The 72,089-nt window shown below is 45.2% G+C and overlaps 3 protein-coding genes across 3 annotated transcripts; all 3 read left to right on the top strand.

The window, feature by feature from the left end:
- The first annotated feature begins 3,064 nt into the window (after positions 1 to 3,064).
- On the top strand, positions 3,065 to 10,149 carry LOC119298354 (NAC domain-containing protein 105-like). Its single transcript, XM_037575789.1, has 4 exons — positions 3,065 to 3,248; positions 7,196 to 7,381; positions 7,507 to 7,778; positions 9,271 to 10,149. Exons 2-4 carry the CDS (start codon positions 7,219 to 7,221, stop codon positions 9,937 to 9,939), a joined length of 1,104 nt encoding a protein of 367 aa, XP_037431686.1. The 5' UTR covers positions 3,065 to 3,248; positions 7,196 to 7,218; the 3' UTR covers positions 9,940 to 10,149.
- A 28,040-nt stretch (positions 10,150 to 38,189) lies between these two features.
- LOC119303934 lies at positions 38,190 to 39,897 on the top strand. The gene is made up of 3 exons (XM_037581094.1): positions 38,190 to 38,368; positions 38,791 to 38,961; positions 39,433 to 39,897. The coding sequence occupies exons 1-3, from the start codon at positions 38,279 to 38,281 to the stop codon at positions 39,514 to 39,516; spliced, it is 345 nt and encodes a 114-aa protein (XP_037436991.1). The 5' UTR covers positions 38,190 to 38,278; the 3' UTR covers positions 39,517 to 39,897.
- A 4,389-nt stretch (positions 39,898 to 44,286) lies between these two features.
- LOC119303935 lies at positions 44,287 to 45,068 on the top strand. The gene has a single exon (XM_037581095.1). The coding sequence runs from the start codon at positions 44,438 to 44,440 to the stop codon at positions 44,783 to 44,785; it is 348 nt and encodes a 115-aa protein (XP_037436992.1). The 5' UTR covers positions 44,287 to 44,437; the 3' UTR covers positions 44,786 to 45,068.
- The last annotated feature ends 27,021 nt before the right edge of the window (positions 45,069 to 72,089 follow it).

Consider the following 72,089-nt stretch of genomic DNA (forward strand, 5'->3'; position numbering starts at 1 on the left):
GACACGAATGGTAATCAAGAGATTAATGAGATCGATCGGCTGGTTTGCGTTGCCATTTGACATATGAAGTGAAATTTACTGGACTGTGATGTGAAATTGCTAGCTAGATATAGCTAGGTAGCTATGCTGAGGTGGTTGTGATACTCACATCAAATCAAACTTCTACATCTCAAAATCTTCCACAGAATTGATGGGAGTGAAGTGTGATCTTTTACCAGAGAAATCTGGTGCAATGATACAATGGATTGATCATCATACCTGGACAACTGTACGGCTCTACACACTGAGTAACTTGTTCATCTGTCGATTGGGCAGCATGGTCCTATACACAGCTGAAAGCACACACAGTGTGGTACCATAGGTAAGAACATACAGTTTGACGGCAGCAAAACCCAACCTAACCACGCAGATGAAAAGCATTTTACCACATGCTATAACACCCTATGCATGTCCCCACCTCGGCTAAAAAGTCCAGCCTGCCGTAGGGTGGGTACTCATGCATGCGTTTGACTTGTCTCAAGGTTTTTCACGCACCCAAAAAAATAGATGACATGTGCAATGCAAGAGCACTATATGTGGGCACTTCAATATAAAGAGACATTACGTCATTACCACATGTGAAAACTTAGTCAATTTTTTCAAGAGTCTAATGCAAGTCTATTTTGAACCCTCAAGCCTCAGTTATGATACTTGAGCCCTAAAATGTTCTCGGTTTTAGATGGTGTTTAGCATTTTTTTAGCATTTCAAACAAGCTGAACCAATTAATTCAGGCAGTTTCCTAATTAGATAAAGTAAAAAAAACTATTGCCTTCAGATCACATGCCACCTGGTACCCAAAAATAGGGCACATTTCTTAGAAAATTACGAAGGTAATTAGAACTCATGCCACCTGGTACCCAAAAATGGATTGCATATAGCACACCACCTTCGACAGTTTGGAACGCAAGTACTATCATATTAGGCCACTCCATCCATGTTGAGGCATAAAATCTTCTATAATATTTGCTGTCGTCGACTATCCGCGAATATTAGCTCCTTGACGTTTGACCGCAGAAGATTACATAGACCAAGATTGCAAACGATTGAATGGCAAGAAGATAACCCCGAAGGAATCAGAAAGTTTCGTTTGATCAGCCATAATATCATTTGAACGTAGCCAAATTAACCAACACATCGCACTTCCACTCACTAAATTTTGGGCGTGCTCAACCCCGATTAAAACTTGTAACCAATTCTTGTACAAATTAGCCAATGCTAAGTATGCACAGCATGAATTGTTTTATCTATATAAAGCGGAACGAAAACCTATTTCGAGATTATGTGCGGCAAGAGAAAGTATCTAATGGAAACCAGATTGTGACATGTCGTTGTCCCAACCTATTCTCAAGAAGACCAACTGGATCATTCGCGACTTCCTATGGCATGGCCGCAAGGACGCCCGTGCTAGTTCTTGTCTCGTTAGCTGGGCGAGAGTATGCCGCCCCCTTGAGCTTGGTGGGCTCAGAATTCGGGATATGCACCGCACTGGCATTTCCCTTCACATCCGATGGCTTCACACTTCGGATGGCTCTCGTCCATGGTATCATCTCCAGCCGCCTTCGGATCCAGAGGCCCTTCAGTTCTTCCATGCCTCGACGACGTGGACCATTGGTAACGACACCTCCTGCCGCTTCTGGACTGACAAGTGGCTCCAGGGCTACTCCATTGCCGACATCGCCCTGAGCCTTGCGGCCCTTGTGCCGAACCGACGCCGCCGCTCGCGTATTGTTGATGCCGCCCTGCATGATCGCACATGGATACGAGACATCCATGGTCATCTTGGTCCGGTGGCCACGCTTGAATACCTCGACCTCTGGTGTCGGCTTCAGTCTGTCACGTTATCCCAGGAGCCTGACACCATTCTCTGGAAGTGGACGGAGAACGAGGCTTACTCCGCGTCTTCCTGCTACAACGCTCTATTCACCGGTTCTATGTTGTCTGAGCACTGGTGCCTTGTGTGGAAATTGGGGGCACCCCTCTCTGTCAAATTCTTCATCTACCTCGCCTCCGCCAACCGCTGTTGGACGGCCGATCGGCTGGAACGGCGTGGCTTTCCGCACGAGCCACAATGCGTGTTGTGCTCCCAACAAGCCGAGACCCTACACCACCTCCTTGTGGAGTGCGTCTTTTCCTGCATAATCTGGCAAGACATCCTCTCCTGGTGTTGCCCCGAGATCACCGCACCAGATGGCTCTCTTGGCTCAGCATGATTCTTCCTATGACGACCCTGGACAAGCGACGTGGGCTCTCCACCATCACGGCGCTAACAGCCTAGTCCCTCTGGTGTCATCGCAATGCTATCATCTTTGACAAGATCACACCCTCCTCTGCTTCTCTTCTAGTCGCGATCCAAGACGACGCCCGCTCCTGGGCTTGCCCAGGAGCCAAAGGACTTCACAACATCATCCCTGTAACTTAGTGTACTCTTTGGGCTGAGCAACCCATTCTATGCTCAATGTGTATCACGGACACGCCTTGTAGTGTACGCGTCCCTGATGCCGATTTGTACATTCTTCTCCCCTATCAATGCAATGATACGCCGCCATAGCGTATTCGAGAAGAAAAAACTCCATAGAAACTATATTAAAGAGTCTTCAAAAATCATCAAACAAATAGAATACTATGTATATTTTGTAGAGGTAGCTAGAGCTAGGTCCATTTCAAAAGTGGACGTGGACAACTGCTGGCCATTAGCCCATCACCAGAGTCCATGGTTCCCAACGAGCTATAGGTAAGGTACAGTGGATCTATCATGCCAATGGCTCGAAGACAAAGAGACAAAGCTACGGCTAAGCTCATTCTGTTCCTTTTGTACTGCACTCTACAGTACACAGTGCCGGGAGAATGAGATCGAGTAGCAAAGAAGGGTCCGTGACGTCAGCTGTGGGCCCAGGAGGGTCCCACAGGCGCTCATTCCCCTCGCCCACGCGCGACGGAAAGGAAAGCCCGACCTCCCTTTTTTATACTCGCCACCTTCTCCCCCTCCTTTCTCCATTCTCTCATCCTGCCTGTATATACCTGCGAGCTCTCCTCGCCTCTCCTCCACCGCACCTCGATCTCATCAACCTGTTTAGTCTTCTTCTTCCCTACACACACAGGCTAGCCTGTTCCTGCCGATCACGAAAAATAGAGTCCATCGACCCTAGCTGGGAGAAGATCGAGGTCTGATCGATCTCTGTGATCTGGAGCACGCAGCTGATCATCTGAGGTGAGTGTGTATGCATATCAAGCTACTGGGTGATCAATCCGTCTACTTTGCGTGTTCATAGTTCGTCGATCTCCAATCTTTGTTTCTTCTTTTAATAATTTCCGTGGCGGTATACGTACTGGTGTGTGTGGTGTCTTTAGTTACCCTCTCTTCCCCTGGCCACTTTCCTCTTCACTTGGGGCTAATCGATTTTCTTCGTATTCGTTTTGATATCATATGCATATGTCGTCCAAGGTATACACATATCTCGCTGCAGTGGGTCTTGATGTGTATGGAACCAAAAGCTTCAGCTTATATCATGGGCGTTGATCTTCAAAAAACTGCATTCTGGTCCGAAGAAACACGGGGTATTTGGCCAGGGCAGTTAAATATTACTGAATTTGCACATACATGCTATTTGGAATTTTTGAGGTAGTTCCATATGATTAGTGTTCCACAATTTCACAATACATGTTGCTCCCTACATTACACCCATAGTTTTTCCATCATCAACTGAAGTTTTTACAATTTTTCCTAGAACTTGGCACTTCTGAAGATTATTTGTCATACTAAAACTAAGATACTCTCAGAACCAATAGATCCGGCCGTAGAGTTACGAGGTATGCAGCCAGCCCACTAGGTCCAATCCTCCGTGGTTGCAACCTAGGTGTCTTATTCTTCTAAATTAGAAATTAGTCCTGACAAGGTGCCCCCCTCCCCCCTAGATCCTTCATTATACAAGGTGGTCTAATTGATGTGCAAACATATACTTTTTACTGAACCATAATTTAGTATATATATTGCACAATCTGTATGCATTGACCATGATATACCTGTTCTTTTATTCTTGAATGAGAAAAGGCTATTCTGTTAGGATGGGCAGTCAATCTTGAAGGTGTATGGATTGAGGTCATACTAACGATCCAAGAAAAAATCATGTGTTTTAAATTAAAAAAATCTTATGTTAAAGTAAAATTGGTCTTTATATAGCATACATTTCAAATTAGAATTGGAGAATGTTTGCTTCATGCGATTACTTCAAGTGCATAAAATTCCCAAACATTCCATCTATGGAGAGTGTGCCGGCATTTTGATTCAACCAAGCATCCCTTTTTTTGTTAATGCTAAATAAAAATGTATATAAGGATACACCTAACATTTTAAATTTAAATATGCATACCTAAAGTTGACAGCATATATAGCCTGACAACTTATCATATACATGTACTAAATGAATTCAATTTTTTTTCACATGAAAAGGATGATAAATCATTTTTAAAGCATACACACAAGCATTTAACCACACATCTAGCACACTTTCAAACATGAATCATTGCACATACCTAAGGAAGCAACACACCCATCTTTGCTCCGCAACCCAACTTAGATTCTCTTTAATTAAGGTGGTAAGTGTTAAAATGTAAAAGTTACTTTGCAACATATCATAATAAGTTACTCCCTCCGATCCAAAAAAAAGTGTCCGAGCTTTGAACTAAGGTTAGTTCAACTTTAGTTCAAAGCCACGACACTTATTTTGAATCGGATGGAGTAGTATATATATGCATGTTTGGTTGGTTGCCGCAATTTTCCAAATAGCAATTGGACATGTCGTATGCCGTTAGGCTAATTTCGATGTTTTATGAGATTATTGGTGTGATACACTTCTTATAGAACATATTATGCTCTGCGTGCCACGGATAAAAAAATTGCTATTACCAATTCTTGCCCCATTTGTTACGGAAATTTTTATTATCACGCACACAAATACCCATATTACATTAATTTTGGTAAACAGTGGCAAACTTTTGCTCATGAACTCTACAACCTAAAGTCCCGTTCGGAGCGTAGGGATTTTCCCTAGTTCTTAAAAAAATGGAAGTGTTCATATTGAAATTCTTATGTTCCATCCAATGTCTTTCATAGATTGTTTTCTCATTTTTTTTTGTTTTCTCTTGATTTGAGAATTGGTTTGTAACCCTGTGTAAGGACTTGGTGGTTGCATGCGTCCTTGCTGGCTCTAGTTAGTAGTAGCAAATCATGTTATCTCGCAGTCATTTCAATCTTAACTAAAATTCCACGGGGCTCGTCCCCCGCTCGACTAGTTTTTTTCTCAATTCAGAGGGACAGAAAATATTGAAGAAGATCCGGTAGTGATGACCCCTCCTTCCCCTCTGTCTCTGATGCTCATATGCAAGATCGATGCGACAGTGAGTGATGCACCCCACAAGAGGCCAAAGGCGAAACACAGTGAATGATTGATCTCCCTCCCTGGACCTCATTCTTCTTGATCCACCCCACACTAGGGAGGGAAGGTACCATGCGTTCATGCATGCCCTAGCCCTACCTAGCCAGCACAAAGTCTCCCGGCCAGCCGGTAGTCCGGTACGGTGGGCACTGCAGACAACTGTTGAGCCGCAAGTTGCAAGAAGCTGCAGCAGCGAATATGAACGCATCTGGGCAGCAGAAGGGTCACCGCGCGCTGGGTGTGCCGTGGAATTCCTCGACAAAGGGACAGGGAGGTCAGAGGCCGTGCTACGGTGCAAGGGCCGGAGCCAACCGGTGGTCGTGTGCGCCCCCTGGCCGCTGCCGCCTTTTCCTCCGCTCTCTTTGCGTTCGCATGCTTTGGCTAGCTATCAGCCGGAGCACTCCACTGTCCACTCCACTCCAGTGAGTGGCTTTTTAGCCGCTTCTCCTTTGCGCTTTGCAGGCCTGATCCGAGAAAGAGCCTTCATTACCTCTCCTCCTTCTGGACCTCTCTTCGTCTCCGATCCTCACGTTTTTATTCCCGCTTGATCAATTTCCAGCCCCACACCTCGCCGTGCCAAGATTTAGTACAGCACATTTTCCCAATTCGCGTGCGCTCCGGCCTGGTGTGTGCTAGGGTCTGGTTGAGAACTAGCCATGCATGCATATGCATGCACCATCTTAGCTAGTTAGTTGTGCTTTGTTGCACCATTATTATATAGCAAGTGCTCTTGATCAGAGCAAACTAGCTACTCAATCGTACACTGATAGCTGGTTTGGAAAGAGGAAGCTAGCCTGTTTTGTATGCGCGTCAATTCTGTGGGAATGACTATATGTCTCCGTCGCTCTCGTTCCTCTGTATTTGCACTAGTCCAGATGCTAAATTGCAAGAAAACAAGAAAGCACAATAGATGTAGGTAGCATTTCTTTACAGGCCTCTGGCTCTGCATTGTGCTTGAGTTGTGTGCATTGCATTTCATGAGGGCTTTATGATCAATCGGGATGAGTAGGGAATCATTAACAGTTGCTGCTAACTAGCCTATGAGCTATTTTGTCTTAAACAATATACTGTGTTGATGTGATATAGTATATCGATATAGACACATTTCAGCTTTTTTCATTTCACTCCTCCCAAGTCCCAGTTAAGTTAGACCAGATCGACCACATCCTGCTGCCGCTATAATTCGCTGCTGACTATAGCCCACATGCCCTCTCATTCCACACTCCAACAGTCGACAGTATCATTCACAGGCCTGTAACTTTCCCACGTTTGTCTGAACCCTCCCTGCATGCTGCCCCTTGCATGCTCAGGCTTTGCCCCACGAGTACTAGTATATCATCATACGATAAACTGGAGTGCAGAACCCCCAACATGGCTCGATTAAATTTTACCAAAGCACTGAAACCCATACACTCACTCTCACATAGGAATACTATACTATACTTCAGTCTGTATGCTACTCATTCAGTACCGATCCACACCCACCAACTGTCAACACCACTGTTCCCTTCTGCTGCAACTTGAACCTCCCCTATCTGCAGGAACCTTTGCAGTAGGAGTATAAAGAAATGCAGGCTTGCATAGCATCGAATGATTCACGCGAGCACCTGCATGCTTCTTTGTTTACTACTAGTGCCAGTACTACTAGTACTCGCGAGCTATATCATTCGTAGGCCGATCGAGGAGTTGCTGAATTTTATGCACATCCAACCTATGCGCGCAGGTAGTGGTGGTGGTGTTGATCATATGGACTCCATGGAATCATGCGTCCCTCCTGGGTTCAGGTTCCACCCCACCGACGAGGAGCTCGTCGGCTACTACCTCCGCAAGAAGGTGGCCTCCCAGAAGATCGACCTCGACGTCATCCGCGACATTGATCTCTACCGCATCGAGCCATGGGATCTCACAGGTACCTTATCTCTACAACTCTTTTATACTCCATGGAGTATATGACCTGACATATGTCATGCATGCACATTGGTTCACAGTTCTTAGTCCTAATTTTTTGCTCAAATCTATCTGAATGTATTGAAGAGCACTATGGCATCGGGTACGAGGAGCAGAACGAGTGGTACTTCTTCAGCTTCAAAGACCGCAAGTACCCGACGGGGACGAGGACGAACAGGGCGACCATGGCAGGGTTCTGGAAGGCGACGGGGAGGGACAAGGCGGTGCACGAGAGGAGCAGGCTCATCGGCATGAGAAAGACCCTCGTCTTCTACAAGGGCAGGGCGCCCAACGGACAGAAGACAGACTGGATCATGCACGAGTACCGCCTCGAGACTGACGAGAACGCGCCACCGCAGGCAAGCTACAAGCTCTCTACTCCTGTTACCATTTCCAACGCTCGTTTTGATCAAGGAAATGTAGAGTGTAAATTAGCTTTTACATTCCCAACCAAATGGTATTTTCAACTAGTTTACCACATTAAGAAGTTGGTAGGTCCACAGGAACCAACCAATATATGAATGTTACTCAAATAGATACTTTTTTTTGCGGGTGTACTCAAATAGATACTACTCCCTCCATTCCAAATTATTTGAATGTTTATGTGTGTCTTAGGTCAATCTTCTTTAAGTTTGACCAAGTCTAAATATAAAAAATAGTTTCATTAGATTCATCATGTAATATATTTTTATACTATGTATGGTGACTATTGTAGATATTAATTAGCAATCTTTTATAAACTTGATCAAACTTTAAAAAGTTTTACTTAGATCAAAGTTTGAGTTTTTAGTAATTTCGAACGGATTAAGAACTGTAGTTTAGATTCTAGCCTACAAATTAACTTTTTTTTCTTTTTTTCTTTCACCTAAACAAACTATATGAATACAAAAACAAGTAAGAAAAAGAACTTGGGTTGGGATACATTTGATCTTAGCCATCTGAAATCAGTAATCGATTTTATAATTTACATACAATATATGGTTGTGGACAAATATTACACTCACTAAAATTGTTGGTTTTTCATGCTTTTCACAAGGGAAAAGTGTGTGATATTTTTTATGTAAAATAAAACACAAATTTTCACTCGTGCATTTTACTTGACTTTTTAAGAATGGTTTTTTACTTTTAACATGAAATTCTATGACGATTGATTTAAATGCATCCTCAAAATATTATCACGAATATATTTGGCGCTTCGTACTCATGGGGAAAAAGAATAAGCACATACAAAAGAAAGCAGATCTTAAATCTTAATGACTTAATATAATCTGATAGACAAGGATTTTTATTGCTAAAGTAGCACTCACAAGTTTGCCCAGGCGCATGCATGTACTCTAACTCAAGCACAGAACCACTAATGGTCCATGGAGACAAACACATCACTAGTAGCAAAGCACCGGCAGCAAGATAAGCTCCTTTTTTGCGAGTCTTCCAAAGTCTTCTATTCTTCCTGATAAAGCTATGGATGTAGCCAGCATGTATCCGGTGTTGCCATCCTGACCATGCCACTTGCAAACACCTTTTTGGAGTTCTCCTTGAGAAATGCATGCGCATGCTGCATGCATGTACTGGTCTAGGGTTTCCATTGTGAACATTCTAGCACGCTCGTCCCATTGTTTACATCCTGTCTGCAACTAGCTAGGAGCCTAGGACTAGCACTACTCATGAAATGCATTGTAGAATGCCACAATCACTAGCAGAGAAAACCAAAGTTTCAGGACTCCACTACACAGTGGAGAGGTAGCTAACTTTAGTAGATTCCTTTCACTTGCAAATATTTTCAAAAAGGAATTTGCAAAGCTATTTCACATCCGGCAGCTAACTCTTGGTAGTGTCCATGTGTGTATACAGGAAGAAGGATGGGTGGTGTGCAGGGCGTTCAAGAAGAGGACGGCGTACCCGAACCGGGGCATGATGGAGAGATGGGGCTCAAACTACTCCTACAACGAGGTCAATGCCATGTCCGGCGCGCCGTTCCCGGACCCGAACATGGCGTCGACGTACGCGGCAGCGGCGCAGATGGGCAGGGGCGCGAGCTTCAAGGAGGAGGCGGAGCAGCTGGACGGGGCCGCCGCCCTGCTGCGATACACCTCCAGCCACCTAGTCGAGCTGCCGCAGCTCGAGAGCCCGTCCGCTCCGCTCCCGCGTAAGAAGGCCAGGGCGCCCGAGGAGGAGGAGGACGCCGCCTCCGGTGGCAGCAGGCGTCGACCTCGCAAGCACGCGCAGGCCGACAATGAGACCACCAAGGACTGGAGGGCGCTGGACAAATTCGTGGCGTCGCAGCTCAGCCCCGGCGGCGAGTGCGGTGCTCTGGAGGCAACGGCAGCGACCACGGCGGGTGCGGCAGCTGGCGCGAGCTCGCAGATGCAAGCGCAGCTGGACCGCGACGAGGACGATATGGCCGCATTGCTGTTCCTCAACAGCGACGGGAGGGATGAGATGGAGAGGTGGACGGGGTTGCTCGGCTCGGCCGGGGCCAGCGTCGACGGTGACCTCGGGATCTGCGTGTTTGATAAATGATGAAGAAAGGGCCGTGTCGATCGTGCGGGATGCGTGGATTATCCTTGATATAGCTGAAAGTTCATAATTTGTTGTCTCTTTTCTTCTCTGCTTCTTCTTTTATATATGTCCCCAAATGTGATGTTGTAACTTTATATATCTGTGCCTGTGCAGAGTCATAAGATGCATGGCATCGCTATGTGCTTGATATCCGCATTCATGTTTTTCAGATGATGGGTAACTTGTCTCATTGTCAAATGGCTTCATCCCCGAAGTTGGGTGGTACATAGCGAGTGGGGGCTTTTGGAGGCCGAGCTCCACGGAGCTCGTTTTCAAAATATGATTTTCCACTGCGTGAAAAATTTTGAAAATGTTTGTATACACTCTCACATATGTGTATTGCGTATGCGCAAAAATTCATAACCATATACTTTCACACGTGGCGTACAGAAAAAAGACAAAAACGTATTTCTAAAATGGGCCGCTTTTTTTTGTTGGGCCGGAATTTTGTCTTTTTTGTACAGCCTACAAAATACAAAAAATTCAAATGATTTTTTCACACGCGCATGCGGAAATCTAATAAGTTTCTATGGAATTTTTTTGAATATATTTGAAACTTTGAAATATGACTTTTGATTTTTTTTTCAAAAATACCGAGCTCCCTGGAGCTCGGCCTCCGTTGGCACTTTCCGGGTACATAGCACGCTAGCTACCTCAATTATGTCTGAGCCCTACAATGCGAATCCAACGGCTACCATCCTCCAGCACCTACACTTCTTCCTCACGTATCTTCCTCCCATAGACCCGCTCCCGGCCACCGTGGTCGGCAACCACTACCGTGCGCCGTCCCGCCATGTCCGACCCGAAATGTCCCCACTACGTTGACGCCGCCCTCGGCCTACCTCTAACTGAACACATCAACCTTCGAGTACCCTCCACCGCCGTTGTCGCGCCACTCCGGGCACGGGCTCGTCGGTGTCCCATGCCTCGTTGTTAGGGAAATAAATGATGCACCGGTGTTTGTGGTGCTACCGGTGCACCGGACCTCCGTACCACATTTTAAAATGTTCCAAAAATATGAAAAAAATTGAACACAATCACACAACATCAATATTTGTTGTTGCAAAAGTTCAAATAACAAGAGCACCAGATACGTTTCCCCTCGTTGCACTCGATGCGGCCTCCACATCTCCACCTTGGGGCTTCATGCAATGCCGCAAATTAAAATAGGGTTTTATCATTTATGCCACTAGTTGTGTCTCACTACTCAGTTTTGCCATTAGAAATTACAGCTGCTCAAAAATATCATCGATCCATGAGAAGTTTTCTCAAAAATGCCATCGTTCCATTAGATGTTTGCTCAGAAATGCCATTAGACATCGTTATTGTCAGGTCAAACTCGTTGACCATGTTATATGACAAAAATAACCCTATACCCACATGTCAGCTCTCTCTATCTCACAATGATAAGTGTGGACCCCACTTGTTTGGAGTAAGCAAGCGAATAATTTTAGAGAAAATAAGAACGCTATTGGGATCAAGTGGGACCCACACTTTGATATGACAATCATTATGACATGGCAAACGAGATTTGATATGACAAATGGTGTCGAGTGGCATTTTTGAGCATGCACCTAAGGAAGCGATAGCATTTTTTAGCAGTTGAAATTCCTAGTGGCAAAACTTAGTGAGTGACAACCAATGGCATAAATGATAAAAACCTATTAAAACTGGACCCAAATAGCTGGTGTTCGATCACTAGGGGACTGCTCCTACTAGCTCTCAACGGTCGTTTCTAGTGGGCCCAGTTAACTTTTTTCATTCAAAATTGCCATGTTAAAACTTTAAAACAAAAAAAAGATGAGTGATTTACATTTTTTTGCCATGCTAAACTTTAGAACTTTCATTTTCTAGATAAAAATTGCCATGAACAAAAAATATGCACAAATTTATAAAAATGTCATGCTTTGAAAAAATGTGAAAATTGTCATGCTACTTTATAAAATTGACATCCTCTAGATAAAATATTTTACCTATATAAGCCCCCAAAAATACTTCCATAAAATAAAAAATAAAAAATAACATCCACTTTATACTAAAAATGTCATGTCAACAATAATAAAAGTGACATGCTCTCAATAATAAAACTTCCACCAGCTAATAATAAAACTACCATCCGCCTAATAATAAAAATGTCATGCTCTTAATAATGAAAATTTCATGCTCTTATCATAAAACGCCATCCTATTGACAAATAAAAAGTATTTTATGTTACTAAATAAAAATACAGTTTCTCTTAATAATAAAACTGTCATCCTCTTAATAAAAAAATAACATATTAATACTCCCTCCGCCCTATATTAATTTTCACTCAAATGGACGTATTTAGCACTGAAATACAGCTAAATACATCTGTTTGAGCAACAATTATATGGGAGAGAGGGAGTAATTATTAAAATGGCATGGTCTTAATAAGAAAATGTCGTGGGGGTATTAAAAAGACATAGAAGTTTCCATGCTACATATAATAAAAAATGCATATGACAAGTTTATAACAAACAAATCCACTAAAAAGTATGGATTTTTTTCTTTTAAAATGGAAAATGGATTTTTCCAAATGAAAAATAATTTAAAAACAAATTAACTTAGATACATAATAGGTGTTGAGTGCTCGGGGTGTTCACAAACACATCTCTAGTCCAACTGGTGAGTGTGCATGGTTAACTAAAAAAATTTGAAGAAAAAAAAGGACATTCGCCTGGAGATCAGTTATAGCGAACACTTCCATAGACCTAGTGTGGCGTCGGATTTTCCCCAAGATCCATGCGGCCCAGATCAAACGGCGGGAAGGGCGTTCACCAGCATAGCCTCCTGGCGGTAGTTCGCCAATTAGCATTGCCGCTAAAATTTGGATTTTCAGGCAACAGATGTGAAGGAAATATGCCCTAGAGGCAATAATAAATTTATTATTTATTTTCTTATATCATGATAAATATTTATTATTCATGCTAGAATTGTATTAACCGGAAACATAATAGATGTGTGAATACATAGACAAACAGAGTGTCACTAGTATGCCTCTACTTGACTAGCTCGTTGATCAAAGATGGTTATGTTTCCTAACAATAGGCATGAGTTGTCATTTGATTAACGGGATCACATCATTAGGAGAATGATGTGATTGACTTGACCCATTCCGTTAGCTTAGCACTTGATCGTTTAGTTTGTTGCTATTGCTTTCTTCATAACTTATACATGTTTCTATGACTATGAGATTATGCAACTCCCGTTTACCGGAGGAACACTTTGTGTGCTACCAAACGTCACAACGTAACTGGGTGATTATAAAGGTGCTCTACAGGTGTCTCCGAAGGTACTTGTTGGGTTAGCGTATTTCGAGATTAGGATTTGTCACTTCGATTGTCGAAGAGGTATCTCTGAGCCTTTTCGGTAATGCACATCACATAAGCCTTGCAAGCATTGCAACTAATGAGTTAGTTGTGAGATGATGTATTACAACGAGTAAAGAGACTTGCCGGTAACGAGATTGAACTAGGTATTGGAATACCGACGATCGAAGCTCGGGCAAGTAACATACCGATGACAAAGGGAACAACGTATGTTGTTATGCGGTTTGACCGATAAAGATCTTTCTAGAATATGTAGGAGCCAATATGAGCATCTAGGTTCCGCTATTGGTTATAGACCGGAGACGTGTCTCGGTCATGTATACATAGTTCTCGAACCCGTAGGGTCCGCATGCTTAAAGTTCGGTGACGATCGTAATTAGGGTTTTGGTGTTTTGGTGTACCGAAGGTTGTTCAGAGTCCCAGATGTGATCACGGACATGACGAGGAGTCCCGAAATGGTCGAGACATAAAGATTAATATATTGGAAGCCTATATTTGGATATCGGAATCGTTCCGGGTGAAATCAGGATTTTACCGGAGTACCGTGGGGTTACCGGAACCCCCCGGGGGTTAATGGGCCTACATGGGCCCTAAGGGAGAAGAGGAGGGCCGGCCAAGGCAGGCCGCGCGCCCCCTCCCCCCTCTAGTCCGAATAGGACAAGGAAGGGGGGCGGCGCCCCCATTTCCTCTTTCCCCCTTCCCCTTTCCTTCTCCAACAAGGCAAGATGGGAGTAGGACTCCTCCAGGCGCACCCCTAGGGGCCGACCGCACCTCCCCCCTCCCTCCTTTATATACGGGGGCAAGGGGGCACCCCATTACACACAAGTTGATCTTCGTGATCGTTCCTTAGCCGTGTGCGGTGCCCCCTTCCACCATATTCCACCTCGGTCATATCGTACCGGTGCTTAGGCGAAGCCCTGCGTCGGTAGAACATCATCACCGTCATCACGCCGTCGTGCTGACGAAACTCTCCCTCAACACTCGGCTGGATCGGAGCTCGAGGGACATCGCCGAGTTGAACGTGTGCAGAACTCGGAGGTACCGTACGTTCGGTACTTGGATCGGTCGGATCGGGAAGACGTACGACTACTTCCTCTATGTTGTGTCAACGCTTCCGTTGCCGGTCTACGAGGGTACGTAGACTACACTCTCCCCTCTCGTTGCTATGCATCACCATGATCTTGCGTGTGCGTAGGAAATTTTTTGAAATTACTACGTTCCCCAACAGTGGCATCCGAGCCAGGTTTTATGCGTTGATGTTATATGCACGAGTAGAACACAAGTGAGTTGTGGGCGATATAAGTCATACTGCTTACCAGCATGTCATACTTTGGTTCGGCGGTATTGTTGGATGAAGCGGCCCGGACCGACATTATGCGTACGCTTATGCGAGACTGGTTCTACCGACGTGCTTTGTGATGAAGCTATGTACCTAGGATAGGGGCATGGACCTGTCCTAAGTACCCTACCCAAGGACATCCCTAGAAGAAGTCACCTTTCAATCGACTTGGAGGTATCCCACTCGACACATTCAAGACACTCGACCACGAAGCGATCACTCGACCGAATTGCAACCACTCGACTGCCAGGAGATCTAAAGTCACCCTGCACGCAAACGGTCGATCATTAAGTAGCTTTTATGGTCATCATAGCACTTTATTAGGGGCGTTACCAGTAACCCCCAGTCTTAATGTATTTTAAACCTTGCATTACTGAGGGCTAGAGGGGCCTGGCGAACTCTATATAAGCCACCCCCCTCCTCAGTATCAAGGGTTGGCACCCCTGTTATTCATACACACATAATTCAGTCGACCGCCTCCGGGCACCGAGACGTAGGGCTGTTACTTCCTCCGAGAAGGGCCTGAACTCGTAATCCTCGTGTGCTTACAACTCCTCCATAGCTAAGATCTAGCCTCTCCATACATACCCCCTACATCATTGTCAGAGTTAGAACCACGACAGTTGGCGCCCACCATGGGGCCAGGAGTCTTAGCGCCTAGTTTGAGAAGTTGCGATTTTTTCCGATCTCCTTGATCATGGTTTCGGGCGGAGCTTTGGTGGAGGGCCGCAAGATCCGTCTCGGCGCGCTCACGTTCATCGTCGATGACTCCGCTTGGCTTCAGGAGGCTCCACTCAACGTCGACGCGCTCCCCGTCCGCGGGGCGACACACTTTCGCACATGCGTCCGTGGTGTCCTCCTGCGGCAGTCGTCGACCCAGTATCGGTCGGCTCCCGTGGCATCTCCCCGCCCTGTTTCTCGCCGGCGCAAGCGCTCCGGTCGGTCGAGGCTTCAGAGGTGGGTGAGGCATGCAGTGGCCCGCCAGTCGGCCACCCCACAAGTCGCGGCAATCGAGCCCGACGAATCCCTCTATGGCCTGTTCGACCTGTCGACTGGCTCCGCAGAGACCGCATCCGAATGCGACAACAGTGACCCAGCTACAGAGGTTCTGGTGATTGATGGGCCACACAGTCCTCCCGATTTCCCCCGCGCTGACGGAGGCGCAGATGGGGGCGACCCGTCGCGTCCTCACGAGGAGTATCTCTCTGAGCCTCTCACGTCGTTGCAGCGGGAGGAGCTTCGCCGCCGGAACATGGATGCACTCCACACTCCTATCGTTGGAGAAACCCCCGAGGCCCGAGCCTTGGAGGACGCGCGCTTGGCTAACTTGGCCGAGCGCACTCGACTGGAGAATCTCCAGTGAATACTCGACGAGCGAGCGCGTCAACGGGCTCCAGAATCCAGTCGACGTAAACTCTTTCCACTCCCGCAGGTATATCGTACTCCGATTCAGAACTTGGCGGCTGCGGCCCGTATAGCAGAGTCGATTCAGCCTTCCCAGTCAGAGGCTGGCAGAGGCTTGTTGCAAATCAGAGCGTTGCTCCGGGCAGCGGGAGACCAAAATTCCGCTGTTTCTCAGTCACGGAACAGGATCCACAGTCGATCCGTTGCAGCGGATACAGTCCAGTCGGCTCACAGCCCAAGATCACCTCCGAGGCGTGAGGGACATGGAGACCGGCGTGATCAGTACAGAAGGAATGAGCAGTATGATCACTGATTCGATCGTGATGATCGACATCGAGTGCCAACCCCTCCCCCAAGGAGTGGATCATATGTGCCTCGACAGCAGGTTGACAGACACCCTCATAGTGTTGGGCGGAGAATTCCAGTCGACCCCAGGGAACCAGGCTTTGATGCGAGATCCATTCTCGTTCAAGGTTTGGTCGATAGGAATAGAGCTCACCGAGAAGGCCACGACAGAGATGTTCCTACCAGTAGCAGAGTACATGTTTCAGGGCCGGAGTGTTTCAGTCGAGCTATTAGAGCCGCTGTAATTCCTCCCAACTTCAGGTTGGCGACTGGAGTTAGTAAGTTCACCGGTGAGTCCAAGCCCGATACTTGGCTCGAAGATTATCGAGTGGCTGTCCAGATTGGCGGTGGGAACGATGAGGTAGCCATGAAGCACCTGCCTCTCATGTTAGAAGGCTCGGCCAGAGCGTGGCTGAATCAGTTAGCACCCAGCAGCATTTACACTTGGGAGGATCTCTCCCGAGTGTTTGTCACCACATTTGAAGGAACATGCAAGCGACCTGCAGGCCTTACGGAATTGCGGTCTTGCGTGCAGAAACCGAATGAAACTCTTAGGGATTACATCTAGAGGTGGATCACATTGCATCACACAGTTGAAAATGTACCAGATCATCAAGCAGTTTGTGCCTTTAAAGAAGGTGTTAAGTACAGAGAATTGAATCTGAAGTTCGGTCGAACCAGAGAGATGTCTCTGAATCAGATGATGGAGATTGCCACCAAATACGCTAATGGTGAAGATGAGGATCGACTCCGGAGTGGCAAGCATAAAGCAGTCTCCCAGGAAACCGGAGGAAATTCCAGTCGAAAACAGAAGCGGAAAGCCGAGCCAGCCGCTCCTGGGGAGGCCCTGGCCGTAACCCAGGGAAAATTTAAGGGAAAACCCAAAGGACCTTGGAACCCCAAGAAAGTTAAAGACCAAGATGTAAATGGTGTTTTGGATCTACCGTGTCACATCCACACCAAGAAAGATGAAGAGGGTAAACTCATTTACCCAAAGCATACCACTCGACAGTGTCGGCTTCTGATCCAGCAGTTTCAGGGCAAGCAGTCCAAAGATAAGGAAAAGGAGTCGGACAAAGTTGAGGACAAGGAAGATAGTGACGATGGGTACCCCAGGTCAATTCCACCCTGATGATTTTTGCTGATATTGAGAGCAAAAGTCGACTGAAGGTTATTAACCGTGAGGTAAATATGGTTGCTCCGGCAACACCCAATTATCTGAAGTGGTCCCAGACTGCCATCACATTCGAACAGTCTGATCACCCTACGCACATTGCCACCCCTGGGAGGCAAGCTCTGGTGGTCGACCCAGTTGTCGAAGGCACTCGACTGACCAAAGTCCTGATGGATGGAGGCAGCGGTTTGAACATACTGCATGCAGAAACATTGAAAGGGATGGGCATTCCGATGTCCAGGCTCAGCACAAGTAACATGAGTTTCCATGGAGTCATTCCTGGGAAGAAAGCCGAGTCACTTGGCCAAATTGCTCTTGATGTGGTTTTCGGTGATTCCAAGAATTACCGCAAGGAAAAGTTGACATTCAAAGTTCTGGATTTCCAAAGTGCTTATCACGCTATTTTGGGCAGGCCAGCTTATGCACGCTTCATGGCTTGACCATGTTATGTGTATCTCAAATTGAAGATGCCTGGTCCCAAAGGTGTGATCACTGTTACAGGCAATCGGAAGAAAGCAGAAGAGTGTTTTCAGAAAGGCTCAAAGATTGCTGACGCTCAGATGGCGGTGGTCGAGCTGCAAGAGTATCAGAAGACTGTAGATCCGAGTGAGTTGCTACGAGCTAAGAAGCCTGCTTCAGAATCAGCTTTTCAGTCGTCCGGTGAAACGAAGGCAGTTCACATTCACCCGACCGATCCAAATGCTGCTCCGACTCACATCTCAACGACGGTCGACTCCAAATAGGAAGAAGCGCTTATCCAGTTCCTTCGTGAGAACTGGGACACCTTCGCATGGAAGCCTGCTGACATGCCTGGAGTTCCCAGGGGGCTGGCTGAGCACCGTCTACGAGTCAACCCAAAATTTAAACCTATGAAAGAACATCTTCGACGGCCCGCCGTCCAGAAGATGAAGGCCATTGGCGAGGAGGTGGCTCGGCTCTTAGCAGCGGAGTTCATCCGAGAAATTTACCACTCCGAGTGGCTCGCCAATGTTGTCATGGTCCCCAAGAAGGACAAGTTACTTCGCATGTGCATTGATTTCAAGCATATCAATCGGGCCTGCCCAAAAGATCATTTTCCTCTCCCTCGCATCGACCAGATAGTCGACTCGACTGCGGGATGTGAGCGTTTGTCTTTCCTAGACGCCTATTCCGGATACCATCAGATCCGTCTGTACGGGACCGACGAGATCAAAACAGCTTTCATCACTCCATTCGGGTGCTTCTGTTATGTCACCATGCCGTTCGGCCTCAAGAATGCCGGAGCCACGTTCATGAGGATGATTCAGAAGTGTTTGCTCACTCAAATCAGTCGGAATGTGGAGGCATACATGGATGATATTGTGGTCAAGTCACAGAAGGATTCTGACCTGCTGACTGACCTTGCTGAAACCTTTGCCAACCTCAGGAGGTATGATATCAAGCTCAATCCCTCAAAGTGCACGTTCGGAGTTCCAGGTGGGAAGTTACTCGGTTTTCTCGTTTCCGAACGGGGAATCGACGCCAATCCTAAAAAAATTGGTACTATACTCCGGATGAAACGTCATGTGCGTGTGCATGACGTCCAGAAGCTTACAGGATGCTTGGCCGCTTTAAGTCGATTCATCTCTCGCCTCGGTGAAAAGGCATTGCCTCTTTACCGACTGATGAAGAAGTTCGACAAGTTCGAGTGGACTCCAGAAGCTGATGCAGCGTTTACAGAGCTCAAAGCTCTGCTCTCCACCCAGCCGGTGCTTGCTGCCCCAATCAGCAAGGAGCCTTTGCTGATTTACATTGCAGCCACAGGACAAGTTGTCAGTACAGTACTTACAGTCGAGCGGGAAGAAGAAGGAAAGGCCTTCAAAGTTCAGCGCCCAGTATATTATGTTTCTGAAGTTTTGACTCCTTCAAAGCAAAGATATCCTCATTACCAGAAGCTTGTATATGGGATTTATATGACCACAAAGAAGGTTGCACATTACTTCTCTGATCATTCCATTACAGTCGTCAGCGACGCTCCACTATCAGAGATTTTGCACAACAGAGATGCAACTGGCCGAGTGGCCAAATGGGCGATTGAACTCCTTCCCCTAGATATCAAGTTTGAGGCTCTACGCAGATTTGGTAACTGCAAGTCAGTCGGGCCGGAGTAATTACCGTCGAGCATGACGAACAGCTTCTTGGCGAGTCCACCGAGATAAGCCTCCAGATCGTTCCTCTTCCCCGCCAGTTCACTTGCCTTGTCATTCAAAGCTATATTGCCATTCTTCAGACGGCTGACCTCTCGATTAGCCGCGTCGAGAGCAGTTTTCAGCCTAGAGTTTTCCTTTTCAAGAGTACCGACTGAAGCCAGTTTTTCTTCAGCAAGCTTCGTTTTGTTCAGGGCCTCCTTCTGCGCTTCGGCAAGGTCTTGATCCTTCTTCTTCAGAGCCTCCTCCATTTTGTCTGTGAAACAGCAAGTGAGATCAACATTGAGGACGGCCAGAAAGAAAGGACAGTCGACAAAAGCTCACCAGCCATACCTTTTGCTTCGTCCCTCGCCTTCTGCAAGTTCTCCTGAGCAAGCTTCAAGTCAAGGTTCAGCTGGATCTGTTTGTTCTCCAAATCAGTGTAGCGAGCCACAAGTTCGCAAGATTTCTGCAAAAAATCAGTCGACAGACATCCAAGATAAGTTGCTTCCGAGTAACCAAGAGACAATGATGGCGTTTCTAAGACTATAGCCGAATCAAAAACATTCGACAGTAGTCTCGGGGACTACACCCACTGGGTGCACTCAGCGTGCCCCCACTGGTTCGACCAAAAAAAATCGACTGCCCGCAGCCGACCATGTACAGTTCCATTCGACATGGCCTGACCAGACCGAGTGAAGAAGTTCAGCTAAAGCAACACAATATAAAGACTACAGTCGACTGCCAGCAGTCCACCGTAGTCTCGGGGACTACACCTAGTGGGTGCACTTAGCGTGCCCCCACTCGTCAAAAAGATTAATAGACACACCCAGTGGGCGTACAGATATAAAGAGCTCCGGAAAAAAGGATGAGGAGGCAGAGAGAATCCATGATCGATATGGGTGGCGAGGAGGACGCACTCACCATCAAGAGGCTGGGGTTCGACTTCTTTCCCCGGGAGGCGCGCAGATTCGTGGGGAATGAATCCCCCTCGACCAGATCATCGAGATCATCCTGCCGAATCACCAACGGCATCCAGTCGCCGTGGATCCAATCCTTGGGCAGAGCAGTCCTCGAGGAAGATCCGCCCCGAGCGGACTTCTTCCCCTTCCCCTGCACCGCCGCCTTCTTCGCGCGCTCCAGAGCCGACGTCTTCTCCTTCACCATCGTCGCCGGCGAAGCTCGAACAGACCTACGGCACCAAGGTGGGAGCGGAGGTGGCGGAGGATCTTGTGAAGGAAGGGGGAAAAGTGAAGGCGCACTATTCGGGGATCCCGAGCCGGCAGCTTATAAGAGGTAGCTTCTGAGTGGCTGACTGGTAGGCCCAGGCAATCCCGTCAAATCCCGCAACAGGCGCGCGCACGGTACGTGGCAAAAAAGGTGGCGCGGGGATCGAGGAGCTTTCGTCCTATCCCATCCGATTGCTGCGGCCACCCCCGTCCCGCGCGCTTCCCGAAATTCAAATCCCGCAAAATCCGCGGGCCGCAGAACAACTCGTCAAACAGAAGATCCCTTTCACACTGTCACTCGAAACTTCACAAGTAAAGAAATTCACTCGACAAGAGGCCAAGAATGGATCAAGGCGACTGAAAGAAGTTGACGACATCATCCGTGACAATTGATCCGAAACAAGACATTCATATAACATGAAGAATCAGTCGGAAAGATCCCCAACTCCTTCCCCACTCGAACCTCGATCCATTCGGGGGCTAATGATGAAGCTATGTACCTAGGATAGGGGCATGGACCTGTCCTAAGTACCCTACCCAAGGACATCCCTAGAAGAAGTCACATTTCAATCGACTTGGAGGTATCCCACTCGACACATTCAAGACACTCGACCACGAAGCGATCACTCGACCGAATTCCAACCACTCGACTACCAGGAGATCTAAAGTCACCCTGCACGCAAATGGTCGGTCATTAAGTAGCTTTTATGGTCATCATAGCACTTTATTAGGGGCGTTACCAGCAACCCTCAGTCTTAATGTATTTTAAACCTTGCATTACTAAGGGCTAGAGGGGCCTGGCGAACTCTATATAAGCCACCCCCTCCTCAGTATCAAGGGTTGGCACCCATGTTATTCATACACACATAATTTAGTCGACCGCCTCCGGGCACCGAGACGTAGGGCTGTTACTTCCTCCGAGAAGGGCCTGAACTCGTAATCCTCGTGTGCTTACAACTCCTCCATAGCTAAGATCTAGCCTCTCCATACATACCCCCTACATCACTGTCAGAGTTAGAACCACAACACTTTGCACACTGGTGGCTGGCGGGTATCAGTTTCTCCAACTTTAGTTGAATCGAGTGTGGCTACGCCCGGTCCTTGCGAAGGTTAAAACAGCACCAACTTGACAAACTATCGTTGTGGGTTTGATGCGTAGGTAAAAACGGTTCTTGCTAAGCCCATAGGAGCCACGTAAAACTTGCAACAACAAAGTAGAGGACGTCTAACTTGTTTTTGCAGGGCATGTTGTGATGTGATATGGTCAAGACATGATGCTAAATTTTATTGTATGAGATGATCATGTTTTGTAACCGAGTTATCGGCAACTGGCAGGAGCCATATGGTTGTCTCTTTATTGTATGCAATGCAATCGCGCTGTAATGCTTTACTTTATCACTAAGCAGTAGCGATAGTCGTGGAAGCATAAGATTGGCGAGACGACAATGATGCTACGATGGAGATCAAGGTGTCGCGCCGATGACGATGGTGATCATGACGGTACTTCGGAGATGGAGATCACAAGTACAAGATGATGATGGCCATATCATATCACTTATATTGATTGCATGTGATGTTCATCTTTTATGCATCTTATCTTGCTTTGATTGACGGTAGCATTATAAGATGATCTCTCAATAAATTTCAAGATAAAAGTGTTCTCACTGAGTATAAACCGTTGTCAAAGTTCGTCGTGCCCAGACACCACGTGATGATCGGGTGTGATAAGCTCTACGTCCATCTACAATATGTGCAAGCCAGTTTTGCACACGCAGAATACCCAGGTTAAACTTGACGAGCCTAGCATATGCAGATATGGCCTCGGAACACTGAGACCGAAAGGTCGAGCGTGAATCATATAGTAGATATGATCAACATATTGATGTTCACCATTGAAAGCTACTCCATTTCACGTGATGATCGGTTATGGTTTATTTGATTTGGATCACGTGATCACTTAGAAGATTAGAGGGATGTCTTTCTAAGTGGGAGTTCTTAAGTAATATGATTAATTGAACTTAAATTTATCATGAACTTAGTACCTGATAGTATCTTGCTTGTCTATGTTTGATTGTAGATAGATGGCCCGTGTTGTTGTTCCGTTGAATTTTAATGCGTTCCTTGAGAAAGCAAAGTTGAAAGATGATGGTAGCAATTACACGGACTGGGTCCGTAACTTGAGGATTATCCTCATTGCTGCACAGAAGAATTACGTCCTGGAAGCACCGCTGGGTGCCAGGCCTGCTGCTGGAGCAACACCAGATGTTATGAACGTCTGGCAGAGCAAAGCTGATGACTACTCGATAGTTCAGTGTGCCATGCTTTACGGCTTAGAATCGGGACTTCAACGATGTTTTGAACGTCATGGAGCATATGAGATGTTCGAGGAGTTGAAGTTAATATTTCAAGCAAATGCCCGGATTGAGAGATATGAAGTCTCCAATAAGTTCTATAGCTGCAAGATGGAGGAGAATAGTTCGGTCAGTGAACATATACTCAAAATGTCTGGGTATCATAATCACTTGACTCAACTGGGAGTTAATCTTCCTCTTGATAGTGTCATTGAAAGAGTTCTTCAATCACTGCCACCAAGCTACAAGAGCTTCTGATGAACTATAACATGCAAGGGATGGATAAGACGATTCCCGAGCTCTTCACAATGCTAAAGGCTGCGGAGGTAGAAATCAAGAAGCAGCATCAAGTGTTGATGGTCAACAAGACCGCCAGTTTCAAGAAAAAGGGCAAAGGGAAGAAGAAGAAGAAGAACATCAAGCAAGTTGCTGCTCAGGAGAAGAAACTCAAATCTGGACCTAAGCCTGAAACTGAGTGCTTCTACTGCAAGCAGACTAGACACTTGAAGCGGAACTGCCCCAAGTATTTGGCGGATAAGAAGGATGGCAAGGTGAACAAAGGTATATGTGATATACATGTTATTGATGTGTACCTTACTAGAGCTCGCAGTAGCACCTGAGTATTTGATACTGGTTCTGTTGCTAATATTTGCAACTCGAAACAGGGACTACGGATTAAGCGAACACTGGCGAAGGACGAGGTGACGATGCGCATGGGAAATGGTTCCAAAGTCGATGTGATCGCAGTCGGCATGCTACCTCTACATCTACCTTCGGGATTAGTATTAGACCTAAATAATTGTTATTTGGTGCCAGCGTTGAGCATGAACATTATATCTGGATCTTGTTTGATGCGAGACGGTTATTCATTTAAATCAGAGAATAATGGTTGTTCTATTTATATGAGTAATAACTTTTATGGTCATGCACCCTGGAAGAGTGGTCTATTTTTGATGAATCTCGATAGTAGTGATACACATATTCATAATGTTGAAGCCAAAAGATGCAGAGTTGATAATGATAGTGCAACTTATTTGTGGCACTGCCGTTTACGTCATATCGGTGTAAAGTGAAGGAAATATTCCCTAGAGGCAATAATAAAGTTATTATTTATTTCCTTATATCATGATAAATGTTTATTATTCATGCTAGAATTGTATTAACCGGAAACATAATACATGTGTGAATACATAGACAAACAAAGTGTCACTAGTATGCCTCTACTTGACTAGCTTGTTAATCAAAGATGGTTATGTTTTCTAAACATAGACATGAGTTGTCATATGACTAACGGGATCACATCATTAAGAGAATGATGTGATTGACATGACCCGTTCCATTAGCTTAGCACCCGATCTTTTAGTTTGTTGCTATTGCTTTCTTCATGACTTATACATGTTCCTATGACTATGAGATTATGCAACTCCCGTTTACCGGAGGAACACTTTGTGTGCTACCAAACGTCACAACGTAACTGGGTGATTATAAAGGTGCTCTACAGGTGTCTCCAAAGGTACATGTTGGGTTGGCGTATTTCGAGATTAGGATTTGTCACTCCGATTGTCGGAGAGGTATCTCTGGGCCCTCTCGGTAATGCACATCACTTAAGCCTTGCAAGCAATGCAACTAATAAGTTAGTTGCAAGATGATGTATTACAGAACGAGTAAAGAGACTTCCCGGTAACGAGATTGAACTAGGTATTGAGATACCGACGATGAAATCTCGGGCAAGTAACATACCGATGACAAAGGGAACAAACGTATGTTGTTATGCGGTCTGACCGATAAAGATCTTCGTAGAATATGTAGGAGCCAATATGAGCATCCAGGTTCCGCTATTGGTTATTGACCGGAGACGTGTCTCGGTCATGTCTACATTGTTCTCGAACCCGTAGGGTCCGCACGCTTAACGTTATGATGACAATTTCATTATGAGTTTATATATTTTGATGTACTAAAGGTTGTTCGGAGTCCCGGATGTGACCACGGACTTGACGAGGAGTCTCGAAATGGTCGAGACATAAATATCAATATATTGGACGACTATATTTGGACACTTGAAAGGTTCCAGGTGAGATTGGGACAATACCGGATCACCGGGAGGTTATCGGAACCCCCCGGGAGGTATATGGGCATTATTGGGCCTTAGTGGAAAGGAGGGGAAAGGAACAAGGGAGGGCCCCCCCCCAAGCCCAATCCGAATTGGGAAGGGGGGCGGCCCCCCTTTCTTTCCTCCCTCCTTCCTCTTCCTCCCCTCTCCTACTCCTAATAGGAAAAAAGGGGAGTCCTACTCCCTGTGGGAGTTGGACTCCCCCCTAGGGCGCGCCACCCTCCTTGGCCAGCCCCCTCCTCCACTCCTTTATATACGGGGGCAGGGGGCACCCCATAGACACAACAGTTGATCATTGATCTCTTAGCCGTGTGCGGTGCCCCCCTCCATCATAGTCCTTGATAATATTGTAGCGGTGCTTAGGTGAAGCCCTGCAACGATAAAACATCAAGATCGTCACCACGCCGTCGTGCTGGCGGAACTCATCCCCGACACTTTGCTGGATCGGAGTCCGGGGATCGTCATCGAGCTGAACGTGTGCTAGAACTCGGAGGTGCCGTAGTTTCGGTGCTTGATCAGTCGGGCCGTGAAGACGTACGACTACATCAATCGCGATGGGCTAACGCTTCCACTTCCGGTCTACGAGGGTACGTAGACAACACTCTCCCCTCTCGTTGCTATGCATCACCATGATCTTGCATGTGCGTAGAATTTTTTTTTTTTGAAATTACTGCGTTCCCCAACAGTGGCATCTGAGCCTAGGTTTTATGCGTTGATGTTATATGCACGAGTAGAACACAAGTGAGTTGTGGGCGATATAAGTCATATTGCTTACCAGCATGTCATACTTTGGTTTGGCGGTATTGTTGGATGAAGCGGCCCGGACCGACATTACGCGTACGCTTACGCGAGACTGGTTCTACCGACGTGCTTTGCACACAGGTGGCTGGCGGGTGTCAGTTTCTCCAACTTTAGTTGAACCGAGTGTGGCTACGCCCGATCCTTGCAAAGGTTAAAACAGCACCAACTTGACAAACTATCGTTGTGGTTTTGATGCGTAGGTAAGAACGGTTCTTGCTAAGCCCGTAGCAGCCACGTAAAATTTGCAACAACAAAGAAGAGGACGTCTAACTTGTTTTTGCAGGGCATGTTGTGATGTGATATGGTCAAGACATGATGCTAAATTTTATTGTATGAGATGATCATGTTTTGTAACCGAGTTATCGGCAACTGGCAGGAGCCATATGGTTGTCGCTTTATTGTATGCAATGCAATCGCGCTGTAATGCTTTACTTTATCACTAAGCGGTAGCGATAGTCGTGGAAGCATAAGATTGGCGAGACGACAACGATGCTACGATGGAGATCAAGGTGTCGCGTTGGTGACGATGGTGATCATGACGATGCTTCGGAGATGGAGATCACAAGCACAAGATGATGATGGCCATATCATATCACTTATATTGATTGCATGTGATGTTTATCTTTTATGCATCTTATCTTGCTTTTATTGACGGTAGCATTATAAGATGATCTCTCACTAAATTTCAAGATAAAAGTGTTCTCCCTGAGTATGCACCGTTGCCAAAGTTCGTCATGCCCAGCACCATGTGATGATCGGGTGTGATAAGCTCTACGTCCATCTACAACGGGTGCAAGCCAGATTTTGCACACACAGAATACTCAGGTTAAACTTGACGAGCCTAGCATATGCAGATATGGCCTCGGAACACTGAGACCGAAAGGTCAAGCGTGAATCATATAGTAGATATGATCAACATATTGATGTTCACCATTGAAAGCTACTCCATTTCACATGATGATCGGTTATGGTTTAGTTGATTTGGATCACGTGATCACTTAGAAGATTAGAGGGATGTATTTCTAAGTGGGAGTTCTTAAGTAATATGATTAATTGAACTTTAATTTATCATGAACTTAGTCCTGATAGTATTAGCATATCTATGTTATAGATCAATAGCTCGTGTTTAGCTCCCTTGTTTTATTTTTGATATGTTCCTAGAGAAAATTAAGTTGAAAGATGTTAGTAGCAATGATGCAGATTGGATCTGTGATATGAGGATTATCCTCATTGCTGCACAGAAGAATTATGTCCTTAATGCACCGCTAGGTGACAGACCTATTGCAGGAGCAGATGCAGACGTTATGAACGTTTGGCTAGCTCAATATGATGACTACTTGATAGTTTAGTGCACTATGCTTAAACGGCTTAGAATCGGGACTTCAAAGACGTTTTGAACGTCATGGATCATATGGATGTTCCAGGAGTTGAAGTTAATATTTCAAGCAAATACCCGAGTTGAGAGATATGAAGTCTCCAACAAGTTCTATAGCTAAAAGATGGAGGAGAATAGCTCAAGCAGTGAACATGTGTTCAGATTGTCTGGGTACTACAATCGCTTGAATCAAGTGGGAGTTAATCTTCCAGATAAAATAGTGATTGACAGAATTCTCTAGTCACCATCACCAAGTTAGTAGAACTTCGTGATGAACTATAGTATGCAAGGGATGATGAAAACGATTCCCGAGCTTTTCATGATGATGAAATCGATGAAGGTAGAAATCAATAAAGAGCATCAAGTGTTAATGATTAACAAGACCACTAGTTTCAAGAAAAGGGCAGAGGGAAAGAAAGGGAACTTCAAGAAGAACGGCAAGCAAGTTGTTGCTCAAGTGAAGAAGCCCAAGTCTGGTCCTAAGCCCGAGACTAAGTGCTTCTACTGCAAAGGGACTGGTCACTGGAAGCGGAACTGCCCCAAGTATTTGGCGGATAAGAAGGATGGCAAAGTGAACAAAGGTATATTTGATATACGGATTATTGATGTGTATTTTACTAGTGTTCATAGCAACCCCCCCCCCCCGGTATTTGATACTGGTTCAGTTGCTAAGAGTAGTAACTCGAAACGGGAGTTGCAGAATGAACATAGACTAGTTAAGGGTGAAGTGACGATGTGTGTTGGAAATGGTTCCAAGATTGATATGATCATCATCGCACACTCCCTATACTTTCGGGATTAGTGTTGAACCTAAATAAGTGTTATTTGGTGTTTGCGTTGAGCATGAATATGATTTGATCATGTTTATTGCAATACGGTTATTCATTTAAGTAAGAGAATAAATTGTTGTTCTGTTTACATGAATAAAATCTTATATGGTTACACACCCAATGAAAATGGTTCATTGGATCTCGATCGTAGTGATACACATATTCATAATATTGAAACCAAAAGATGCAAAGTTAATAATGATAGTGCAGCTTATTTGTGGCACTGCCGTTTAGGTCATATTGGTGTAAAACGCATGAAGAAACTCCATGCTGATGGACTTTTGGAATCACTTGATTATGAATCACTTGATGCTTGCGAACCATGCCTCATGGGCAAGATGACTAAGACTCCGTTCTCTGGAACAATGGAGCGAGCAATTGACTTATTGGGAATCATAGATACTGATGTATGCGGTCTGATGAGTGTTAAGGCTCACGGCAAGTATCATTATTTTCTGACCTTCACAGATGATTTGAGCAGATATGGGTATATCTACTTGATGAAACACAAGTCTGAAATATTTGAAAAGTTCAAAGAATTTCAGAGTGAAGTGGAGAATCATCATAACAAAAATAAAAGTTTCTACGATATGATCACAGAAGTAAAATATTTGAGTTACGAGTTTGGCCTTCAGTTAAAACAATGTGAAATAGTTTCACTACTCACGCCACGTGGAACACCACAGTGTAATGGTGTGTCCGAACATCGTAACCGTGCTTTATTAGATATGGTGCGATCTATGATGTCTCTTACCGATTACCACTATCGCTTTGGGGTTATGCATTAGAGACAGCTACATTCACGTTAAATAGGGCACCATCTAAATCCGTTGAGACGACACCGTATGAACTATGGTTTGGCAAGAAACCTAAGCTGTTGTTTCTTAAAGTTTGAGGTTGCAATGCTTATGTGAAAAAGTTTCAACCTGATAAGCTCAAACCCAAATCGGAGAAGTGCATCTTCATAGGATACCCAAAAGAAAAATGTTGGGTACACCTTCTATCATAGATCCGAAGGCAAGATATTCATTGCTGAGAATGGATCCTTTCTAGAGAAGGAGTTTCTCTCGAAATAAGTGAGTGGGAGAAAAGTAGAACTTGATGAGGTAACTGTACCTGCTCCCTTATTGGAAAGTAGTCCATCACAGAAATCTGTTCCTGTGACTACTACACCAATTAGTGAGGAAGCTAATGATGATGATCATGTAACCTCAGATCAAGTTACTACCGAACCTCGTAGGTAAACCAGAGTGAGATCTGCACCAGAGTGATACGGTAATCCTGTTCTGGAGGTCATGTTACTTGACCATGATGAGCCTACGAACTATGAGGAAGCGATGATGAGCCCAAATTCCGCGAAATGGCTTGAGGCCATGAAATCTGAGATGAGATCCATGTATGAGAACAAAGTATGGACTTTGATTGACTTGCCCATTGATCGGCGAGCCATTGAGATTAAATGGATCTTCAAGAGGAAGACGGGCACTGATAGTAGTGTTACCATCTACAAAGCTAGAATTGTCACAAAAAGGTTTTCGACAAGTTCAAGGTGTTGACTACGATGAGACCTTCTCACTCGTATCTATGCTTAAATCTGTCCGAATCATGTTAGCAATTGCCGCATTTTATGAAATCTGGCAAATGGATAAACAAAACTACATTCCTTAATGGATTTAGTAAAGAAGAGTTATATGATGCAACCAGAAGGTTTTGTCAATCCTAAAGGTACTAACAAAATATGCAAGCTCCAGCGATCCATCTATGGACTGGTGTAAGCATCTCAGAGTTGGAATATACGCTTTGATAAGTTGATCAAAGCATATAGTTTTATACAGACTTGCGGTGAAGCCTGTATTTACAAGAAAGTGAGTGGGAGCATTACAACATTTCTTATCAGTATATGTGAATGACATATTGTTGATCGGAGATAATGTAGAATTATTCTGCAAAGCATAATGGAATGTTTGAAAGGAGTTTTTCAAAGGAAGACTTCGGTGAAGCTGCTTACATATTGAGCATCAAGATCTATAGAGATAGATCAAGACGCTTGATAAGTTTTTCAATGAGTACATACCTTGACAAAAATTTGAAGTAGTTCAAAATGGAACAGTTAAAAAGGAGTTCTTGCCTGTGTTACAGGGTGTGAAGTTGAGTAAGACTCAAAACCCGACCACGGCAGAAGATAGAGAGAGAATGAAAGTTATTCCCTATGCCTCAGCCATAGGTTCTATAAAGTATGCCACGCTGTGTACCAGACCTATTGTATACCCTGCCCTGAGTTTGGCAAGGGAGTACAATAGTGATCTAGGAGTAGATCACTGGACATTGGTCAAAATTATCCTTAGTGTAATAAGGATATGTTTCTCGATTATGGAGGTGACAAAAGGTTCATCGTAAAGGCTTACGTCGATGCAAGTTTTGAAACTGATCCAGATGACTCTAAGTCTCAATCTGGATACATATTGAAAGTGGGAGCAATTAGCTAGAGTAGCTCCATGCAGAGCATTGTTGACATAGAAATTTGCAAAATACTTACGGATTTGAATGCGGCAGACCCGTTGACTAAACTTCTCTCACAAGCAAAACATGATCACACCTTAGTACTCTTTGGGTGTTAATCACATAGCGATGTGAACTAGAATATTGACTCTAGTAAACCCTTTGGGTGTTGGTCACATGACAATGTGAACTATGGGTGTTAATCACATGGTGATGTGAACTATTGATGTTAAATCACATGGCGATGTGAACTAGATTATTGACTCTAGTGCAAGTGGGAGACTGAAGGAAATATGCCCTAGAGGCAATAATAAAGTTATTATTTATTTCCTTATATCATGATAAATGTTTATTATTCATGCTAGAATTGTATTAACCGGAAACATAATACATGTGTGAATACATAGACAAACAAAGTGTCACTAGTATGCCTCTACTTGACTAGCTCGTTAATCAAAGATGGTTATGTTTCCTAACCATAGACATGAGTTGTCATATGACTAACGGGATCACATCATTAAGAGAATGATGTGATTGACATGACCCATTCCATTAGCTTAGCACCCGATCGTTTAGTTTGTTGTTATTGCTTTCTTCATGACTTATACATGTTCCTATGACTATGAGATTATGCAACTCCCATTTACCGGAGGAACACTTTGTGTGCTACCAAACGTCACAACGTAACTGGGTGATTATAAAGGTGCTCTACAGGTGTCTCCAAAGGTACATGTTGGGTTGGCGTATTTCGAGATTAGGATTTGTCACTCCGATTGTCGGAGAGGTATCTCTGGGCCCTCTCGGTAATGCACATCACTTAAGCCTTGCAAGCAATGCAACTAATAAGTTAGTTGCAAGATGATGTATTACAGAACGAGTAAAGAGACTTGCCGGTAACGAGATTGAACTAGGTATTGAGATGCCGACGATCAAATCTCGGGCAAGTAACATACCGATGACAAAGGGAACAAACATATGTTGTTATGCGGTCTAACCGATAAAGATCTTCATAGAATATGTAGGAGCCAATATGAGCATCCAGGTTCCACTATTGGTTATTGACCGGAGACGTGTCTCGATCATGTCTACATTGTTCTTGAACCCGTAGGGTCCGCACGCTTAACGTTATGATGACAGTTTCATTATGAGTTTATATATTTTGATGTACCGAAGGTTGTTCAGAGTCCCGGATGTGATCACGGACTTGACGAGGAGTCTCAAAATGGTCGAGACATAAAGATCGATATATTGGATGACTATATTTGGACACCGGAAAGGTTCCGGGTGAGATTGGGACAATACCGGATCACCGGGAGGTTATCAGAACCCCCCCGGGAGGTATATGGGCCTTATTGGGCCTTAGTGGAAAGGAGGGGAAAGGAGCAAGGGAGGGGGCGCACCCCCCCCCCAATCCCAACCCGAATTGGGAAGGGGGCCGCCCCCCTTTCCTTCCTCCCTCCTTCCTCCCTCCTTCCTCTTCCTTCCCTCTCCTACTCCTAATAGGAAAAAAGGGGAGTCCTACTCCCTGTGGGAGTTGGACTCTCCCCTAGGGCGCGCCACCCTCCTTGGTCGGCCCCCTCCTCCACTCCTTTATATAAGGGGGCAGGGGGGCACCCCATAGACACAACAGTTGATCATTGATCTCTTTGCCGTGTGCGGTGCCCCCCTCCACCATAGTCCTCGATAATATTGTAGCGGTGCTTAGGCGAAGCCCTGCAACGATAAACATCAAGATCGTCACCACGCCGTCGTGCTGACGGAACTCATCCCCGACACTTTGCTGGATCGGAGTCCGGGGATGGTCATCGAGCTGAACGTGTGCTAGAACTCGGAGGTGCCGTAGTTTCGGTGCTTGACCGGTCGGGCCGTGAAGACGTACGACTACATCAACCACGTTGTGCTAACGCTTCCGCTTCCGGTCTACGAGGGTACGTAGACAACACTCTCCCCTCTCGTTGCTATGCATCACCATGATCTTGCGTGTGCGTAGGAAATTTTTTGAAATTACTGCGTTCCCCAACATAAAGCGCATGAAGAAACTCCATACTGATGGACTTTTGGAATCACTTGATTATGAATCACTTGGTACTTGAGAACCGTGCCTCATGGGCAAGATGACTAAAACGTCGTTCTCCGGTACTATGGAGAGAGCAACAGATTTGTTGGAAATCATACATACAGATGCATGTGGTCCGATGAATGTTGAGGCTCGTGGCAGATGATTTAAGCAGATATGGGTATATCTACTTAATGAAGCATAAGTCTGAAACATTTGAAAAGTTCAAAGAATTTCAGAGTGAAGTTGAAAATCATCGTAACAAGAAAATAAAGTTTCTACGATCTGATCGTGGAGGAGAATATTTGAGTTACGAGTTTGGTCTACATTTGAAATAATGCGGAATAGTTTCGCAACTCACGCCACCCGGAACACCACAGCGTAATGGTGTGTCCGAACGTCGTAATCGTACTTGATTAGATATGGTGCGATCTATGATGTCTCTTACTGATTTACCGCTATCGTTTTGGGGTTATGCTTTAAAGATGGCTGCATTCACGTTAAATAGGGCACCATCGAAATCCGTTGAGATGACGCCTTATGAACCGTGGTTTGGCAAGAAACCAAAGTTGTCGTTTCTGAAAGTTTGGGGCTGCGATGCTTATGTGAAAAAGCTTCAACCTGATAAGCTCGAACCCAAATCGGAGAAATGTGTCTTCATAGGATACCCAAAGGAGACTGTTGGGTACACCTTCTATCACATATCCGAAGGCAAGACATTTGTTGCTAAGAATGGATCCTTTCTAGAGAAGGAGTTTCTCTCAATAGAAGTGAGTGGGAGGAAAGTAGAACTTGATGAGGTAACTGTACCTGCTCCCTTATTGGAAAGTAGTACATCACAGAAACTGGATTCTGTGACACCTATACCAATTAGTGAGGAAGCTAATGATAATGATCATGAAACTTCAGATCAAGTTACTACCGAACCTTGTAGATCAACCAGAGTAAGATCCGCACCAGAGTGGTACGGTAATCCTGTTCTGAAAGTCATGCTGCTAGATCATGATGAACCTACGAACTATGAAGAAGCGATGGTGAGCCCAGATTCCGCAAAATGGCTAGAAGCCATGAAATCTGAGATGGGGTCCATATATGAGAACAAAGTGTGGACTTTGGTTGACTTATGTTGATCGGCAAGCAATTGAGAATAAATGGATCGTCAAGAAGAAGACTGACGCTGACAGTAATGTAACTGTCTACAAAGCTCGACTTGTTGCGAAAGGTTTTCGACAAGTTCAAGGGATTGACTACGATGAGACCTTCTCACCCGTAGCGATGCTTAAGTCTGTCCGAATCATGTTAGCAATTGCCGCATTTTATGATTATGAAATTTGGTAGATGGATGTCAAAATTGCATTCCTGAATGGATTTCTGGAAGAAAAGTTGTATATGATGCAACCGGAAGGTTTTGTCGATCCAAAGGGAGCTAACAAAATGTGCAACTCCAGTGATCCATTTATGGACTGGTGCAAGCCTCTCGGAGTTGGAATAAACGCTTTGATAGTGTGATCAAAGCATTTGGTTTTGTATAGACTTTTGGAGAAGCCTGTATTTACAAGAAAGTGAGTGGGAGCTCTGTAGCATTTCTGATATTATATGTGGATGACATATTACTGATTGGAAATGATATAGAATTTCTGGATAGCATAAAGGGATACTTGAATAAGAGTTTTTCAATGAAAGACCTCAGTGAAGCTGCTTACATATTGGGCATTAAGATCTATAGAGATAGATCAAGACGCTTAATTGGACTTTCACAAAGCACATACCTTGACAAAGTTTTGAAGAAGTTCAAAATGGATCAAGCAAAGAAAGGGTTCTTGCATGTGTTACAAGGTGTGAAGTTGAGTAAGACTCAATGTCCGACCACCGCAGAAGATAGAGAGAAAATGAAAGATGTTCCCTATGCTTCAGCCATAGGCTCTATCATGTATGCAATGCTGTGTACTAGACCTGATGTGTGCCTTGCTATAAGTCTAGCAGGGAGGTACCAAAGGAATCCAGGAGTGGATCACTGGACAGCGGTCAAGAACATCCTGAAGTACCTGAAAAGGACTAAGGATATGTTTCTCGTATATGGAGGTAACAAAGAGCTCATCGTAAATGGTTACATAGATGCAAGATTTGACACTGATCCGGACGATTCTAAATCGCAAACCGGATACGTGTTTATATTAAACGGTGGAGCTGTCAGTTGGTGCAGTTCTAAACAAAGCGTCGTGGCGGGATCTACATATGAAGAGTACATAGCTGCTTCGGAAGCAGCAAATGAAGGAGTCTGGATGAAGGAGTTCATATCCGATCTAGGTGTCATACCTAGTGCATCGGGTCCAATAAAAATCTTTTGTGACAATACTGGTGCAATTGCCTTGGCGAAGGAATCCAGATTTCACAAGAGAACCAAGCACATCAAGATACGCTTCAATTCCATTCGGGATTTAGTCCTAGTGGGAGACATAGAAATTTGCAAGATACATACGGATCTGAATGTTGCAGACCCGCTGACTAAGCCTCTTCCACGAGCAAAACATGATCAGCACCAAGGCTCCATGGGTGTTAGAATCATTACTGTGTAATCTAGATTATTGACTCTAGTGCAAGTGGGAGACTGAAGGAAATATGCCCTAGAGGCAATAATAAAGTTATTATTTATTTCCTTATATCATGATAAATGTTTATTATTCATGCTAGGATTGTATTAACCGGAAACATAATACATGTGTGAATACATAGACAAACAGAGTGTCACTAGTATGCCTCTACTTGACTAGCTCGTTGATCAAAGATGGTTATGTTTCCTAACCATAGACATGAGTTGTCATTTGATTAACGGGATCACATCATTAGGAGAATGATGTGATTGACTTGACCCATTCCGTTAGCTTAGCACTTGATCGTTTAGTTTGTTGCTATTTCTTTCTTCATAACTTATACATGTTCCTATGACTATGAAATTATGCAACTCCCGTTTACCGGAGGAACACTTTGTGTGCTACCAAACGTCACAACGTAACTAGGTGATTATAAAGGTGCTCTACAGGTGTCTCCGAAGGTACTTGTTGGGTTGGCGTATTTCGAGATTAGGATTTGTCACTCCGATTGTCGGAGAGGTATCTCTGGGTCCTCTTGGTAATGCACATCACATAAGCCTTGCAAGCATTGCAACTAATGAGTTAGTTGTGAGATGATGTATTACGGAACGAGTAAAGAGACTTGCCGGTAACGAGATTGAACTAGGTATTGGAATACCGACGATCGAAGCTCGGGCGAGTAACATACCGATGACAAAGGGAACAACGTATGCTGTTATGCGGTTTGACCGATAAAGATCTTCGTAGAATATGTAGGAGCCAATATGAGCATCCAGGTTCCGCTATTGGTTATTGACCGGAGACGTGTCTCGGTCATGTCTACATAGTTCTCGAACCCGTAGGGTCCGCACGCTTAAAGTTCGGTGACGATTGTAATTAGGGTTTTTGTGTTTTGATGTACCGAAGGTTGTTCGGAGTCCCGAATGTGATCACGGAAATGACGAGGAGTCTCGAAATGGTCGAGACATAAATATTGATATATTTGAAGCCTATATTTGGATATCGGAATCGTTCCGGGTGAAATCGGGATTTTACCGGAGTACCGAGGGGTTACCGGACCCCCCCCCCGGGGGGGGGGGTTAATGGGCCTACATGGGCCCTAAGGGAGAAGAGGAGGGCCGGCCAGGGCAAGCCGCGCGCCCCCTCCCCCCTCTAGTCCGAATAGGACAAGGAAGGGGGGGCCTTTCCTCTTTCCCCCTTCCCCTTTCCTTCTCCAACAAGGCAAGAAGGGGGAGTCCTACTCCCCCAGGCGCACCCCTAGGGGCCGGCCGCACCTCCCCCTCCCTCCTTTATATACGGGGGCAAGGGGACACCTCATGACACACACGTTGATCTTCGTGATCGTTCCTTAGCCGTGTGCGGTGCCCCCTTCCACCATATTCCACCTCGGTCATATCGTAGCAGTGCTTAGGCAAAGCCCTGCGTCGGTAGAACATCATCACCGTCATCACGCTGTCGTGCTGACGAAATTCTCCCTCAACACTCGGCTGGATCGGAGCTCGAGGGACGTCACCGAGTTGAACGTGTGCAGAACTCGAAGGTACCGTACGTTCGGTACTTGGATCGGTCGGATCGGGCAGACGTACGACTACTTCCTCTACGTTGTGTCAACGCTTCCGTTGCCGGTCTACGAGGGTACGTAGACTACACTCTCCCCTCTCGTTGCTATGCATCACCATGATTTTGCGTGTGCGTAGGAATTTTTTTGAAATTACTACGTTCCCCAACAAGATGAATAGCAAATGCCCGAAAGAAAAGGTGCATCATGTAATTAGCAATATGAAGATACATGGTACCTCCTCCGTTTGTAAAATTTACAATGCTTTTCATTGTTATTTCTATATAAACAAAACATATAGCACTCTTGCAATCATATTCGACTTATTTGTCCGGTCATGCACTCTTTTGATCAAATGTATTATTTGGTGGCTCCAGCCACTTCGATAAGAATCTAAAGAGGTAGGTGGAAATGCTCTAGCTGCCAACATTTTCAATGTTTGAACCAGTGAGTGTCCTTAATAGGTTTGTCATTGTAGAGAGAGAGAGTTATGTCGATGGGGATAAATAACTAAATGAGTCGGTAAATTTGCATGACTTATGGTTAGGTAGCGTATGTCGTGAACTATTTTTCTTATTTTGCAGAAAAATGAATCTGTTTGCCTTCTTTTTTTGCGGGGAACTAATCTCTTTTGCACTTGTGATAAAAGATCCTCGTGTCCAATTAGCGTTGGTATGAATGTTTTTTTTTTTTGAACTTTTGGTAGGACTGCTCTATATCGCTAGTCTAGTGATAGATTTTTATTTTATTTTGAGAAAAGACTAGTGACAGATGCAAGATCTCATATTCCCTCTTGGAAGTCTTTGCATGTTTTCCGGGTGGGACATAGCGCACACTTTAAGCTGCCTTGGGGTTCTGCACATTCTTACCTTTTTTTTTTGAGCAACTTACACATTCTTACTTTTTTTTGGAGGGTTACTTTTTTTTGAGAAAATTTTGGAGGGTTACTTGCACATTCTTACTAGCGCTGTAAGAATGTGCAAAGCCCATGGCCCATGGCCCATGTAATTGCGGCGAGAAGGCCTGGTCGTCCATATGCACGTCCGGGCTGTGGCCGGCCTTCCCCTTCCGCGCATCGGCGACCACTTCGCTAGTTTGCTGCAGCGTGGGGAGTGGATCTCCGGCGAGAGCAAGACTAGCTCCGATGGCGAGCCGAGGCGGATACGCCTGGGCCCTCGCGGCGGGCCTCAACGCCGCGCTCGCCGCCATCTCCGCCAAGTTCTTCGCGCCCATGGTACCGAACCAATCCTCTCTCCTTTCCCTCCGATCTGAACTTCTTCTCACCTTACCTGCAAGTCTGCAGCCCCCTTAATTTAGGTTGCTCCAGCCTCCCGGACGGTACATGAATCTCCGACATAGCTGTCCCGAGTTACCAGTTAGCGAATTCGATAGCGAGTGTGGGCCTGTGACCTTATAACTGGTAGAAGCAAGACTGAATTCAAGCTGAAATCGCGATTTATTTCATGGTGAAATTACTCCCTGTGTTGACTAGCATAACATGAAGGGTACAGTAGCTTGGGATCAGCACTTAAAGGGTTCAGTTTCTCCTAGATTGAGATCAGTGCTGCCTGCTTGAAATTTTTTGACAAAATTTCCCCTGCTTCGGAACACAGGGCTGACGATGACTGTCACTGACTGTGATCTTGCCTTCCTCAGTTGCTCAAATACGGAATGGTGATACTTTTCAACGTGACAATGTGGGGGTGCTACGTGAACAGCCTCAAAGCTTTGTCGTCCCTCCAGGCAACGGTCACCAACTTCGCCGCCAACTTCATCTCGTCAGGTCTTGCAGGGTATTTCCTGTTTCAGGAACCTCTGCCTTCTAAGGTACTTCCTCCGTTCAGAAATATAAGATGTTTTGGATATTTCAGTATGGACTACATACAGACTGAAATGAGTGAACAAACACACTAAAGCTTGTCTATATTCATCCGATTCAGAAAAAAGTTAGAACATCTTATATTTGTGAACAGAGGGAGTACTATTTTAACAATTCTCCATTTTCCGTAATGGCAGTAGTGCATGTTAAGGAAGCCTTTAATTTTATTTCCATTGGTTTGTGATCTCCTTTAAAATCAGCAATTTCCTTAAACAACTCGCTTCTTGCTCAATTGGAGTGGACATTCCATAACATAAAGATGACCAATTTTTGCTATATCATTGAGTAGTTACTGCAGATGACATACATAGATGCTGCTAAATTTTGACAGATTTGATGACTTAATTTTGCTAATTTTTGGAATTATTTTTTCACTTAACTGCACTCAGCATTTTTAACTTGGAGCTATGTCCATACAGTGGTTTGCAGGTGCCAGTCTGATCATTCTTGGTGTGTTCATCCTCAGCAAATCAAGTATTGAGGAGAAAGTGAACTCTGATTGATTGGGAGTTGCTACCAGTCTGTTAGCTGGGACATAAATTTTGCAAGCTTATTCCTATATTTCCAGTGGCTGTGTGCTCGTCCTGATGCAATGCTAAGTATCCGAAAATAATGTGTGCATTTGGTCTCAGCTCATCCACTAACATGTACACTAGTACAGTTTAAGATACACCACCCAATTTGTAACGGTTTAAGATACACCACCCAATTTGTAATTTGTAAGTAAGAAGTGAGCACATGATCTAAGAGTTGCTTGCTTTGGTTTCAACGGGAGGGCATTCAAACTGTTGTAGCATTATCGGTGGATCTTTTTTGTTCTTTGCATTTCTCCTGTTGTAAATTTGTGACATCACAGTTAAGTTGATTACTTATTATTTCTAGTTTGTCTATTGTCTCTGGTGCCATCTTCTGATACTGTGTAGGGTTTTCCATGATGAAACAATTCAAGTTTATGGTTGAAGCAGTCATCCATCCAGCATTTGCTAGGTATATCCTGATCAGCCCTAGCCATAGCCGGTATGAACAACAGTTTGATAGATATTCTGGATGCTATTTCAAATCCGGGAAAACTGCTGTTGGTACTGCTGTAACGATCATTAGCATTTCAGTTGCTGTGCCCTTTGTGTTAGCATGTGTCTTTAGCATTACAAGATCCCTTTCCACAGTGGCTCCTGAAGGACTGTTCATGTTGCTCCGGTACAAGAGTCATTCGTCAGGTGCACCATCGACAGCAGCTTTGCATTCACCATGCCTCCCTGAGACAGCAAAATATGTTTTCGTGTCAACATCTTGCGCATTTGTTTAGCCGTTCCATTCATCTACAGGAGAATGTGTTCCGCAGTTTGCTGATAGGTGAAGTTTCGTCATCAGTATGAGCGACAGCATCATATTGTCAGTGAGGAAGTTCATGTGTGATCAAAATACCATGTTTCATGGCATTGGTCAAAATTGGCGCTTTTCTAAGTTTATTCAGCAACTTGCTTCCTGGTAAGAGTGGTAATATCAATATCATAATGAGTATTCATTGCTGACAGTAAAGATAAATTCAATGACTTGTTTTTGCTAAATTTTGTAGTGCTTATTTTGTATTGCCCTGGCTTTGGAGATAAATGTTACTGAATTTTTTGCTGGTTTAATTATTTAGTTTTGTGAGATTTTGGAAACTTTTTTTTTTGTTTACTACGCTGCACTCAGCTTTTTGACTTGGGAGCTTATTTCTTAGAAAATTTGAATTGGAAGCTTTCTACATACAGTGGTTTGCAAGTGCCAGTCTGATCACTCTTGGTGTTTTTATCCTCAGCAAAGCAAGCGTTGAGAACAAACCGAACCCTGATTAGGTGGGAAATTTCTGGCACAGAGTGTTTGTTGTACCATAATCTATGTCAGCTTATAAGGGTGAACTCATCTGTGCTACTGATATGCCAAGATTTTGACCATTTGGTCAATACATTGTGCCAGTTATGTTTTGTACTTCTGCTCGTCTACTAACTGTGACTGATATACCCGCAAGGTGCCCCTGGAGGTGAGGCCCATCACATGTTTTGTAATTTGTAAGTATGAACAAGCGATCTAAGAATTGTTTGCTTTGATTTCAGGGGGAGGACGTTCAAACTGCTGTAGTACTATCTACGAGGGACGTTTCCCATGGTAAATTTGTGGCATCACAGTTAAGCTGGTCTCACTATTTCTTGTCATGAGTCTTGCTGGCGCTGCTACATCTGATGCTGTACAGTGTGTTCCCTGGTGAATAGTAGGGACGATAGAAGCAGCCACCCTTCCATCATAAGCGATTAAGCGCATGTCCTGTCAGTCCTCGCCCTAGATCGTCCATTGCCCATATGAACAGTTCGATAGGTACTCAGAATGCCAATTTAATGCAATAGGTAATGTTGGATTGAAATCCAACGGCTGCCCTCGTGTTCCCCCTCCAGCCCAGCCTGAGCTTCTACATTCTCCTTCTTCCTCCACCCTGACCCAACCACCTCCACGCCCCTAAGCATATGCCGCCGTCACTGTGGCCAGCGGGCACTGCTGTGGCGCCAGCCCTCGTGTCTCCATCACTCCCAGCCATCCCTCTAAACCGCGGCACCATCTCCGGTGCCGGCGACCCCATGGACCCTGCACTCAAACCTGCCAACACTCTGCCACTCCTCCGCCAGCGACGCTGCGTTGCCCCCGCTCTCCGGCAAGGTCCTGGGGAGCCCTCCCTGTGGACGCTTCAGCAGGCCTCGGCATTCCCTTGTCTGGCTCGAACGCTGGCCTTATACGTGCCACCCGGGATCGACCTAATGCAGATAAGAATGCTTTTTCGAAACTGAAAAACTGTTGTAGCCTTGTAGGTATGCTGTAACGATCACTAGCTTCTGAGTTGCTGTGCCCGATGTATTAGCCCTTGTCTTTAGCACCATTACAAGTGGCTCCTGAAGGACAGTTCATGTTCATCCGGTACGAGAATCCTTCGTCAGGTGCACCGTCGACAGGGGCATGGCCCTCCAGGAGACAGGCAAATATGCGTTTGGCATCAGCAACATCTTGCGTCTTCGATTAGCCGTTCCATTCCATTGTTCTACAGGAGAATATGTTCTGCAGTTTTCTTATAGGTGAACGGCCAACACCATCATTGTCTCTGAGTCAAAATACCATGTTTTATGGTATCGGTCAAAATTGGCGCTTTTCTAAGTTTATTCAGCTTATTGGGCAACTTGCTTCTTGGTAAGAGTGGCAATATCCATAGCATTATGAGTATTCATTGTTGAAAATAAAGATAAATCCAATGACTTACTTTTGCTAAATTTTGTAGTGCTGACTTTGAAGACAAATGTTGCTGATTGTTTTACTGGTTTAATTATTTAGTTTTGCGAGGTTTCAGAAACTTTTTGACTTGGGAGCTGTATCCATAGAGTTGTTTGCGAGTGCCAGTCTGATCATTCTTGGTCTTTTTTTATTCTCGTCCAGCGTTGAGAACAAACTGAACTCTGATTAAGTGAGAAATTTTCTGCCACAGAGTGTTTGCTGTACCATAATCCATGTCAGCTTCTAAGTGAAAATTCGTCTGTGCTCATGCTATGGCAATATTTTTGAGCATAAGTTGATCATTTGGTCAATACATTGTGTCAATTATGTTTAAAATAACTTCAGCTCTGTAACTGATACACCTGCGTGGTGCCGCTGAAGGTGACATCATGCTCACCTTGTTAAATATGGTAAGTATGAACAAGCGCATGATCTAAGAATTCATTGCTTTATTTGACAAGGAGGGCATTCAAACTTGTCTAGTATTGTGTATATGAATGGCCTTTTTCATTTTTTCCATGGTTATTTTTTTAAGGACATACATTAAGAAGAGCAATATATTCGTTTGGGAGGTACGTCCTGATCAACCAGTCCTGGCCACCTCCGTAGCCAATACGAACAACAGTTTGTTGATAGATACTGTACTCTGGATGCTATTTCAAATCTGGGGGAAACTGCTGTGGGTACTGCTGTAACGATCACCAGCTTGTAGTATCCGTAGCCGATGTCCTTAGCACCGTTACAAGATCCCTTTCGACGGTGGCTCCTGATCCCTGAAGGACGCTTCATGTTCATCCGGTACCCCTTCGTCGGGTGCGCCGTCGACAGGGGAACAGCCTCCAGTAGACTGCGGAGCAAGTGTCTGTTTGGTAGTACCAGGAGCACCTTGCGTGCTCGTTTAGCCATTTCATTCGTCCACACGAGAATGTGTTTTGCAGTTTTCTGATGGCTGAACGTTCGTTGTCAGTACGAGCGACAGCATCATTGTCGGTGAGGAAGTTTATGTGCGGTCGTGCTATCAGCCGGTGGATGTGACGATCAGCTTCTCTGTGAAGCAGCTGAGGACAAAATTACTCCGCGAGAGAGAAAGAAAAAACTGTGAAGATGAGATTTCAGACGGTGATGGCAATCAAGGTGCGGATGCTGGCTTCAGCGCGAAGCATGTGCGAGTATCGATCTTGCCTGAAACTGGACACCGGTCGAGTCCCAGGGATAGGAGTTTGTTGCAGCCAGAATCGTGGGAAAGGAGGCGTGGAGAGGAGCACATGCGTCTCATTTGAGCAGCCTTTTGGGACGGCGGCAGCGGCATGGATCGCCACTTATGTTGACTCGCACAGTGCGGCGCGTTCCTGAAGAAAATATTCCCATGACAAACGGGGGTAGGCCCGGCCCGACCCGGCTGGGATTCTCGGCGGATAGGACAGAGCCGGCCAACTTTGATTCCGAGGCGACGCCATGGTTTTTGTTTTGTTTGATGATGAGGATCGCGATCGGGAATACTGACGGTACTGCCGGATGATGGATGCGATGCGAAATCCACAGACGCACGAGCACACGCCCGCGTGAATTAACCAGACACGGACGGACCTTGTCTTGCACACCACCCTCATCATGGTGTTGTGTGGGACGCATCCGACACGGTACGACAAGCGTCCGTCCCGGCCCAGCCCTGCTTCATGGCGCCGGCCCGCCGGACACCTGGCCTGGCTGGACCGACGACCGGACAAACCAAGGTCGTCGTCGTCGTCGCCGCCGCCTCTGGTCCTAGGAAAGCAAGCAACACGGCAGAGTTATTAGCCGGAAACAGCGGGCGCCGAGCTTTCGCTTCGGCGAGCTGGAGCGTGTGATCAAGGCCCGGGCAGCTGGCGAGCATGCGACGGGCTCGGGTTAATTCCGACGTGGAGAGCAGTAAATAAATACAAGGCGTCGTGAAAGAGAAGGAAACGGGCGCCTTTCCGGCCCTCGGAGTCGCCATCACCAGATAACCCCGGCTGGGCCTCGGCCGCCCACTTCCCCCCTCCCCCGCCCGCGCCGCGCCAGTATATTCACTCGCCGCGCTCTCCTTCCTCCGCCCCCCAACGCACGCGCGCGCATAGGAGGAGCAGACCAGCTAGCCGCGCCTCGATCGCAATGGCGCCGGAGCAAGGGTCGCGTGGCGCCAAGGCCGACGCGGCGGCCATGGAGACGGCGGGCCGAGGAGGAGGAGGGCGGCCGTCGTCGGGGGCGGAGGCGGGGTGGGCGTGGTCGTGGGCGTGCTGCGCCGTGGCGGCGGGCGTGGCGGCGGTGGGGCTGGCGGGGGCCGGGGTGCTGGTGTGGTGGGCGGTGGCGTTCCACCCGGCGCGGGAGCAGCTCTGGATGGTGCCCGTCGGCCTCGTCCTCCTCGGCACCCCGCTCGTCGCCTGGCTCTCCCTCTTCGCCTCCGGCGCGTGCCGCCGCCTCGGGACCAGCCACCACCACCCGCCTCCGGCCGAGCGATGAGAGTGAGACACACACGATCCCATCTCGGCAGCTCCGCGAGCACGCATCGATCAGTGTTTCTTCCGGTCCCGATTCTTGATCCTGGCTGTGAATTACATCTTCTTTCGTTTCTCTCGGTCGCACTAGCAGCGGCAGCCGTGTTAGCATAGCTTCTAGTACTCTGTTGTTGGTGTTTCTTGTCGTTTAAGATGATCGGAATGTAAGCAGCAGTTGCCGCTACCTCAGTGCCGATGAGTATTATTTGGCTGGTAGGCCCGCAGATTAGTTGGATAAGTATCGTACTCCTACGTACGTGCAATTTTTGTGTACAAAGAAAAGGGTTTCCGTAGCCCCGCAGATTATTCTACTCCGAGGCATACGTGGTAAATTCTCCTTCTCACAGACTGAGTGAGTGGCTGACAGTGATTCGATCGGCAGTCAGACAGTCCACTCAGGCTCAGAGGTTTTTTTTTGAAACACTCAGGCTCAGTTATGACTGACACGGTGCTAAATATATACTGAAGTGTACAGTGCAAGATTCGATTCTGAAGTATTTTTAGGTTAGCCTGCATTCCCTAACCCGTGCTACAGCTACCCCAGAACGCCACGGCCGGGAAAGAAGCTGGTAGTATTATTTTTACTGGCCATTAAGCCATAGATCATGGCTTAATGACGATCGAGCTCCCCCATGTACGCATGTGGCATGCAATCCGTCTTCCAGAAGGAGCCTCCCCCATGTACTGCATGCAGTGGAGATTTTGCGGACGCAGTGAAGGCCTGATGGCAACTGTTGTACCGTCGGCTTCAACCATGCACGGCCTGGGCTCCGGCGTCAGTGAGAGATGGACTTGGAGAAGTCGTGCGTGGCTCATTGTCCGACGTCAATGTCAGTCGGTACGCGTGAGCAAGTGTGTGCACGTGTTGCGTGGGTGCATGGGCGGGTGACGTGCGGTCGTGGGAGAGAAGTGGCGCATGTCTCGTGCTGTCAACGTAGCGTACGCGCCTCTCTGGTCGAAAACGAGAGGACCGGAGATGAGAGGAGAAGAGGAGGAGTAGCTTTTGCGAGGCTCACGTCCATGGGACGCTTCTCTTGGTGCTGCAAACGGACAAACCTGCAAGAATCTGGCCGCGATCGGAGAATCGCTGCGCCGTGACTGCCGCGCCGCTGCTTTTATGTAAGTACGTACGTGTTTTTCGAGCAGATACGCTGCTGGATCCTCGCCCGCCCACGTGTGCGCCGAGCGCAGGCGACTGCCGCGCGAGAGAGTTGTTTGACCGTCCAGGTTTCAGTTTTCGCCTTCCTTAATTTCTTCTTTTTAAAGTGGCACGGACGTAAGTACGATTTTATGATGAAAACTTGACTTGACAGTAGAACAACGTGAGCTTTCCGGTCAGAAAAGGCAGAGCAATTCGCTAATGCACCGGTAAGCACGAATTTTATTAGTTAAGCATCAACGGGCTCTCCATCTGACTCGTGGATTTGCGTCCCTTTCACTGCCAAGCATGCATGCATGCATCTTCCATGGCGTGTTGCCTGCACTGCCCCTACAGCTGCAGGAGCAACGACATGGAGATGCCCGACGGGCAATAGAGTGCAATTAACCAGCGGTGGCAAGCTAGCTAGCGGCGAAACTTGCGAGTTCCGATGCCTGGCTAGCACAGCCATAGCCGCCTAGCTACTACTGCATGCCAACGGAAACCGGTCCGGTCCGGCGGCGTCGAGTCCCGATATATGCGATGATGCCGCTGCGGTCACGGGCGCGGGTACCGGGCGCGCGCGCCCCCGGGGCCGGCGCCACTCGGTGCAGCGTCGACCCGGAAAGCGGCCATGTGGTGTGGTGTGCTGACATGACATGGCGGCCTACCTAGCCAGCCGGAGTACGTAGCAAAGTAATAATCCGGGACTAGCTTGCAAGCTGCAACTTGCGTGACCCGACGAAAGGGATCGATTTCCTCTCGTTGAATTGATTCCCTTTCTCTTTCGATGTGTCCATGATTGGATCGAGGCGGCGTTGACCTCTTGCACGAGCGATATCCGAGTGAAAGCACCGCTCAACCAGTTTAGATTCTGCGGGATTGAAATATCAGTCATTCGATTGAAATATCACGTTCATTCGATTTTTATAGGATTGAGCATGTTTGCTAGCATCAAGAAAAACAAAAAGGTTCTTTTTTTTCAAATGGGTCGAGTGGATATTATATTTTTTCCCAAAAGGTTCCACCTTTTTTTGAAAAAAAATCTATCTATTTATTCTCAATCATAGCAGTACAAAGAACACATGAAATAGCGAACCTTGGATGGATAGAGAGACAGTGATATCCCCGGCCCAGCAGGGTTCAAATCCTGGAGCTCGCATTATTTATGAATTTATTTAAAGATTTCCGTGATGCGCTTTCAGTGGGAGGAGACATTCCCGTCGGCGACGAGGCGTCTATGATGACTTCGTAAATCTGAATAATAAACATTTATCATGATATAAGGAAATATAAAATAACAACTTTATTATTGCCTTTAGGGCATATTTGCTTCAGTCTTCCACTTGCACAAGAGGCAATAATCTAGTTCACATCGCCATATGATTTAACACCAATAGTTCACATCTTTATGTGATTAATACCCATAGTTCACATCGTCATGTGACCAACACCTAAAGTGTTTACTAGAGTCAATAATCTAGTTCACATCGCTATGTGATTAACACCCAAAAAGTATTAAGGTGTGATCATGTTTTGCTTGTGAGAAAAGTTTAGTCAACGGGTCTGCCACATTCAGATCTGTATGTATTTTGTAAATTTCTATGTCTACAATACTCTGTATGGAGCTACTCTACCTAATTGCTCCCACTTTCAATATGTATCTAGATTGAGACTCAGAGTCATCTGAATCGGTGTTTAAAGCTTGCATCGACGTAACCCTTTATGACGAACTCTTTATCACCTCCATAACCGAGAAACATTTCCTTAGTCATCTTAGGTAACTAAAAGTAATTTTGGCCGTTGTCCAGTGATCTACTCCTGGATCACCATTGTACCCCCTTGCCAAACTCATGGCAAGACACACAACATGTCTGGTACACAGTATGGTATACTTTATAGAACCTATAACTGAGGCATAGAAAATGACTTTCATTCTCTCTATATATTCTGCCGTGGTCGGGTTTTTAGTCTTACTCAACTTCACACCTTGTAACACAGGCAAGGACCCTTTCTTTGGCTGATCCATTTTGAACTTCTTCAAAACTTTATCAAGGTATGTGCTTTGTGAAAGTCCAATTAAGCGCCTTGATCTATCCCTATAGATCTTGATGCCCAATATATAAGCAGCTTCACCGAGGTCTTTCATTGAAAAACTCTTATTCAATTGTCCTTTTATGCTATCCAGAAATATCATTTCCAATCAACAATATGCCATCCACATATAATATTAGAAATGCAACAGAGCTCCCACTCATTTTCTTGTAAATGCAGGCTTCTCCGAAAGTCTGTATAAAACCATATGCTTTGATCAGACTATCAAAGCGTATATTCCAACTCCAAGATGCATGCAGCAGTCCATAAATGGATCGCTGGAGCTTGCACACTTTGTTAGCACCTTTAGGATCAACAAAACCTTCTGGTTGCATCATATACAACCTTTCTTTGAGAAATCCATTAAGGAATGCAGTTTTGACATCCATTTGCCAGATTTCATAATCATAAAATGCGGGAATTGCTAACATGGTTCAGACAGACTTAAACATCGCTACGGGTGAGAAAGTCTCATCGTAGTCAACTCCTTGAACTTGTCGAAAACCTTTTGCAACAAGTCGAGCTTTGTAGACAGTAACATTACCATCAGCGCCGGTCTTCTTCTTGAAGATCCATTTATTCTCTATGACTTGCCGATCATCGGGCAAGTCAATCAAAGTCCATACTTGTTGGGGAACGTAGCATGCAATTTCAAAAAAATTCCTACGATCACGCAAGATCTATCTAGTAGATGCATGGCAACGAGGGTGAGAGTGTGTCCACGTACCCTCGTAGACCGAAAGCGAAAGCGTTAGGTTAACGCGGTTGATGTAGTCGAACGTCTTCGCGATCCAACCAATCAAGTACCGAACATACGGCACCTCCGAGTTCTGCACATGTTCAGCTCGATGACGTCCCTCGAATTCTTGATCCAGCAAAGTTTTGAGGGAGAGTTTCGTCAGCACGATGGCATGGTGACGGTGATGGTGAAGTGATCCGCGTAGGGCTTCGCCTAAGCACTACGTGAATATGACCGGAGGCGTAAACTATGGAGGGGGGCGCCACACATGGCTAACAATGTTTGTTGTGTGTTCTAGGCGCCCCCTCCCCATATATATATATAGGTGGGAGGGGGAGGGAGACAGCCATGGGGCGTCCCAGGTAGAAGGAATCCTACTTGGGGCCTCCTCCAATTTAGCCTCCCCCTTTCCTTTTCTCCGGAAGGGGAAAGGATAGAGGGGAGAGGGGAAAGGAAGGGGGAATCCTATTCTCTCTATTTCCTTTCATCCTCCCCTTTTTCTTTCTCCACTTAGGCCGGCTCATATGGAGGCGCACCAGCCCACTATGGGCTAGTCTGTCCCGCCCTTGGCCCAATAAGGCCAATATCTTTGCCGGGAGGGTGCCCGGAACCCTTTCCGGTGAACCGATACGTACCCGGTACCCCCGGAACACTTCCGGTATCCAAATACTATCGTCCTATATATGAATCTTTACCTCTCAACCATTTCGAGACTCCTCGTCATGTCCGTGATTTCATACGGGACACCGAACAACATTCGGTCACCAAATCACATAACTCATATAATACAAATCGTCATCGAACGTTAAGCGTGCGAACCCTACGGGTTCGAGAACTATGTAGACATGACCGAGACACCTCTCCGATCAATAACCAGTAGCGGAACCTAGATGCTCATATTGGTTCCCACATATTCTATGAAGATCTTTATCGGTCAAACTGTTATGACAACATACGTTATTCCATTTGTCATCGGTATGTTACTTTCCCGAGATTCGATCGTCAGTATCTCCATACCTAGTTCAATCTCGTTACAGGCAAGTCTCTTTACTCGTTTCGTAATGCATTGATACGTATCCAACGTATCTATAATTTTTGATTGCTCCATGCTATTATATTTTCTATTTTGGATGTTAATGGGCTTATTTTTACACTTTTATAGTATTTTTGGGACTAACCTATTAACCGGAGGCCCAGCCCAAATTGCTGTTTTTTTGCCTATTTCAGTGTTTCATAGAAAAGGAATATCAAACGGAGTGCAAACGGAATGAAACCTTCGGGAGCGTGATTTTTGGAACAAAAGTGATCCAGAGGACTTGGAGTGGACGTCAAGAAATGAACGAGGCGGCCACGAGGCTATTGGAAATATGCCCTAGAGGCAATAATAAAATGGTTATTATTATATTTCCTTGTTCATGATAATTGTCTATTGTTCATGCTATAATTGTGTTATCCAGAAATCGTAATACATGTGTGAATACATATACCACAACACGTCCCTAGTGAGCCTCTAGTTGACTAGCTCGTTGATCAAAAGATAGTCATGGTTCCCTGACTATGGACATTAGATGTCATTGATAACGGGATCACATCATTAGGAGAATTATGTGATGGACAAGACCCAATCCTAAGCATAGCTCAAAGATCGTGTAGTTCGTTTGCTAGAGCTTTTCCGAATGTCAAGTATCATTTCCTTAGACCATGAGATTGTGCAACTCCCGGATACCGTAGGAGTGCTTTGGGTGTGCCAAACGTCACAACGTAACTGGGTGACTATAAAGGTGCACTACGGGTATCTCCGAAAGTGTCTGTTGGGTTGGCACGAATCGAGACTGGGATTTGTCACTCCGTATGACGGAGAGGTATCTCTGGGCCCACTCGGTAATGCATCATCATAATGAGCTCAATGTGACCAAGTGGTTGATCACGGGATCATGCATTACGGTACGAGTAAAGTGACTTGCCGATAACGAGATTGAACGAGGTATTGGGATACCGACGATCGAGTCTCGGACGAGTAACGTACTGATTGACAAAGGGAATTGTATACGGGATTGATTGAATCCACAACATCATGGTTCATCCGATGAGATCATCGAGGAGCATGTGGGAGCCAACATGGGTATCCAAATCCCGCTGTTGGTTATTGACCGGAGAGTCGTCTCGGTCATGTCTGCGTGTCTCCCGAACCCATAGGGTCTACACACTTAACGTTCGGTGATGCTAGGGTTGTAGAGATATTAGTATGCGGTAACCCGAAAGTTGTTCGGAGTCCCGGATGAGATCCCGGACATCACGAGGAGTTCCGGAATGGTTCGGAGGTGAAGAATTATATATAGGAAGTCCAGTTTCGGCCATCGGGAAAGTTTCGGGGGTCACCGGTATTGAACTGGGACCACCGGAAGGGTCCCGGGGGTCCACCGGGTGGGGCCACCTATCCCGGAGGGCCCCATGGACTGAAGTGGGGAAGGGAACCAGCCCCTGGTGGGCTGGTGCGCCCCCCTTGGGCCTTCCCCTGTGCCTAGGGTTGGAAACCCTAAGGGTGGGGGCGCCCCACTTGGCTTGGGAGGCAAGCCACCCCCCTTGGCCGCCCCCCCTTGAGATCCAATCTCTAGGGCCGGCGCCCCCCTAGGGGCCCTATATATAGTGGGGGGAGGGAGGGCAGCCGTACCCTAGCCCCTGGCGCCTTCCTCTCCCTCCCGTGACACCTCTCCGTCTCGCTGAGCTTGGCGAAGCCCTACCGAGATCACCGTTGCTTCCACCACCGCGCCGTCGTGCTGCTGGATCTCCATCAACCTCTCCTTCCCCCTTGCTGGATCAAGAAGGAGGAGACGTATTCCCAACCGTACGTGTGTTGAACGCGGAGGTGCCGTCCGTTCGGCGCTAGGTCATCGGTGATTTGGATCACGACGAGTACGACTCCATCAACCCCATTCTCTTGAATGCTTCCGCGCGTGATCTACAAGGGTATGTAGATGCACTCCCCTTTCCCTTGTTGCTAGATAACTCCATAGATTAATCTTGGTGATGCGTAGAAAATTTTAAATTCTGCTACGTTCTCCCACAGTAGCATCATGAGCTAGGTCTATGCGTAGTTTCTATGCACGAGTAGAACACAAAGCAGTTGTGGGCGTGGATATTGTCAATTTACTTGTCATTAGTAGTCTTATCTTGATTCGGCGGCATCGTGGGATGAAGCGGCCCGGACCGACCTTACACGTACGCTTACGTGAGATTGGTTCCACCGAATGACATGCACTAGTTGCATAAGGTGGCTAGCGGATGTCTGTCTCTCCCACTTTAGTCGGATCGGATTCGATGAAAAGGGTCCTTATGAAGGGTAAATAGAAATTGGCATATCACGTTGTGGTTTTGGCGTAGGTAAGAAACGTTCTTGCTAGAAACCTTTAGCAGCCACGTAAAAACTTGCAACAACAATTAGAGGACGTCTAACTTGTTTTTGCAGCATGTGCCATGTGATGTGATATGGCCAAAAGGATGTGATGAATGATATATGTGATGTATGAGATTGATCATGTTCTTGTAATAGGAATCACGACTTGCATATCGATGAGTATGACAACTGGCAGGAGCCATAGGAGTTGTCTTAATTTATTTATGACCTACGTGTCAACATAAACGTCATGTAGTTACTTTACTTTATTGCTAAACCATTAGCTATAGTAGTAGAAGTAATAGATGACGAGACAACTTCATGAAGACACGATGATGGAGATCATGATGATGGAGACCATGGTGTCATGCCGGTGACGATGATCATGGTGTCCCGAAGATGGAGATCAAAAGGATCAAATGATATTGGCCATATCATGTCACTATTTGATTGCATGTGATGTTTATCATGTTTTACATCTTATTTGCTTAGAACGACGGTAGCTTAAATAAGATGATCCCTCGTAATAATTTCAAGAAAGTGTTCCCCCTAACTGTGCACCGTTGTGAAGGTTCGTTGTTTCGAAGCACCACGTGATGATCGGGTGTGATAGATTCTAACGTTCGAATACAACGGGTGTAAGCCATATTTACACACGCAATACACTTAGGTTGACTTGACGATCCTAGCATGTACAGACATGGCCTCGAAACACGGAAGACCGAAAGGTAGAGCATGAGTTGTATAGAAGATACGATCAACATGAAGATGTTCACCGATGTTGACTAGTCCGTCTCACGAGATGATCGGACACGGCCTAGTTGACTCGGATCATGTTTCACTTAGATGACTAGAGGGATGTCTATCTGAGTGGGAGTTCATTGAATAATTTGATTAGATGAACTTAATTATCATGAACTTAGTCTAAAATCTTTACAATGTGTCTTGTAGATCAAATGGCCCACGCTAATGTTGCCCTCAACTTCAACGCGTTCCTAGAGAAAACCAAGCTGAAAGATGATGGCAGCAACTATACGGACTGGGTCCGGAACCTGAGGATCATCCTCATAGCTGCCAAGAAAGATTATGTCCTAGAAGCACCGCTAGGTGACGCACCCATCCCAGAGAACCAAGACGTTATGAACGCTTGGCAGTCATGTGCTGATGATTACTCCCTCGTTCAGTGCGGCATGCTTTACAGCTTAGAACCGGGGCTCCAAAAGCGATTTGAGCAACACGGAGCATATGAGATGTTCGAAGAGCTAAAAATGGTTTTCCAAGCTCATGCCCAGGTCGAGGGATATGAAGTCTCCGACAAGTTCTTCAGTTGTAAGATGGAGGAAAATAGTTCTGTCAGTGAACACATACTCAAAATGTCTGGGTTGCATAACCGCTTGACTCAGCTGGGAGTTAATCTCCCGGATGACGCGGTCATTGACAGAATCCTTCAGTCGCTTCCACCGAGCTACACGAGCTTTGTGATGAACTTCAATATGCAGGGGATGGAAAAGACCATTCCTGAAGTATATTCAATGCTGAAATCAGCGGAGGTGGAGATCAAAAAGGAACATCAAGTGTTGATGGTGAATAAAACCACTAAGTTTAAGAAAGGCAAGGGTAAGAAGAACTTCAAGGAGGACAGCAAGGGGGTTGCTGCGCCCAGTAAGCAAGCTGCCGGGAAGAAGCCAAAGAATGGACCCAAGCCCGAGACTGAGTGTTTTAATTGCAAGGGAAGTGGTCACTGGAAGCGAAACTGCCCCAAATACTTAGCAGACAAGAAGGCCGGCAACACTAAAGGTATATGTGATATACATGTAATTGATGTGTACCTTACCAGTACTCGTAGTAGCTCCTGGGTATTTGATACCGGTGAGGTTGCTCACATTTGTAACTCAAAGCAGGAGCTGCGGAATAAGCAGAGACTGGCGAAGGACGAGGTGACGATGCGCGTCGGGAATGGTTCCAAGGTCGATGTGATCGCCGTCGGTACGCTACCTCTACATTTACCTATGGGATTAGTTTTAAACCTCAATAATTGTTATTTAGTGCCAGCTTTGAGCATGAACATTGTATCAGGATCTCGTTTAATTCGAGATGGCTACTCATTTAAATCCGAGAATAATGGTTGTTCTATTTATATGAGAGATATGTTTTATGGTCATGCCCCGCTGGTGAATGGTTTATTCTTAATGAATCTCAAGCGTAATGTTACACATATTCATAGTGTGAATACCAAAAGATGTAAGGTTGATAATGATAGTCCCACATACTTGTGGCACTGCCGCCTTGGTCACATAGGTGTCAAACGCATGAAGAAGCTCCATGCAGATGGACTTTTAGAGTCTCTTGATTATGAATCATTTGACACGTGCGAACCATGCCTCCTGGGTAAAATGACAAAGACTCCATTCTCAGGAACAATGGAGCGAGCAACCAACTTATTGGAAATCATACATACTAATGTGTGTGGTCCAATGAGTGTTGAGGCTCGCGGTGGCTATCATTATGTTCTCACCCTCACTGATGACTTGAGTAGATATGGGTATGTCTACTTAATGAAACACAAGTCTGAGACCTTTGAAAAGTTCAAGGAATTTCAGAGTGAGGTTGAGAATCAACGTGACAGGAAAATCAAGTTCTTGCGATCAGATCGTGGGGGAGAATACTTGAGTCACAAATTTGGCACGCACTTAAGCAAATGTGGAATAGTTTCACAACTCACGCCGCCTGGAACACCTCAGCGTAATGGTGTGTTCGAATGTCGTAATCGCACTTTATTGGATATGGTGCGATCTATAATGTCTCTTACCGATCTACCACTGTCATTTTGGGGCTATGCTTTAGAGACTGCCGCATTCACTTTAAATAGGGCTCCGTCGAAATCCGTTGAGACGACACCGTATGAATTATGGTTTGGGAAGAAACCTAAGCTGTCGTTTCTAAAAGTTTGGGGATGCGATGCTTATGTCAAGGAACTTCAACCTGAAAAGCTTGAACCCAAGTCCGAAAAATGCGTCTTCATGGGATACCCTAAAGAAACTATTGGGTATACCTTCTACCTCAGATCCGAAGGCAAGATCTTTGTTGCCAAGAATGGATCCTTTCTAGAGAAAGAGTTTCTCTCGAAAGAAGTAAGTGGGAGGAAAGTAGAACTTGATGAAGTATTGCCTCTTGAACCGGAGAGTGGCGTAGCTCAAGAAAATGTTCCTGAGGTGACCGACTAGAGAGGAAGTTAATGATGATGATCATGAAACTTCAGATCAAGTTTACTGAACTTCGTAGGTCCACAAGGACACGTTCCGCACCAGAGTGGTACGGCAACCCTGTCCTGGAAATCATGTTGTTAGACAATGGTGAACCTTCGAACTATGAAGAAGCGATGGCGGGCCCAGATTCCGACAAATGGCTGGAAGCCATGAAATCCGAGATAGGATCCATGTATGAAAACGAAGTATGGACTTTGACTGACTTGCCCGATGATCGGCGAGCCATAGAAAATAAATGGATCTTTAAGAAGAAGACAGACGCGGATGGTAATGTAACCATCTATAAAGCTCGGCTTGTCGCTAAGGGTTATCGAAAAGTTCAAGGGGTTGACTACGATGAGACTTTCTCACCCGTAGCGAAGCTGAAGTCCGTCCGAATCATGTTAGCAATTGCCGCATTCTATGATTATGAGATATGGCAAATGGACGTCAAAACGACATTCCTTAATGGTTTCCTTAAGGAAGAATTGTATATGATGCAGCCGGAAGGTTTTGTCGATCCTAAGAATGCTGACAAGGTGTGCAAGCTCCAACACTCGATCTATGGGCTGGTGCAAGCATCTTGGAGTTGGAACATTCATTTTGATGAGATGATCAAAGCGTTTGGGTTTACGCAGACTTATGGAGAAGCCTGCATTTACAAGAAAGTGAGTGGGAGCTCTGTAGCATTTCTCATATTGTATGTGGATGACATACTATTGATGGGAAATGATATAGAATTCTTGGAAAGCATAAAGGCCTACTTGAACAAGTGTTTTTCAATGAAGGATCTTGGAGAAGCTGCTTACATATTAGGCATCAAGATCTATAGAGATAGATCGAGACGCCTCATTGGTCTTTCATAGAGTACGTACCTTGACAAGATATTGAAAAAGTTCAATATGGATCAGTCAAAGAAGGGGTTCTTGCCTGTGTTGCAAGGTACAAGATTGAGCACGGCTCAATGCCCGACCACGGTAGAAGATAGAGAAAAGATGAGTGTCGTCCCCTATGCCTCGGCCACAGGGTCTATCATGTATGATATGCTGTGTACCAGATCTGATGTAAACCTTGCCGTAAGTTTGGTAGGAAGGTACCAAAGTAATCCCGGCATGGAACACTGGACAACGGTCAAGAATATCCTGAAGTACCTGAAGAGGACTAAGGATATGTTTCTCATTTATGGAGGTGTCGAAGAGCTCGTCGTAAAGGGTTACGTCGATGCTAGCTTTGACACAGATCTGGATGACTCTAAGTCACAAACCGGATACGTGTATATTTTGAATGGTGGGGCAATAAGCTGGTGCAGTTGCAAGCAAAGCGTTGTGGCGGGATCTACATGTGAAGCGGAGTACATGATAGCCTCGGAGGCAGCACAAGAAGCAATCTGGGTGAAGGAGTTCATTACCGACCTAGGAGTCATTCCCAATGCGTCGGGCCCGATAACTCTCTTCTATGACAACACTGGATCTATTGCCCTTGCCAAGGAGCCCAGGTTTCACAGGAAGGCCAGGCATATCAAGCGTCGCTTCAACTCCATTCGTGAAAGTGTTCAAAATGGAGACATAGATATTTGTAAAGTACATACGGACCTGAATGTAGCAGATCCGTTGACTAAACCTCTCCCTAGAGCAAAACATGATCAACACCAGAACTCTATGGGTGTTCGATTCATCACAATGTAACTAGATTATTGACTCTAGTGCAAGTGGGAGACTGCTGGAAATATGCCCTAGAGGCAATAATAAAATGGTTGTTATTATATTTCCTTGTTCATGATAATTGTCTATTGTTCATGCTATAATTGTGTTATCCGAAAATCGTAATACATGTGTGAATACATAGACCACAACACGTCCCTAGTGAGCCTCTAGTTGACTGGCTCGTTGATCAAAAGATAGTCATGGTTTCCAGACTATGGACATTAGTGTTGGGGAACGTAGTAATTTCAAAATTGTCCTACGCACACGCAAGATCATGGTGATGCATAGCAACGAGAGGGGAGAGTGCGATCTACGTACCCTTGTAGACTGACAGCGGAAGCGTTAGCACAACGCGGTTGATGTAGTCGTACGTCTTCACGGCCCGACCGATCAAGCACCGAAACTACGACACCTCCGAGTTTTAGCACATGTTCAGCTCGATGACGATCCCCGGACTCCGATCCAGCAAAGTGTCAGGGAAGAGTTCCGTTAGCACAACGGCGTGGTGACGATCTTGATGTACTACCGTCGCAGGGCTTCGCCTAAGCACCGCTACAATATTATCAAGGATTATGGTGGAAGGGGGTACCGCACACGGTTAAGAATATGATCACGTGGATCAACTTGTGTGTCTATGGGGTGCCCCCTGCCCCCGTATATAAAGGAGTGGAGGAGGGGAGGGCCGGCCCTCTCTATGGCGCGCCCTAGGGGAGTCCTACTCCCACCGGGAGTAGGATTCCCCCTTTCCTAGTCCAACTAGGAGTCCTTCCATGTAGTAGGAGTAGGAGACAAGGAAAGGGAAGAGGGAAGAGAAGGAAGGAGGGGGCGCAGCCCCTCCCCCTAGTCCAATTCGGACTAGGCCTTGGGGGGCGCGCGGCCTGCCTCTCCCTCTCCCCTAAAGCCCAATAAGGCCCATATACTTCTTCTCCCGTATTCCCGTAACTCCCCGGTACTCCGAAAAATACCCGAACCACTCGGAACCTTTCCGATGTCCGAATATAGTCGTCCAATATATCGATCTTTACGTCTAGACCATTTCGAGACTCCTCGTCATGTCCCCGATCTCATTCGGGACTCCGAACTCCTTCGGTACATCAAAACTCATAAACTCATAATATAACTGTCATCGAAACCTTAAGCATGCGGACCCTACGGGTTCGAGAACAATGTAGACATGACCGAGACATGTCTCCGGTAAATAACCAATAGCGGAACCTGGATGCTCATATTGGCTCCTACATATTCTATGAAGATCTTTATCGGTCATACCGCATAACAACATACGTTGTTCCCTTTGTCATCGGTATGTTACTTGCCCGAGATTCGATCGTCGGTATCTCAATACCTAGTTCAATCTCGTTACCGGCAAGTCTCTTTACTCGTTTCGTAATACATCATCTCGCAAATAACTCATTAGTTGCTATGCTTGCAAGGCTTAGGTGATGTGCATTACCGAGAGGGCCCAGAGATACCTCTCCGACAATCGGAGTGACAAATCCTAATCTCGAAATACGCCAACCCAACATGTACCTTTGGAGACACCTGTAGAGCTCCTTTATAATCACCCAGTTACGTTGTGACGTTTGGTAGCACACAAAGTGTTCCTCCGGTAAACGGGAGTTGCATAATCTCATAGTCATAGGAACATGTATAAGTCATGAAGAAAGCAATAGCAACATACTAAATGATCGAGTGCTAAGCTAACGGAATGGGTCAAGTCAATTACATCATTCTCCTAATGATGTGATCCCGTTAATCAAATAACAACTCTTTGTCTATGGTTAGGAAACATAACCATCTTTGATTAACGAGCTAGTCAAGTAGAGGCATACTAGTGACACTCTGTTTGTCTATGTATTCACACATGTATTATGTTTCCGGTTAATACAATTCTAGCATGAATAATAAACATTTATCATGAAATAAGGAAATAAATAATAACTTTATTATTGCCTCTAGGGCATATTTCCTTCAGTCTCCCACTTGCACTAGAGTCAATAATCTAGTTCACATTGCCATGTGATTTAACACCAATAGTTCACATCATTATGTGACCAACACTCAAAGGGTTTACTAGAGTCAATAATCTAGTTCACATCGCTATGTGATTAACACCCAAAGAGTACTAAGGTGTGATCATGTTTTGCCTGTGAGAGAAGTTTAGTCAACGGGTCTGCCATATTCAGATCCGTATGTATTTTGCAAATTTCTATGTCAACAATGCTCTACACGGAGCTACTCTAGCTAATTGCTCCCACTTTCAATATGCATCCAGATTGAGACTAAGAGTCATCCGGATCAATGCCAAAACTTGTATCGATGTAACCCTTTTACGACAAACCTTTTGTCACCTCCATAATCGAGAAACATATCCTTATTCCACTAAGGATAATTTTGACCGCTGTCCAGTGATCTACTCCTAGATCACTATTGTACTCCCTTGCTTAACACAATGTAGGGTATACAATAGATCTGGTACACAGCATGGCATACTTTATAGAACCTATGGCTGAGGCATAGGGAATGACTTTCATTCTCTTTCTATCTTCTGCCGTGGTCAGGCTTTGAGTCTTACTCAATTTCACACCTTGTAACACAGCCAAGAACTCTTTTCTTTAACTGTTCCATTTTGAACTACTTCAAAATATTGTCAAGGTATGTACTCATTGAAAAAACTTATCAAGCATCTTGATCTATCTCTATAGATCTTGATGCTTAATATGTAAGAGGCTTCGTCGAGGTCTTTCTTTGAAAAACTTCTTTCAAACACTCCTTTATGCTTTGCAGAATAATTCTACATTATTTCCGATCAATAATATGTCATTCACATATACTTGTCAGAAATGCTGTAGTGCTCCCACTCACTTTCTTGTAAATACAGGCTTCACCGCAAGTCTATATAAAACTATATGCTTTGATCAACTTATCAAAGCGTATATTCTAACTCCGAGATGCTTGCACCAGTCCATAGATGGATCGCTGGAGCTTGCATATTTTGTTAGCACCTTTAGGTTTGACAAAACCTTCTGGTTGCATCATATACAACTCTTCTTTAAATCCATTAAGGAATGTAGTTTTGTTTATCCATTTGCCAGATTTCATAAAAATGTGGCAATTGCTAACATGATTTGGACAGACTTAAGCATCGCTACGAGTGAGAAAATTTCATCATAGTCAACACCTTGAACTTTGTCAAAAACCTTTTTCGACAAGTCTAGCTTTGTAGATAGTAACACTACTATCAGCGTCTGTCTTCCTCTTGAAGATCCATTTATTTTCTATGGCTTGCCGATCATCGGGCAAATCCATCAAAGTCCATACTTTGTTCTCATACATGGATCATATCTCAGATTTCATGGCCTCAAACCATTTCGCGGAATCTGGGCTCATCATTGCTTCCTCATAGTTCTTAAGTTCGTCATGGTCTAGTAACATGACTTCCAGAACAGGATTACCGTACCACTCTGGTGCGGATCTCACTCTAGTTTACCTACGAGATTCGGTCGTAACTTGATCTGAAGTTACATGATCATCATCATTAGCTTCCTCATTAATTGGTGTAGTAGTCACAAGAACAGATTTCTGTGATGAACTTCTTTCCAATAAGGAAGAAGGTACAATTACCTTATCAAGTTTTCTACTTTCCTCCCACTCACTTATTTTGAGAGAAACTCCTTCTCTAGAAAGGATCCATTCTTAGCAACGAATGTCTTGCCTTCGGATCTGTGATAGAAGGTGTACCCAACAGTCTCCTTTGGGTATCCTATGAAGACACATTTCTCCGATTTGGGTTTGAGCTTATCAGGATGAAACTTTTTCACATAAGCATCACAACCCAAAACTTTAAGAAACAACAACTTTGGTTTCTTGCCAAACTATAATTCAGATTGTGTCGTCCCAACGGATTTAGATGGTGCCCTTTTTAACGTGAATGCAGCTGTCTCTAATGCATAACCCCAAGACGATAGTGGTAGATCGGTAAGAGACATCATAGATTGCACTATATCCAATAAAGTACGGTTATGACGATCGGACACACCATTATGCTGTGGTATTCTAGGTGGCATGAGTTTGTGAAACTATTCCACAATGTTTTTAATTGAAGACCAAACTCGTGACTCAAATATTTGTCTCCGCGATCAGATCGTAGAAACCTTATTTTCTTGTCACGATGATTTTCCACTTCACCCTGAAATTATTTGAACTTTTCAAATGTTTCAGACTTATGTTTCATCAAGTAGATATACTCATATCTGCTCAAATCATCTGTGAAAGTCAGAAAATAACGATACCCGCCGCGAGCCTCAACACTCATTGGACTGCATACATCAGTATGCATTATTTCCAATCAAGTTTGTTGCTCGCTCCATTGTTCTGGAGAACGGAGTCTTAGTCATCTTGCCCATGAGGCATGATTCGCAAGTACCAAGTGATTCATAATCAAGTGGTTCCAAAAGTCCATCAGTATGGATTTTCTTCATGCGCTTTACACCGATATGACCTAAACGGCAGTGCCACAAATAAGTTGCACTATCATTATTAACTTTGCATCTTTTGGCTTCAATATTATGAATATGTGTAACACTACGATCGAGATCCAACGAACTATTTTCATTGGGTGTATGACCATCGAAGGTTTTATTCATGTAAACAGAACAACAATTATTCTCTGACTTTAATGAATAACCGTATTGCAATAAACATGATCAAATCATATTCATGCTCAACGCAAACACCAAATAACACTTATTTAGTTTCAACACTAATCCCGAAAGTATAGGGAGTTTGCGATGATGATCATATCAACCTTGGAACTACGTCCAACACACATCGTCACCTCACCCTTTACTAGTCTCTGTTTATTCTGCAACTCCTGTTTCGAGTTACTAATCTTAGTAACTGAACTAGTATCAAATACTGAGGGGTTGCTATAAACACTAGTAAAGTACACATCAATAACATGTATATCAAATATACTTATGTTCACTTTGCCATCCTTCTTATCCGCCAATCACTTGGGGTAGTTCCGCTTCCAGTGACCAGTTCCTTTGCAGTAGAAGCACTTAGTCTCAGGCTTAGGATCAGACTTGGGCGTCTTCACTTGAGTAGCAACTTGCTTGCCGTTCTTCTTTAAGTTCCCCTTCTTCCCTTTGCCCTTTTTCTTGAAACTAGTGGTCTTGTCAACCATCAACACTTGATGCTCTTTCTTGATTTCTACCTTCATTGATTTCATCATCATGAAAAGCTCGGGAGTTGTTTTCGTCATCCCTTGCATAATATAGTTCATCATGAAGTTCTACTAACTTGGTGATGGTGACTAGAGAATTCTGTCAATCACTATTTTATCTGGAAGATTAACTCCCACTTGATTCAAGCGATTGTAGTACCCAGACAATCTGAGCACATGCTCACTAGTTGAGCGATTCTCCTCCATCTTTTAGCTATAGAACTTGTTGGAGACTTCATATCTCTCAACTCGGGTATTTTCTTGAAATATTAACTTCAACTCCTGGAACATCTCATATGGTCCATGACGTTCAAAAACGTCTTTGAAGTCCCGATTCTAAGCCGTTAAGCATGGTGCACTAAACTATCAAGTAGTCATCATATTGAGCTAGCCAAACGTTCATAACATCTGCATCTGCTCCTGCAATAGGTCTGTCACCTAGCGGTGCATCAAGGACATAATTCTTCTGTGCAGCAATGAGGATAAACCTCAGATCACGGATCCAATCCGCATCATTGCTACTAACATCTTTCAACACAATTTTCTCTAGGAACATATCAAAATAAACACAGGGAAGCAACAACGCGAGCTATTGATCTACAACATAATTTGCAAAATACTACCAGGACTAAGTTCATGATAAATTTAAGTTCAATTAATCATATTACTTCAGAACTCCCACTTAGATAGACATCCCTCTAATCCTCTAAGTGATTACGTGATCCAAATCAACTAAACCATGTCCGATCATCACGTGAGATGGAGTAGTTTCATTGGTGAACATCACTATGTTGATCATATCTACTATATGATTCACGCTCGACCTTTCGGTCTCCGTGTTCCGAGGCCATATCTGTATATGCTTGGCTTGTCAAGTATAACCTGAGTATTCCGCGTGTGCAACTGTTTTGCACCCGTTGTATTTGAACGTAGAGCCTATCACACCCGATCATCACGTGGTGTCTCAGCACGAAGAACTTTCGCAACGGTGCATACTCAGGGAGAACACTTCTTGATAATTAGTGAGAGATCATCTTAAAATGCTACCGTCAATCAAAGTAAGATAAGATGCATAAAAGATAAGCATCACATGCAATCAATATAAGTGATATGATATGGCCATCATCATCTTGTGCTTGTGATCTCCATCTTCGAAGCACCGTCGTGATCACCATCGTCACCAGCGCGACACCTTGATCACCATCGTAGCATCGTTGTCGTCTCGCCAATCTTATGCTTCCACGACTATCGCTACCGCTTGGTGATAAAGTAAAGCATTACAGCGCAATTGCATTGCATACAATAAAGCGACAACCATATGGCTCCTGCCAGTTGCCGATAACTTGGTTACAAAACATGATCATCTCATACAATAAAATTTAGCATCATGTCTTCACCATATCACATCACAACATGCCCTGCAAAAACAAGTTAGACGTCCTCTACTTTGTTGTTGCAAGTTTTACGTGGCTGCTACGGGCTTAAGCAAGAACCAATCTTACCTACACATCAAAACCACAACGATAGTTTGTCAAGTTGGTGCTGTTTTAACCTTCGCAAGGACCGGGCGTAGCCACACTCGGTTCAACTAAAGTTGGAGAAACTGTCACCCGCTAGCCACCTTTGTGCAAAGCACGTCGGGAGAACCGGTCTCGCGTAAGCGTACGCGTAATGTCGGTTCGGGCCGCTTCATCCAACAATACCGCCGAACCAAAGTATGACATGCTGGTAAGCAGTATGACTTATATCGCCCACAACTCACTTGTGTTCTACTCGTGCATATAACATCAACACATAAAACCTAGGCTCGGATGCCACTGTTGGGGAACGTAGTAATTTCAAAATTGTCCTACGCACACGCAAGATCATGGTGATGCATAGCAACAGAGGGGAGAGTGGGATCTACGTACCCTTGTAGACCGACAGCGGAAGCATTAGCACAACGCGGTTGATGTAGTCGTACGTCTTCACGGCCCGACCGATCAAGCACCGAAACTACGGCACCTCCGAGTTTTAGCACACGTTCAGCTCAATGACGATCCCGAGACTCCGATCCAGCAAAGTGTCGGGGAAGAGTTCCGTTAGCACGACGGCGTGGTGACGATCTTGATGTACTACCGTCGCAGGGCTTCGCCTAAGCACCGCTACAATATTATCGAGGATTATGGTGGAAGGGGGCACCGCACACGGCTAAGAATATGATCACGTGGATCAACTTGTGTGTCTATGGGGTGCCCCCTGCCCCCGTATATAAAGGAGTGGAGGAGGGGAGGGCCGGCCCTCTCTATGGCGCACCCTAGGGGAGTCCTACTCCCACCGGGAGTAGGATTCCCCCTTTCCTAGTCCAACTAGGAGTCTTTCCATGTAGTAGGAGTAGGAGACAAGGAAGGGGAAGAGGGAAGAGAAGGAAGGAGGGGGCGCAGCCCCTCCCCCTAGTCCAATTCGGACTAGGCCTTGGGGGGCGCGCGGCCTGCCTCTCCCTCTCCCCTAAAGCCCAATAAGGCCCATATACTTCTTCTCCCGTATTCCCGTAACTCCCCGGTACTCCGAAAAATACCCGAACCACTCGAAACCTTTCCGATGTCCGAATATAGTCGTCCAATATATCGATCTTTACGTCTTGACCATTTCGAGACTCCTCGTCATGTCCCCGATCTCATCCGGGACTCCGAACTCCTTCGGTACATCAAAACTCATAAACTCATAATATAACTATCATCGAAACCTTAAGCGTGCGGACCCTACGGGTTCGAGAACAATGTAGACATGACCGAGACACGTCTCCGGTCAATAACCAATAATGGAACCTGGATGCTCATATTGGCTCCTACATATTCTACGAAGATCTTTATCGGTCAGACCGCATAACAACATATGTTGTTTCCTTTGTCACCGGTATGTTACTTGCCCGAGATTCGATGGTCGGTATCTCAATACCTAGTTCAATCTCGTTACCGGCAAGTCTCTTTACTCGTTTCGTAATACATCATCTCGCAACTAACTCATTAGTTGCAATGCTTGCAAGGCTTAGGTGATGTGCATTACTGAGAGGGCCTAGAGATACCTCTCCGACAATCGGAGTGACAAATCCTAATCTCGAAATACGCCAACCCAACATGTACCTTTGGAGACACCTGTAGAGCTCCTTTATAATCACCCAGTTACATTGTGACGTTTGGTAGCACACAAAGTGTTCCTCCTGTAAACGGGAGTTGCATAATCTCATAGTCATAGGAACATGTATAAGTCATGAAGAAAGCAATAGCAACATACTAAATGATCGAGTGCTAAGCTAACGGAATGGGTCAAGTCAATTACATCATTCTCCTAATGATGTGATCCCGTTAATCAAATAACAACTCTTTGTCTATGGTTAGGAAACATAACCATCTTTGATTAACGAGCTAGTCAAGTAGAGGCATACTAGTGACACTCTGTTTGTCTATGTATTCACACATGTATTATGTTTCCGGTTAATACAATTCTAGCATGAATAATAAACATTTATCATGAAATAAGGAAATAAATAATAACTTTATTATTGCCTCTAGGGCATATTTCCTTCAATTAGATGTCATTGATAACGGCATCACATCATTAGGAGAATGATGTGATGGACAAGACCCAATCCTAAGCATAGCTCAAAGATCGTGTAGTTCGTTTGCTAGAGCTTTTCTGAATGTCAAGTATCATTTCCTTAGACCATGAGATTGTGCAACTCCCGGATACCGTAGGAGTGCTTTGGGTGTGCCAAACGTCACAACGTAACTGGGTGACTATAAAGGTGCACTACGGGTATCTCCGAAAGTGTCTGTTGGGTTGGCACGAATCGAGACTGGGATTTGTCACTCCGTATGACGGAGAGGTATCTCTAGGCCCACTCGGTAATGCATCATCATAATGAGCTCAATGTGACCAAGTGGTTGATCACGGGATCATGCATTACGGTACGAGTAAAGTGACTTGCCGGTAACGAGATTGAACGAGGTATTGGGATACCGACGATCGAGTCTCGGACGTGTAACGTACCGATTGACAAAGGGAATTGTATACGTGATTGATTGAATCCACGACATCATGGTTCACCCGATGAGATTATCGAGGAGCATGTGGGAGCCAACATGGGTATCTAGATCCCGCTGTTGGTTATTGACCGGAGAGTCGTCTCGGTCATGTCTGCGTGTCTCCCGAACCCGTAGGGTCTACACACTTAAGGTTCGGTGATGCTAGGGTTGTAGAGATATTAGTATGCGGTATCTCGAAAGTTTTTTGGAGTCCCAGATGAGATCCCGGACGTCACGAGGAGTTCCGGAATGGTCCGAAGGTGAAGAATTATATATAGGAAGTCCAGTTTCGGCCATCGGGAAAGTTTCGAGGGTCACCGGTATTGTACCGGGACCACCGGAAGGGTCCCGGGGGTCCACCGGGTGGGGCCACCTATCCCAAAGGGCCCCATGGACTGAATTGGGGAAGGGAACTAGCCCCTGGTGGGCTGGTGCACCCCCCTTGGGCCTCCCCCTACGCTTAGGGTTGGAAACCCTAGGGGTGGGGGCGCCCCACTTGGCTTGGGGGGCAAGCCACCCTCCTTGGCCGTCGCCCCCCCTTGAGATCCAATCTCTAGGGCCAGCACCCCCCTAGGGGCCCTATATATAGTGGGGGGGGGGAGGGAGGGCAGCCGTACCCTAGCCCCTGGCGCCTCCCTCTCCCTCCCGTGACACCTCTCCGTCTCGCTGAGCTTGGCGAAGCCCTGCCGAGATCACCGTTGCTTCCACCACCACGCCGTCGTGCCGCTGGATCTCCATCAACCTCTCCTTCCCCCTTGCTGGATCAAGAAGGAGGAGACGTCTTCCCAACCGTACGTGTGTTGAACACGGAGGTGCCGTCCGTTCGGCGCTAGGTCATCGGTGATTTGGATCACGACGAGTACGACTCCATCAACCCCGTTCTCTTGAATGCTTCCGCGCGCGATCTACAAGGGTATGTAGATGCACTCCCCTTTCCCTCGTTGCTAGATAACTCCATAGATTGATCTTGGTGATGTGTAGAAAATTTTAAATTCTGCTACGTTCTCCAACAGAGGCAGGGGGCGCCCCTACCCCCCTGGGCGTGCCCTCCCCCCTCATGGGCCCCTCGTGGCTCAACCGACCTACTTCTTCCTTCTATATATGTTCAAATTCCCCGCAAACATCCAGGAGCACCAAAAAACCCTATTTCCACCGCCGCAACCTTCTGTACCCAAGAGATCCCATCTTGGGGCCTTTTCCGGAGCTCTGCCAGAGAGGGCATTGATCACGAAGGGCCTCTACATCAACTCCATGGCCCCTTCGATGATGTGTAAGTAGCTTACTTCAGACCTTCGGTTCCATAGCTAGTAGCTAGATGGCTTCTTCTCTCTCTTTGGATCTCAATACAAAGTTCTCCTCGATTCTCTTGGAGATCTATTCTTTGTAATCTTCTTTTGCGGTGTGTTTGTCGAGATCCGATAAATTGTGGGTTTATGATCAAGTCTATCTATGAACAATATTTGAATCTTCTATGAATTCTTTTATGTATGATTGGTTTATCTTTGCAAGTCTCTTCGAATTATCAGTTTGGTTTGGCCTACTAGATTGATCTTTCTTGCAATGGGAGAAGTGCTTAGCTTTGGGTTCAATCTTGCGGTGCTCGATCCCAGTGACAGAAAGGGAAACGACATGTATTGTATTGTTGCCATCGAGGATAAAAAGATGGGGTTTATATCATATTGCATGAGTTTATCCCTCTACATCATGTCATCTTGCTTAAGGCGTTACTCTGTTCTTATGAACTTAATACTCTAGATGCATGCTGGATAGTAGTCGATGTGTGGAGTAATAGTAGTAGATGCAGACAGGAGTCGGTCTACTTGTCACTCACGTGATTCCTATATACATGATCATGCCTAGATATTCTCATAATTACTCGCTTTTCTATCAATTGCTCGACAATAATTTGTTCACCCACCGTAATACTTATGCTATCTTGAGAGAAGCCACTAGTGAAACCTATGGCCCCTGAGTCTATTCTCCATCATATAAGTTTCCATATATTTTATTTTGCAATCTTTACTTTCAATCTATATCATAAAAATACCAAAAATATTTATCTTATTATTATTATCATCTCTATCAGATCTCACTCTTGCAAGTGGCCGTGAAGGGATTGACAACCCCTTTATCGTGTTGGTTGCGAGGTTCTTATTTGTTTCTGTAGGTACGAGGTGACTCGCGCATGGTCTCCTACTGGGTTGATACCTTGGTTCTCAAAAACTGGGGGAAATACTTACGCTGCTTTACTGCATCACCCTTTCCTCTTCAAGGGAAAACCAACGCAGTGCTCAGGAGGTAGCATGCATCATCCCGCAACTAACTCATTAGTCACATTGCTTAGAAGGCTTATTATGATGTGCATTACCGAGAGGGCCCAGAGATACCTCTCCGATACTCGGAGTGACAAATCCTAATATCGATCTATGCCAACCCAACAAACACCTTCAGAGATACCTGTAAAGCATCTTTATAATCACCCAGTTACGTTGTGACATTTGATAGCACACAAGGTATTCCTCCGGTATCCGGGAGTTGCATAATCTCATAGTCAAAGGAATATGTATAAGGCATGAAGAAAGCAATAGCAATAAAACTTAACGATCATTATGCTAAGCTAACGGACGGGTCTTGTCCATCACACAATTCTCCTAATGATGTGATCCCGTTAATCAAATGATAACACATGTCTATGGTTAGGAAACTTAGGCATCTTTGATCAACGAGCTAGTCTAGTAGAATAATCAGCCACGGCTGCCATCATGTGCCCAACTCAAACAATTTTTTTTCATCTCTACCATATTACAAGTAATATGTGCACATAAACATGTATGACCAATCTATTCAAGCCAAACATTATTCTTTAATCGAATGGCTTCCTAATAAAGTTAGAAAAAAGAATTGGTTATGATTTTCACGTGTAAGGTGGAGGATTGTTTCTCTACTTTTTTTGTCATCGTTTTTTTGGTACATCCATTTTATTCCATTCCATCCATTCGTTACCGGTCTCATGTAGTTTTTGCTTCATTTGGTATGTTCGTTGCCGGTCCCTCAAAAAAAAGCGAGCGTAGAGGGATTCGAACCATGGTTGCGAGGACTCGCGAACCAACTCATCCAACCAAGGATCCTGCAGAAAGAGAGGGAGCTTAGACCATCTCGCCTTAGGTGGCATTCATTTATGGTCGGAAACCTCCATCATCTACGATTCCTTTCTTCAAACCTCCTTCCTATATGTACATTGCGGACCATGGTTGCGGACATGTTGCGCCATGGGCTGGAGCTCCAGCGGAAGGAGCAGGAGATGGGGCTACTGGAGGCCATGATTGGGGAAGATGGCGATGAGGATGATAAGATTGGGAAGGAGAGGGTGGAGGGAAGGTCATGGGAATCGAGCCACCACAATCGATGACATATGCGGCATGCAGCGCGCCCCCACCATGGCCTTGATCCCGCCGATCTGATCACGCATTAGCGCGCGTCTCCTGCCTTGAACCATCATCCTAGATAACCTTGCCATCAATCGATCCACCGTTTTTGCCATCAACAACCATTGGCCTGCGACACAATTCCTTAACCAAGGCAACCTTAAATCATGACAACTGGTATTTTCTCCATAGCGAAGCACGAACGTTGTGTTTATCGTGCCAAGGACAAGTGTTTTTCTTTCCCATTGCAATGCATGAGCATGTTTGCTAGTGAGAATAAATGGATCTTCAAGAGGAAGACGAGCGCTGATAGTAGTGTTACTATCTACAAACTTGAATTGTCGCAAAAGATTTTTGACAAGTTCAAGGTGTTGACTACGATGAGATTTTCTCACTCGTATCGATGCTTAAAGTCTGTCCGAATCATGTTAGCAATTGCCGCATTTTATGAAATCTGCCAAATGGATGTCAAAACTGTATTCCTTAATGGATTTATTAAACAAGAGTTGTATATGATGCAACCATAAGGTTTTCTCAATCCTAAAGGTGCTAAAAAAGTGTGCAAGCTCCAGCGATCCATCTATGGACTGGTGCAAGCATCTCGGAGTTAGAATATACGCTTTGATGAGTTGATCAAAGCATATAGTTTTATACAAACTTGCGGTGAAGCCTATATTTACAAGAAAGCGAGTGGGAGCACTACAGCCTTTCTGATAGGTATATGTGAATGACATATTGTTGATCGAAAATGATGTAGAATTTCCTAGAAAGTACAAAGGAGTGTTTGAAAGGAGTTTTTCAACTCGGTGAAGCTACTTACATATTGGGCATCAAGATCTATAAAGATAGATCAAGATGCTTGATAAGACTTTCAATGAGTACATACCTTGATAAGATTTTGAAGGAGTTGAAAAATGGATCACTCAAAGAAGGAGTTCTTGTCTGAGTTGTAAGGTATGAAGTTGAGTAAGAATCAAAACCCGACCACGGAAGAAGATAGATAGAGAATGAAAGTCATTCCCTATGCCTCAGCCATAGGTTCTATAAAGTATGCCATGCTGTATACCAGACCTATTGTGTACTTTTCCATGAGTTTGGCAAAGGGGTACAATAGTGATCCAGGAGTAGATCACTGGACAGTGGTCAAAATTATTCTTAGAGGACTAAGGAAATATTTCTCGTTTATGGAGGTGATAAAGAGTTCATCGTAAAGAGTTACGTCGATGCAAGCTTTAACACTGATCTGGATGACTCTGAGTCTCAATCTGGATACATATTAAAAGTGGGAGCAATTAGCTAGAGTAGCTCCATGTAGAGCATTGTAGAAATTTGCAAAATACATACAGATCTAAACGTGGCAAGCCCGTTGACTAAACTTCTCTCATAAGCAAAACATGATCACACCTTAGTACTCTTTGGGTGTTAATCACATGGCGATGTGAACTAGATTATTGACTCTAGTGAACCTTTGGGTGTTGGTCACATGGTGATGTGAACTATTGGTGTTAAATCACATGGCGATGTGAACTAGATTATTGACTCTAGTCCAAGTGGGAGACCGAAGGAAATATGCCCTAGAGGCAATAATAAAGTTGTTATTTATATTTCCTTATATCATGATAAATGTTTATTATTCATGCTAGAATTGTATTAACCGAAACTTGATACATGTGTGGATACATACACAAAACACAATGTCCCTAGTAAGCCTCTACTAGACTAGCTCGTTAATCAAAGATGGTTAAGTTTCCTAACCATAGACATGTGTGGTCATTTGATGAATGGGATCACATCATTAGGAGAATGATGTGATGGACAAGACCCACCTGTTAGCTTAGCATAATGATCGTTAAGTTCTATTTCTATTGCTTTCTTCATGACTTACATATTCCTTTGACTATGAGATTATGCAACTCCCGAATACTGGAGGAACACCTTGTGTGCTATCAAACATCACAACATAACTGGGTGATTATAAAGATGCTCTACAGGTGTCTCCGAAGGTTTTTGTTGGGTGGCATAGATTGAGATTAGGACTTGTCACTCCGAGTATCGAAGAGGTATCTCTGGGCCCGCTCGGTAATGCACATCATAATAAGCCTTGCAAGCAATGTGACTAATGAGTAAGTTGTGGGATGATGCATTATGGAACGAGTAAAGAGACTTGCCAGTAACGAGATTGAACTAGGTATGGAGATACCGACGGTCGAATCTGGGACAAGTAACATATCGATGACAAA

This window comes from Triticum dicoccoides, chromosome 5A, assembly GCF_002162155.2.
Source record: "Triticum dicoccoides isolate Atlit2015 ecotype Zavitan chromosome 5A, WEW_v2.0, whole genome shotgun sequence".
NCBI classification, from domain to species: domain Eukaryota; kingdom Viridiplantae; phylum Streptophyta; class Magnoliopsida; order Poales; family Poaceae; genus Triticum; species Triticum dicoccoides.

Excerpts from the sequence above, each read along its gene's own strand:
- LOC119303935 (XM_037581095.1), top strand. The coding sequence starts at position 44,438 with ATGGCGCCGGAGCAAGGGTCGCGTGGCGCCAAGGCCGACGCGGCGGCC.
- LOC119303934 (XM_037581094.1), top strand. The coding sequence starts at position 38,279 with ATGGCGAGCCGAGGCGGATACGCCTGGGCCCTCGCGGCGGGCCTCAAC. Across the intron at positions 38,369-38,790 it reads CCAAGTTCTTCGCGCCCATG|TTGCTCAAATACGGAATGGT; the intron begins GTACCGAACCAA and ends TGCCTTCCTCAG. Across the intron at positions 38,962-39,432 it reads AGGAACCTCTGCCTTCTAAG|TGGTTTGCAGGTGCCAGTCT; the intron begins GTACTTCCTCCG and ends ATGTCCATACAG.
- LOC119298354 (XM_037575789.1), top strand. The coding sequence starts at position 7,219 with ATGGACTCCATGGAATCATGCGTCCCTCCTGGGTTCAGGTTCCACCCC. Across the intron at positions 7,382-7,506 it reads CGAGCCATGGGATCTCACAG|AGCACTATGGCATCGGGTAC; the intron begins GTACCTTATCTC and ends AATGTATTGAAG. Across the intron at positions 7,779-9,270 it reads ACGAGAACGCGCCACCGCAG|GAAGAAGGATGGGTGGTGTG; the intron begins GCAAGCTACAAG and ends GTGTGTATACAG.